This window comes from Sparus aurata, chromosome 9 (genome assembly GCF_900880675.1).
Source record: "Sparus aurata chromosome 9, fSpaAur1.1, whole genome shotgun sequence".
Lineage (NCBI taxonomy): Eukaryota > Metazoa > Chordata > Actinopteri > Spariformes > Sparidae > Sparus > Sparus aurata.
The window spans coordinates 16,701,440-16,771,249 of NC_044195.1; the positions used below are offsets into that span (position 1 = coordinate 16,701,440).

General features: G+C 40.1%; 3 protein-coding genes across 10 annotated transcripts; all 3 read left to right on the top strand.

Moving 5' to 3' along the window:
* Window positions 1-782: 782 nt before the first annotated feature.
* On the top strand, window positions 783-11,404 carry klhl6 (kelch-like family member 6). Its single transcript, XM_030427389.1, has 7 exons — window positions 783-1,180; window positions 1,260-1,425; window positions 5,917-6,366; window positions 7,545-7,782; window positions 8,235-8,437; window positions 9,599-9,812; window positions 10,160-11,404. The coding sequence occupies exons 1-7, from the start codon at window positions 924-926 to the stop codon at window positions 10,456-10,458; spliced, it is 1,827 nt and encodes a 608-aa protein (XP_030283249.1). The 5' UTR covers window positions 783-923; the 3' UTR covers window positions 10,459-11,404.
* Window positions 11,405-12,023: 619 nt separating this feature from the next.
* LOC115588339 (neurobeachin) lies at window positions 12,024-29,528 on the top strand. Of its 5 annotated transcripts, none has more exons than XM_030428878.1 (19): window positions 12,024-12,272; window positions 14,507-14,797; window positions 17,245-17,508; window positions 18,234-18,338; window positions 18,669-18,722; window positions 19,224-19,301; window positions 19,647-19,730; window positions 20,026-20,064; window positions 20,834-20,917; window positions 21,214-21,252; window positions 24,173-24,256; window positions 24,553-24,591; window positions 25,358-25,441; window positions 25,735-25,773; window positions 25,866-25,937; window positions 26,182-26,367; window positions 27,225-27,338; window positions 27,470-27,625; window positions 27,773-29,528. In XM_030428878.1, exons 1-19 carry the CDS (start codon window positions 12,224-12,226, stop codon window positions 28,318-28,320), a joined length of 2,409 nt encoding a protein of 802 aa, XP_030284738.1. In that variant the 5' UTR covers window positions 12,024-12,223; the 3' UTR covers window positions 28,321-29,528. The 5 variants fall into 5 exon arrangements, with proteins under 5 accessions (XP_030284738.1, XP_030284739.1, XP_030284740.1 ...); XM_030428879.1 differs by having other exon boundaries at window positions 19,239-19,301; XM_030428880.1 differs by having other exon boundaries at window positions 19,242-19,301.
* A 1,724-nt stretch (window positions 29,529-31,252) lies between these two features.
* LOC115588340 (protein IWS1 homolog) lies at window positions 31,253-45,617 on the top strand. Of its 4 annotated transcripts, none has more exons than XM_030428883.1 (10): window positions 31,253-31,293; window positions 37,521-37,725; window positions 38,848-38,949; window positions 39,273-39,335; window positions 40,637-40,720; window positions 41,209-41,247; window positions 41,340-41,414; window positions 41,658-41,720; window positions 43,402-43,668; window positions 43,820-45,617. In XM_030428883.1, exons 3-10 carry the CDS (start codon window positions 38,910-38,912, stop codon window positions 44,107-44,109), a joined length of 921 nt encoding a protein of 306 aa, XP_030284743.1. In that variant the 5' UTR covers window positions 31,253-31,293; window positions 37,521-37,725; window positions 38,848-38,909; the 3' UTR covers window positions 44,110-45,617. The 4 variants fall into 4 exon arrangements, with proteins under 4 accessions (XP_030284743.1, XP_030284746.1, XP_030284744.1 ...); XM_030428884.1 differs by lacking the exon at window positions 31,253-31,293 and adding an exon at window positions 31,511-31,767; XM_030428885.1 differs by lacking the exons at window positions 31,253-31,293; window positions 37,521-37,725 and adding an exon at window positions 40,174-40,311 and having other exon boundaries at window positions 38,863-38,949.
* Window positions 45,618-69,810: the final 24,193 nt, after the last annotated feature.

Here is a 69,810-nt window from a genome sequence, read left to right on the forward strand (position 1 = left end):
ATTAAACTAAATGAATGAACTGAATGTTCTTTGTATTTTGTTGCCTAAGAATGAGCCGACAGAGGGATTGGTACCTCTTCTACAGACTCTGCTATGTTGCACAACCACGTTTCTACTGTAGCCCAGAGTGGACAAAACCAAACACTGGCTCTAGAGAGGGTGCCACCGTAGGGGAGGGTGAGACGAGGGGTGTCAAGTTGGTTCTAATCTGGACCCTCACTGCTTGATGCCACTAAATCCTACACGCTTGAAAATCTGCTACTTTCCCTCTAAAAACTGTCAAAATTAAACAATTAAAGAGTTGCATTCCACTGATCACAACCCACAGACGTGTGTACCAAGTAGACACAGTGACACACTGAATATGGCGATCAACTACCTTTCTCTGGGCCACCTTAGTTGTGGTGCTGAGCGAAGGGGAAAACCTGCCTCCTCTCTCCTCCCAACCACATCAAGTCATGTCATGTCCCACTTAGATGTCTGAATGACAGAGTCAGACATTTAAAGAAGTTTCAAGAAGTGAGTTCCCGTTAAATGAATAGACCCATTACAGCATGCAGTATCTAAAAATGTGTTAGAGATTAAACACTCTCACACTCCCCGAGCAGTTATTTGTGCTTGATTCTCTGTGTGGTGTGGTCAGAAGGAGGACAGTCTGAGTAAAGAGGAAAATTGAGTAACTTAGGGGAACAAGACACAAGAAGGGGAAGTGTCTAGAAAAAAGCAAAGCTCGATACGCATGTTCCTCTTAGCACAGGAATAGGAAGTATGAAGAGGACAGGAAAAAACAAATCCACAACTCAACGCAACTCAACTGTTACGAGCGTAAACCACAGGGCTCTTTTTGACTGGTGCAGGTGCACCTAGAGGAGCTGCACGCTGTTCTTCTGAGAGAAGCTTCTGAAGAGTTTTTGACTTTAAAGATGAGCGCCTCACTGGAGAGGACTACAGACTGTCCTTTGCCACTTCCTGGAGATACCTCCAGCCCAGACGAGGAGAAAGACAACCTGAGCGCCTCGAGTGAGCTACACTGGGAAGATGGAGGTCTGCCAGGGGAGCTTCAGAGAGGGATGGAGACCTTACGGGTGAACAGAGAGCTGACTGACGTGGTGCTCAGTGTTCAGGGACATGACTTCCCTTGCCATAGAGCCATACTCGCAGCTGCCAGTCATTACTTCAGGTAAAACTGATTCTAGTCTTGTCAAACTGGATTTTGACAGCGCTGCTGGTTCTACTGAACGGATGTCTTTTCTGTGCAGGGCAATGTTTTGCAGCGGCCTGAGGGAAAGTCATGAGGAGCGTGTGGAAATAAAAGGGTTGGACAGCGGGACGATGAGATCGCTCCTGGAGTACACCTACACCAGTCGGGCACTCATTACAAACTCAAATGTCCAGAGAATACTAGAAGCTGCCAGTCAATTTCAGGTAAAATTACAGCTTCTTACACCGAATCAGTTTACGTTGCACAATCTTTATCTGGCACTCACGAAATTCCCTGTTATTCTTGAGCATGTGATCAGCAGCAATTTTTTTTTCTCACAAATTGATCGCCAAGAAAGACAAAAAGTTCTACATAACTATCTCTGCCGAGTAGGATATGATTTCACTTGTGTCCATTTGTTCAGTGGTCGTTTGGTTGGTTTGTCACCTGGATAACGTAGAAACCACTGAATGGATCGCCTCAAAAATTGGATAGAGAATGGGTCTCAGCCCAGAATAGACCGCGTTAAAGTTAAACTCTCAACAAAATGCAACTTAGGCTCTTTTTAGTAAACTCTGTGTACACAAAACAATGTTTTCAGTGCTCGTTCTATGTGTAGAGACCCTGGTGATACTACGAGCAAAGTTTCATGTTGTGTCGAGCCTTCTTAGTGTTTTAAAAATAGCGATTATGATGCTATCGCTAATTTGCCCAAAGCACTCCCATTGAAAATGACTTTGACCTGAAAACGAAAACACGGTAAATCTTAAAAGTGCCTCTCTGGTTGTAATTATGCTTTACACGAAGGTTTGACTCATATACATTCACAAACAAAGCCTAGGCTGCATTTTGGCGAGAGTTTCACTTTAAGTCTGGGTGCAGATATGGATAAAGGAAGGGATCCACAAAGTTTTCTCACATTCTTTAAGACTGCGATAGGGCTTTTTTTGGGGGGGGGCTTACATTTGCATTAATTTCTCTAGGAACAATGCTTGGATGCATCTTGATAAAAAAAAACAAAATCGTTTTTATTTAGGTGACTGGTCTCAATAAGTGAGTAGAATTTGATGCAGATCCTCTATCTGGTGAGCTTAGATTAGGTTAAGCAGTTATGGGTGGTTTAAAATTTAGATAAGGTGCTGTCAAATCTGATATTGAATAAGGCTTGACTGAATTAAAGGGGACAGCTGGGCCTCAGCGGAGGTATATCTCTACTCAGAGTCTTTTATGCAGTGTTGTAAAAACTACTTTTGAAGCACACTTTTGAATGAATTATCAGTCATTAAACACTGGAAGAGTAGGAAAACTACCACAGAGCGAAATCTTGTTTGCTTCAGAAACACCAGTTCAAACTAGTGGCCAAGCAAACTCACAATGACAAAATCATCGCAATATCAAAACAAATGTGAGCTATGAAATCTATGTTTAACTGTTTTGTCTGTGAGTTTTGTCTGATTTTTGGCAAATGAATTATGCTCAAAATACGAGTGTATAGACAAAGAGAGAGAACCTGCGACCATAACTGTAAAAAAATTCACAAAAAGAACAATTGCGCTTAATCATTATTGAAAATGCAAGCAGCATACTCGTCAACAAAAGATGCACAAGTCTGAACATTTTTGCTGGCATTTTCACACAATATTATCACATGTGTTTTATCAACACAACATTTGTATTTAATTGTTTACTGTCAACAGTCATCGTGAATGTTGAAATATTGTTGCAACGCTCGCTCAAACTAGTATTGAAAAAAAGAATGAAAGAAAATTAGAAAAAATGTCCCTCATTTGAGTTTATCGCAAAAAAACTACCTAACTGCTCTCAGGTCATGCATACACCAAAAAGAAAAAATTCCCCACTGTTCTTGGGAAAGTGTGAAGGCTGTCAGCTTTTGGTTTTGTATACACTGGCCCTCACTGAGACACCTGCCTTCCAGAAACTAGTCCAGATGGGGGGATTATACCCAGCAGGATGACTAAGTTCACTGATTACTCAGGTTACTGTCAGTTAACTTCGAAAATAGCATGCAGCAACATCGTTTGCCAATAGCCAATTCTTATAACTCATTGATACCTTATATATTTAGGTTTCTTCTGGTCAATGGTATTGCCATTGGTTTATAGCTTCAGTGGCGATTTTACTACTTGGTTTACATTGTAGTTGACTGTCGCAAGCAGTTGAATAATCAGCAACCTACTGCCAAATTAAACTATTTTACTAGTTTAATTACAAGTAGATCACTATTCCCCAACACTTACGCAAAAGACAGTGACTCTAAAAACGTAGTTGTTACTTTTAGCTTGGTATATTTCTGATTTGACGTAAAAGGGTTTTTTATCAGAATTGGATCACTTTCACATTCATGTCACAATGTTAGAGTCATAAAATTAAGAGCAGTCAGCAATACAACCCTGCTGTAGTGTAGAACTACATTTAAAATCCCCCAATTGTTCAGGGCTTCTCGCCTCACACAGTCCTCCCCCCATGTGACAAACATCTCACTGGTCGTTGTAAAAGGGAAGTGAAAGTTGGCCAGTTGTTTACACTCAGGATCAGTTTTCCATACAGTCTTAAATTAACTACACAGCTGTGTGTGTCAACACAGTAGGCAGATGTTTGAGTACCTACGCCTCTATTTTTGTGACAGGCCTTCAATATGTAGTTTTAGGGTAAGAGAACAAATAGTATTGATTAACTTATTCATGATTTTTGATGATTTAAACATAAATGAATGCAAAATGAATTGTGGGTAATGTAGGCACCGAGTTATAAAAGGAACAAGTGGAATAAAAAAGGCGATTTCCCTGGTTCTGCTGTATCGATGTTGAAAATTAGTTTTCAAAACTGTCCACAGTGAGTCCAACAGTGTTATAGCACTTCAGAGCCAGACCAGTAGACTGCTTTTCAAAACTTGTCACCTAAATTACCTACAATGCAACTTAGCCACTGAGTGACATTGCTGGAGGCAGTTTTTCAGATTACATCAGCTTCCTCTGGAGCAACAAAAGCCTTTGTGCTATTTTTTTTTCCCTCACATGCGGTTGTTCTCCCCAACACCTGTGAACACAGTTTGATGTAAAATTGGTGGCGTTACCGTTTAACAAAAGATCAAGGCACTATGACTTTCTTTGTTAGTTTGCACTTAATAGATAATCGGGTAAGGAATGTTAATTCACATGCACTTCATGCATTAACTGATGTGCATCAAGTTGGACCTCAGTTACATGAAAATCTAAACAACTGCATATATGTACTAATGTTTAATATGTAAATGTTAAACATGCAGCTGATGACCAGTTTGATATAAAGAAAGTGGCTCATATTTGAGAACAGGCTGATCAAACACATGGGTCTGAATTAATGTTTCATGTTCCTGTAATCAAGCTAATTTGGTCGCATATGAATGTAGCAAGTAACTGTGAATTATTGTTCTCTAACCGGAAGTCAGTGTTAATATATACTTACTTGTTAATACTGTACTACAACAAAAGTAGTACTTTACATGACTTTTAAAATGTCCTCTCTATATTTAAAACAAATATCGGCACTTTCTACTCCTTACATTTTCAAAAAAGGCACATAACTTTAGTCTTAATGCTTTGAGGGGAATTATTGATTAGTTTTATAACATGCAGCCTTTTTCAACATCACAAGAGCAATGTCAAGCTATCAGGAAGCTACATATCATGTAAAAGACATAAATAGACAGATAGGGAGACTGGAATGGGGAGAAAAGGCATGTTAGTGTCCTACATCTGTAGAGACCCTGCAGCCCTCTGCCTGGATTTTCTTATTTTCTCACTCTGTTGCTGCTTGGGACACTTTACATACCCAAAATGTCACTATTTGACATCCTGGGAATGAGACTCAGCAATCAACTATTTTTGTGGTGCATTTATGAACAGCTGAAAATCCTACTGATTCTTCCCTTTAATTTTGATAGTCTTTGAATTATATTAATATGGCGTCAAGTAAAGTTAGCTTCGCACAGAAATGGGACGTCGAAATATCCTTCAGAAAGATACTTATTGCTGTAATACTCCTGTACTTTCATACTTTTACTTAAATAAAGAAGCTGAGTCAGAACTTCTGCTTTTACCCTAATCGCTTTTTACATGAGCATCTGTACTTGTGTAAAATATATTCTAAGTAATGCATACTTTTGCCACCTCTGCAGGAAGTCATGATACATCCCGCTTTAATTAACGCGTTAAAACATACTACAACATACTACTACTTAACTCTATGATTCCTTCACTCAGTTACAGGCAGATTACGATTAGTGGGCACAGTTTTAAGATATACTTGTGATCATTTCTACAGCACTTTTCTGAACAGGTACAAAGGGCTTAATGGTAAAACAAACAGCGTAAACAGTGAAAATGCTTAAATCATCAGGCCACAAGAAACAATTTAAAGGAATAACATACTAAAACAGTAAAACAATAAGGAGTATGCTAGAAAATGTAAATGTTGTTGAAGATTAGAGCAAGAAGTTTCAAATTTTTATGGCCCATGGCACCTTTTAGGTTTTTAAACACATTTCCAAGATGTCTTGTCAGTTTTAGTTCTGCATTCTTGTAATTCCAGTGATCAGTCTTAGAAATCTCATGTACCATAATGTGCTTATCATTGACACAGTGAAACCCTGAGTCAGAGTTCTTACACAATTTCGATTTTAACAGTGATGATGACACCCGTGTTTTCTCCTGTAGTTCCTGCGTGTGGTTGATGCATGCGCTGGCTTCCTGAGCAAGTCCATTCACCTGGAGAGCTGCATTGGGATCCTGAATCTTGCTGAAAGCCACGTCCTGACGACTCTGAAGACCGGGGCTCAGGACTACATCACCACTCAGTTCTCCCAGCTGGTCCAGCAGCAGGACTTCCTGGAGCTGCCGGCGGAGTCACTGGAGGCCGTCCTGCAGAGGGATGACCTCGATGTCAAGTGTGAGGAGAGTGTGTTTGAGGCACTCATGCGCTGGGTGAGGGCCCAGCAGGAAGAACGCTATCCTCTACTGGCCAGGTTGCTTTCACATGTGCGACTGCCACTGTTGGAACCTGCGTACTTTGTGGAAAAAGTGGAGTCGGATGAACTGATTCGACGATGCAACGAGGCTTTTCCTTTGCTGCAAGAGGCCCGCACATATCACCTCTCCGGCAGTGAGGTCAGTACACAGGGAAGACCAAAGATGTGTTGTCACATCTGACATTAGGAAAGTTAATTTATAATATTCTGGCTCACTATTTTGGAAGCACCTCTTTGTCCATCCATGGCAGAAGATATCGACTATCTTTTAAGGGCTCTCGTTCCTGAAAATTAATGAAAAAGTATCCTATAACACCTACCCTAGTCTAGGCCAGGTAAATTCAAAGCTGTTGCTGAACTATGTGGAGGGTTAGGCATCGTTTGAGCTCTTTTGAAACGTTATAAGCTGATTCTTTCCCCCAAGCTCTGTGAGTGCTTCTGGCATTAATCTATGGGAGTTTGAACACACTGAATTATTTATTCATTTTTCTCTCCTACATCTCTGGATGAAAAAAACAAGTCTGCAGATGACCTGTATGATTCTATTAGCTTGAAAATGTCCACATCATATAGTCTTACATGGCCCAAGTTAGAATTTTGAACCAATATCACTGAAAAATTAACCCTTAACAAATGTTTTTCTGAGTAAATATTCAGGTTGCTGACAAAAAAAAGAAGCCATTCTGTGATCTCAAAATACCCCTGCCTGAGAGTAACAGGGGCAAAAACTCATTAAAGATCTTTGTTTCCTTTTTTACACTAACCTCATGCATATGAAAAATATGGAAAAACAGCCTATGCAAAGAGCAAAATGCATAAAACCATATAAACTTGCATAATTTCAAAGTTTAGGGTTTTAAAAACTGTAATAAACTATATAGTGTTGGATTTGAAATCTCATTGGCTGCATGATGCATCAATCATTCAAGGGTGGCATGTTAGTGGCTCAGGAGAAAGGGGAAAGAAGTGCACAACCACTCATTGTCTGTTGTAGGCTGTAGGACGGACAAAGAAGCTCAAGTGTGCTCAGATGAGCTGTCAGTCAACCGGCTACCTTCTCAAAATCTCCGAGGTTTTGGTGTAATGGGATCTGCTATATTTTTTGACAGCTAAAAACATGAAAAAGCATTTGCGATTTAGCCATTATGTCACCATTTAATAATGGAATACTGTTAAAATTATCCATATTTTTAGAGTAATAAATTGGAATGAGAGTGAGAGTAAAAAAGTCCTTTTTGTGGAGGCCTCATTTTATAATAACATTTCCGCTGTATTTCGTGATCTTTTTAATTATGGTGCTTTGTTCATGTCTAACAGGTTGTCTCCGAGCGAACCAAACCCCGTGTGCATCACTTTCTATCGGAGGTGTTCCTGATAATCGGAGGCTGCACCAAAGATGAGCGCTTCATCTCCACTGTCACCTGCCTGGACCCCCTCAGACGCAGCCGGCTGGAGGTTGCCAAGCTACCAATCACAGAGATGGAGGATGAGTCTCAAAACAGAAAATGGGTGGAGTTTGCCTGCATCACCTTCCGCAATGAAGTGTACATTTGTGGTGAGAGAAGTCACGTATTCAAGTTGTGAAAGTGATATTGTTCACCGTCTACTGATTATTTATCTGCCAAGTTATGGTCCTTTTATCAAGTGTGCATTTGTTTTGTAAATGTCTCAGGGCTTCTATTATTTCAGTGTTTTAGTATTCTAAGCAGTGAATCCATAGTCTGCAACTGAACAAAACAACAGGAAGGGGTGACATCATCTGCACCGACAGTTGTTGTGGTTTTAGGTGTTTCCCAACTCAGGAAGTGACATTTCAGCAAAGTTTATTTTAACTGTTCAGCTACCGAGTGAAAGTTTAGAACGGATCATGGGATTTTACAGTGGGCCTGTTAAATTCTAGCACACAGACACAGTCATTACTAAAGACTGAGTGAAACATCGACGTTTTTGGATGAAAGCAGTCTGTGCAGCTGGTGACAGTTTTCTATGATGCTCCTGTTGTTGCAGGAGGTAAAGAGACACAGCATGATGTTTGGAAATATAATGGCGCCCTGGACAAGTGGATCCAGATTGAGGCCCTGGCGACTGGCCGCTGGAGGCACAAGATGGCGGTACATGGGGGGAAGGTGTACGCACTGGGTGGATTTGATGGAGTTCAGAGACTCGCCAGTGTAGAGGCCTACGATCCCTTTCACAATCGCTGGTCACAGGTAAACGTACAAGAACTCTTTATTAATGTGCTTTTGTGAAACTTTACTCTGAATGTTCTGTCTCATTGCTCTCATCAGCATAGTTTCCATGTAGATAATTCCAGCTGAAATGCTCCAACAGTAGTATACCTGTCCAGCACCAAGCGGCAGACAAAGTTAGTGACTAACTGCTGAACAAGTTGAACATTTAGCTGGTAAAGAGCCAGAAGTTAGTGAAGATCGTCGACTGTATTAATAGTGTTTGGAGTTTCTTGGTCTGAAAAGTGAAGCCAACGCAGAAAGGCCTTAAACCTGCATTGCTTTCTACTGGCCAGCAGGGGCGACGCATCTGGTTTGTCTGTGTCAAGTGTGACTTGATGTTTCATTGGTTTCTCCAGTGTGCCTGAAATTAAGCAGTTTCCTTTTTTAACAATTGAGGTTATTGCAAATTCTTGAAGAGAGAAACAAGAAATTAAATTGTAGTATTAGGTGCCCCTAAATGATGTGCTGGTGCACCTAAATGAAAAAGTTCAGCACAACACAACTCATTATTTTGAAATGTTATTCCATCATTCGATTTAACATAACATAACATAACATAACATAACATAATTTTCTTGGATATGCTTTTTGTTTCATTACAGACATTTTATTGCAAAATGCCCTCTTGCATTTTTATGTGACTATGGCTTTTTAAGTAGCCTGTGGATGCCATTCACACTGGCTGTGGAGTCATGTGCAGCCTTGTCAAGCAATGACAAGCTTTCTCCTTGTCTTTCATTATTTGCTATTTACAGCAGCGGCTTGGAAGTTGATTCAGAATGACTGAATGAAATTGTTGTTGCTCTAACTAGCTAAAAGGTGCTAACTGGCAAATTCTGCTAACAGTTGTTGAGCAGAGGGTGTGATTGGCTGAAAGGTGAGAGGGTTGTGATTACACCACTGTCATGAAAAGTGACATTATGTCATGAAATAGAATTGTTATTGGGAATATGCCATTTTGAAATAATGAAAAAGGGGACCCTGAAATGAGAATGTTATATTGAACACATTGGTGCTCCATAATAACCTTTATAGTTACTGTACTGTTACTGTGTACATTAATAAAGTATTTCTGCTGCTCCATAAAGTACAATACACATGTTTGGCTCTACTTCATTACATCTACTTGGATTGTTGCAGGTGACACCTCTTGCAGTAGGTGTGAGCTCCTTTGCTGCTGCGAGCTTTGACAGATGGATCTACGTGATCGGTGGCGGGCCAAATGGAAAGCTGGCGACTGACCAGGTCCAGTGCTGGGAGCCTGGGACAGACTGCTGGGAGCTGAAGGCGCCCATTCCCATTGAAACCAAATGCACTAATGCAGTCACATTCAAGAACGGCATCTATATAGTTGGTAAGTTGGCAGTGGCGGGTGGTAACTAAGTACATGTACTCAAGTACCCTTGTATATTTGAGGTTATTCTACTTTACATGAGCATTTTCATTTCATGTCCCTTTATACATCCCACACAATAATGTATATAAAGACTTAAATTCCTAAATGAGATGAGCACAGTGTGAAAGTGTAACATTAAAATAGGCACATATAACTAAGTCGAAGCTGAAAACCTGCTCAAATAATTAGTATTTTTGAAGAAATTGGTCACCTGCGTCTGGTTTATTGTATAAGAAATCAATGTGTATACTGTATGTGTGTGCAACCTTAATATGGCCACTGTTTAATCTCCTTTCTGCACCCAGGTGGAGCCATGCATGCCATGTACTGCTACTATCCTCTGTCAGACTCCTGGTCCCTGGTGACCCGGCTGGGGGAGAGGGCAAGCTGCGCCATCGCTGCCTGTAACAACAAACTCTTCATCACCGGGGGACGGGATAACAAGAACCAAGTCATCTCAACGGTGATGTGTTGGGATGTTGACCGAGCAGTGTTGACGGAGGAGTGTGTTTTACCCATGGGAGTGTCGCACCATGGCAGTGTGACACTGATGAAGTCCTACACACACATACACAGAATAACACCTGCTGCAGAGACCCAATGACACAGACTTTTTATGAACAGGACATTATTGTTGATGAGAGGATGGTGGAAAAGGAAGAGTCACACAGAACATCACTATGTTTATTTTTGGTAATATAATGCTATATAACAGTAGCAGCTGTGAAACATAAAATAATTAAAATGAAAACAGCAATACCAGATGGATGTTAGTGGTATTAGTACCATGGGATACGTTGTTTCATGGCCTTTACAGTAACAAAGGTTAACAGAGAGATGACTTTAATCATGCTGAGCAATTAAGCATTCCTGACAGAATAAAATAAATAAATGCATTTTAATTACTAAAAATATGCACATCGACATGAGGTGTGACTTTCAAGGGGGAACCAAACCAAAGCCCAACAACACCTGGTGTTTACACCAAATGTGATTTTGCAGGCCTGTTTCTATCTTCCAGTGAACACTGCCACCAAGTGGTCAACATAACTCTGAGTTTTGTTTTATTCAAACAAATACTGTATGCAGACTTATGAAGATGTGTGTCTGAATTTACATCAAAAACAAATCTTGGATTGTCCTTTTGTCCACATTGCAAATCTGTTTAAAGAAATTACAAATATTTGAGTAAGTATATTTTCAAAATAAAACATACTGACATGAAGGTCAATAGTAAATGAAAAAAAATTGTCTAAAAATGTGTTGAAATTGAAGTACTTGAAGTATATTCACTCAAACTTACCGTAAGTAAAATGCTGAAGTACCTGTAATGTGTACTTGTGTCTTCCCATTTTATGCTACTTTATACCAGTGTTGTAAAATATACCCCAAAGTCATACCTGAGTAAAAGTAAAGATAACCTGTAAAAATATGACTTGACTTGCATGTACTTGAGTAAAACACTTAAATAATGTATATTTAATGTACATAATTATCTATGTTCTGGTGATAAATGTGACTATCAAAAGAAGAAGTAAAAGTAAATTCTACACTTGTCTACAGGTGTGTATTTGTATATACTGTGTATACTGTATGTCGTCTCATAACCAGCACTGGATCCAATATTCAGCATTTGTCAAATTATTGGAATCAGTGTTTTGTTTTTAATCTGATTGTTGATGAAATCAATAATAATTTAAAAAAGCAAAGCAACTAGTAACTAACGTGATCAACTAAATGTAGTGGAGTAAAAATGCAGTATTTGCCTCCAAAGTGTGGTGACGTGGAGTACAATGTAGCAGAAAACTGAAACACTCAAGTGCAGTAAAAGTACCTCAAAACTGTATTTAAGTAGAGCACTTGTACTACATTAGATGTACTACATTCAATCACGGCTTTATTTACTTTTACTTCACTATAATTAGGAGACAAATATGCTTTTCATATAATTTTCAATTTTCCAAAGATTATAGATTATTATATTATTATAAGTCTTTTTAGTAAAGCTCGCAGGCTACCTTCTTTGATGTTGGTGTATAATGACCAGGTTTTTAATTTATTTTGAAGGGCAAGGGAACTTAATGAGACCGGAAACACTCAGGTGTCCCACCTGCGTACTTTTTTTTTTTTTTCCTCGGACTGAATACTTTCGTTTGTAGTTGGTCCACCTCCCTCCTCACATTACACACCCGTCGGCTTTGGCAGCTACTATCACGTCGTTGGTCTCAAGCCTGTTCCAGCTTGTTCGAGGAATTTTAAATAATCTCTGAGATAAATAGTTTTTCCCCACAACACCTGACGCGACGTCGAAGTGAAAGTAAATGTAGTCGGAGGCAGAATTCCCGAGACTTCGTCCCTGCACTTCTACAATGGCTCGTTGGTATTTTCTGGCCTGTTTCATTCCCTCCTTCAGCCTAGGTGAGTTTATTTGCGGGTTATAGTTCTTTTTTCCTCTTGTCGTTTGGAACTTTTGTGTGACATGAAGTGTAAAGTACAGTGAAGAGCTGACAGGCCTGTTAATGATTTATCTGAAGTTGAGTAAGAGCTGTTAAAATGTCCCTGCGGTGTGTAGCCAATGTTGCACGACTTCGAACTGACGTCATGTTTCTAAACTCCTGTGGTTAAAAACACAATTAACACTTGATGTTTGAATTTTTAGTCAGTATGTCATTATATGGAGAACAGCTATTGATTATTAAGGCAACACTAAGACATTCACATAATCATAAGAAATACATTTGATTGGTTGTAACACGTTTCTTAATGACACTGATTTAACGCGTGTAATTACACCTGTACAGTCATCAAATCTAACCGCCCTGCATTTATCCCACCCTGTGATTCCTAGCTGTTATCATTCTGTTGACGCAATATCAGAGGGCTCTCTCAGGCTGCTTGTTTGAGGCTGTTGTGTCTTTTTTTTTTGTCATGTTGGACTGAACAACTGGACTTGTTTCAGTTTCTTGATGATGTTAAACCTCTTAAGGATTCTTTAAGGACACATACAAACAGAGTTTTAAAGCCTGTCAACTCCCCTCCAGTTGGTTAGAACTGAAGAAGCCTCTTAGATGAGAGGTGACAGGTCTCCAAGAAAGTGAAACAAGTTTTGTTGCCTACGATACAGCACCTAGATTCAGTAGATGAAGTCAACATACCTGGGAGCAGATTGCAATCCGTCTGTACCCGGAATCATATTTGAATGTTTTGTTCATCTCTCTCTGGTGCCGACTGACTCCTGGTCAATGAGTCGGACCTCTTCTGAATCCATGCTGTGACTGGTTCTGACAGCTAATGTTGTCTGTTTCCAATGTTTACTGTACTCAGCCTCATCACCCGACCATTTTTCTCATGCAATGTTTAATGTCAAGGTAACTAGAGTCTGACTGATATAGGGTTTGCCCGATATTATCTTCCGATATAAGCCTATCACTTCTGTGTTGTCCGATATGAAAACTTTATTTTTAGAGATTATACTGCAGGGAAAGATGTTTGGGATCATTTAAAGATGATTAAATTCCCAGTGAGGTTAATGTGTCTGTGCAGTAAGTTTATTCTTAATCTGTAAAATATCCTTTCTTCATTACAGGTCTATGTTGCAAGTGTTTGATAACCAATAACCAAATTTGAAGGATCATTGCAAACAGTATGTGTATATTGACCGATGTATTGTTATTGGAATTTTGAACCTCTTTAATATCAGTATTAAAAGTAGAGTATCAATTGGACTTTAAACCTAGCCATAACCTAAGTCAAGTCAAAGGCTGTATTAATGGTTATTTACATCACTGATTAATCTAATGTTTGAATTCTAATTGTTTAGTGTTTAGATATTCAGTTTATTATCACACAATGCAAAAGAAAAAGAAAGAAAGAAATTGTCAATTATTGCAAAAAGGAAATTTTTTGGTAATTTTTCTTGAAGAATCACAGTTAATTGACTAATCCTTTACAGCTTTCCACCAGTCATCCCTGTGACATCTACCATAACCTAAGCTTAGCTACAATGCAAGCTACTGGAAAAGCTATTTGTTAATCATTCTATTTTTATTTTTTTTTAGCCTTTTTGCTTTTGTAAGACACTCCACAGTAAATATGCAGAGAGAGGGGGGCACACAATATGCTATAACTGTTACCAGGACAAGGAAGGGGAAGCAGATTTTAACACAACACCTGTTTTCATTCAGTCTATAGGTCAGGTATGACCAGCTAATTTTTCTATCTCCATGACACCTAAAAACTCCATCTGGAGTCTAATACCGTACATTCAAATGCTACACAAAAAGCAACTAGATAAATTGAGATTTTATTTACAGGCTGCTACTTTTCCAAGGTCATGAATGATCTTTCACAATTCTAATAAAAAGCCTTTCTGATATTTTGCCCAACGTCATTAACATACATTAAAGGTATGAAATATAAAAAACAATAATCTTAACTGATAACAAGTACAACGAACTACAGTCTCAGAATTAGTGGATTTGAATCAGCACCTCTCTGCACATTGCAGGTTTTATTGTGAATAGTATTTGTTGCAGATTTATTTGTGTTGGAGACTTGAGTTGGCATTATACACTGTATGATGTTTGTGATATATTGAACTTGTTCGCTCATTATGCTGCTTACCTCTGTACCTCTCTGTTCTATGTGTCTAGTTGCTGGACATTCGCCAAGATTTGAACTCAGGGGTCAGAAGATCAGCTTGAAGTCAGACATCCCTGGAACCCCTGATAGTATTCTGTGGAAGCGAAATGGCAACAAGGTGGTGGAGTTTAACGGCCAGGAGCAAGAGACATACGGACAGTATGAAAACAGGATCTCTCTTGACTGGCACACTGCAGAACTCGAAATTGCTGACCTCAGAATTGAAGACAGCGGAGAGTATGAATTAGAAGTCTACATGAACAATAAATGGTCTACATCACTTCATAAATTGGAGGTCGTAGGTGAGTTTTTGATTATTACATTTTAAGTGTTTATGCACAGTTAATCAATCAACATTAGTAAATGCACTTTGTTAAATTGAGGGCTGCATGGTATGGTTAAAAGAAATCTTATTGTGATCATTTTAATCGCTTTGTGTTGTTTAAACATGTTGAATAATTGTGCAGCACCAACAAAAACCCAACACACAATAAAACAGAAAATAGACCACCTGCAATAAAGAAAAAGGATATATTGTTAATAGGCCATAACACACTGCCACCGCAATAAGAAATATTAGGTTGTTTCATTTTGTTTGGATGTTAATGACTCTTTTGACACAACAGAAAATGTTGACTCTTTATTGTCAGCGTCTCATACCTGCAATGGGAGCCACAGTGCATTCAACCGCTGCTTGGTTAGTTTACTTGTTGGACCATTATCGTGCGGTTGTGTAATCCTGGAGAGATTGGAGATAAATTAATGAAGGAACGTTTTACATATATGTTCTGATAAAACAACAAAAGAGCTTTCCCACCAAGCAGTTATGCAGTTTTTTTTGCACAAGTCAAACACCACATTGCAGCAGAAACACACAACATGAAGCATATTGGTGGCAATGGTTGTGCAATATGATGATGTATATCGTGTGATGATAGAAAAACGCATATTGTTTCATATCCTTTATTCCATTATGTTCCAAATCAAACACTTGGCAGCGATATTTTTCGTCACATGGACAGTGCTTTGCTTTCATCCATGTGGCTTGAAGGCAAAACAAACAAGCACAGAACTTTATTGTACATTACAAACAGGAAATTCTACTTATGCTACTTACATATCAAAATGGGTATGAGAAGTCTGGTAGGGACCAAATACGCCACAAACTACTTTATGTCGTGTTATGAGTTTTATATAAACTATTTAGTCATCGAATAAATACTAATATAGCAGAGAAAATGTGGTCTGATGTTTAACGCTGATACTGAATCAAGGCATTTTACTACTAGTATTGACCCGTTCAAGTGTCCCAGTTCCCAAGGGGTTTCTTTCAGGTTTGGTTTCACTAATGAAGTCTTATCTGTTGATTAGAAAGGTTTGTCATTCACTAGGGCACTGAAACCTGAGGGGTGTGGCAGTGTAGTAGGGGAATATTTCTAGAGCACTGTTTGTTTTTGTTGTTGTTCATTTCATCATGGTTGAGGGTTTGTTGAGGCTTTTTTGCTTTTGAATCAACTCCTTAAAGTTTTTGGATTTACATTTCTAATTAACATTGTCAGTCAAGAACATTGCTGGTTTAGTTTAAAGAATAAATATGTCATTGTATGCTGTAACCCAAGTAGCAGTTACCTTTTGACTTCTTCACGCTGCTTGCTGTTGTTTTCACTTTCATTTTCTAGCCAGGAACTTCGTCTTCCCTGAAATGTTCCCGAGCCACTCTTCATAGTTACGTACTGTACTGGTACCTAAATTCATGTATTTATCATAGTCACATATTGGCCTCCAATCACTGTAGGAGAAATATTCAACCAGTGCTACTCTAACACACTCAGTGTGGTGAGGAGATCAAGACATCAACCCCTGTTATCTCTTAATACATTACCTATAAAATGTATTTTATGGTGAGTCACTTTTTATGATGGCTTTCGATATCAGTGAGACACTTTGATTTTGAGTAGGCCAAAATTGTTTGCTTGTTTGTTCAAACAGCCAAAGATACATTTACTGTCAGTGCTTAAGTAAATGTTACTGTGACTAATAACTGCAACTTTCTTATTCTTATCTGTCTTTTTCATAGGACTTGTACATTTCTTTTGTTATCAATATTCTTTGCCAACTTTTCTGGACATACCTGTCCACACAGAAAACACAGCGACTGTGGCTCAGGTGGTAGAGTGGGTCGGCCTATGTTCGGAGGGTCGGCAGTTCGATGCCCACCCGGCCAATTGTGTCATGGTCATTGTGTCCTTGGGCAAGACACTTCACGCCTTGTGTGAATGTGTATGACTGCTGTATGTTTGAGGTGGTGGATGTTTGCTGAATGGCGGCCATGCTTTTGTCAATCTGCCCCAGGGCAGCTGTGGCTACTATTGTAGTTTACCACCACCAGTATGACTGTGTAAATGAATGGAATCTGAAACCCTTTCAGGCACTTTGGGTGTCTTGAAAGCAATTAATTTTTGTATAATATTTTCAGTTTGGTGACACTAATTCTGTCATTGTTTTCTTATACCCTGTACCAGTGGATCTCAAGCTTTTTTGGTATGCCCTCATTTAGAAGTCGAAAAACTCTATTTTGTACTTTTTCCATGTATGAATCATATATATATATTTAACTCCATATAATTCCAGCTCCATATTTATCCCCCTGCTTACTCATCTTTTAATGATATATTTGATAAAGGTGACATAATAGAATCATTTATTTAGATATGTATTAATTTGTTTGATCATCTGTGTCTTCATATAGACCGTGTTGCCAAGCCCACCATATCCTGTGAGATGAACGATGGTGGCGGCTTTAACAAATCTGGAATGCTGCTGTGCTCTGCAGAGCCCAGACAACCTCAATCCTTAATGAGGTTTGAGTGGCAATCAAATGGAAACGTGCAGCCTGGCACAAAGTTAACAATATCTCTTGGTGATGAATATGATGATGAAGTATACAGTTGCAGGGTGAGCAACCCTTTAAGTGAAGAAACAGCTACATTCACAGCAAAGGATTGCTACCCTGGTAAGATTTCACTCAGACATTAGCTGTTCTGTATATTTATTGTCATTGTCATTTCAAGCAAATGTACTGTCAGACACTTAATTACATAGCATATCTTTGTAATATACCCAACATTAGTGATTGGTTTCACTAAGAAAAATGCACTTTGATGAAATTCACAAATGGTGAACATAAACAATGATAGTGATGATAATAGTATTGTAATATTATATGTATTAATAGATCTCTTTTCAATAACAGATTTTGAAAGTGTCTTCAAATGAATGTATCCTTGTCAGGTGGTAGAGCGGGTCGGCCTATGTTCGGGGGTCGGCGGTTCAATCCCTTCCCAGCCAACTGTGCCATGGTCGTTGTGTCCTTGGGCAAGACACTTAACCCACCTTCCCTTGTGTGACTGTGTATGACTGCTGTATGTTTGAGGGCCGTTGGTGCTGAATGGCAGCCACGCCTCTGTCAGTCTGCCCCAGGGCAGCTGTGGCTACTTCATAGTTTACCACCACCAGTATGACTGTGTGTGAATGAATGGAACCTGGAACCCTGTGAGGCACTTTGAGTACCTAGAAAAGCGCCATTCCAATCCATTATTATTATTATAGTGTCAACAGAGACTACAGAGTTCCCAAGTTAAAACTAGACTGAAATTTCAAGTGTTATAATACTGATTGTTGTTTTAGTAATAGATGAAACAGAAGCTGCCATATTTTGATATTTGTGTTTCTACGCAGAGAACAGTTCAGTACTGACTGCCGTTCTAGTCACCATCGCAGTATTCTCACTCTCACTCTTACTCATGGGCCTGGGTATATTCTTCTGCAAAAACCCCAATAAAGGTACAGTTGGTACATCTTAACCAGAGAAATTGATTCCAAGATGATTTATTTTTCAGCAACTAACGAATACTAGCTGATATAAACAGTATATTCACTAATGTACATGTGTTCTCAACGCTTTGTATAAAAGTTGACCAAATGTAATAAATTCTGTATGCTGCAAGATTCAGGTAATTTAAAGATCAAACATTCTTCTATCCCAGTGTTACTGTAACTGTATGCGTAGTATTATTGAACATAAGCAGCTGTTTTTATTGACTCTAATCTTCACAATGCATGAAACTTAAACATACTGTTTCCTCCTTCTTTTCCTCTCGCACTCTGTTTTAGCATGTTTTGCTAAAGGAAACAGACATGATCCAGAAAAACCTGGTGCAACAAAAGGTATGAAGCTGCACTTAACTCATTCTCAGATTTAACTGTCCATTCATTCAAACCTTCCTGTTAAAGACTTGGAGAATCACTTGAGGGAGACATCAAGCGAACAAAAAGAAAGCAAACCCGATTAAAATATAAATACAAACATACAAAACAATTATGGTGTCAGTTAACAGTTACAGACAGATAGTGGACAGTAAAGATCTTTTAAAGTGTCAAATAATCTGTTAACAAAGTGAATGAATAATGATAAGGCTTGTTTTGAAAATGTTTAGTGTATGTAGTGGATTTTCACAAAAAGAAAAACACATAGAGATAGTAAATAATAGGATACATTTGACAGATTAATTTATGTAAGCGTGGCAGCTTGTGTGAAACCTATTGTCTTGCATGGCTGACCCATAAAGCATCTACTGTTAAACTTAACTTTCAGCAGTTAATCAAAGTTAAAATTGTTTAATGATCTTTTTTTTATTATCTTTCTTGTCTCTCTTCCTTTCTGGTGAGTTTCATTATATTTAGCAGAACGTAGCGGTCATATTGACAGAATGCCCACAATGCCCTCTACTCAGCGACTTAACCAAGGTAATAGGAATATGAAGTTCAAATGAAGTAGAGTAATAATAGGATACATGTGACAGATTCATTCATGTAAGCGCAGCAGCTTGTGTGACACCTATTGCTTTGCCTGGCTGACCCATAAAGCATCTATTGTTTAACTGATGAATTGGTCAGTAGATGACAGTGGTTTTTTGATGTAGTCCATGACTTTCTTGTAAAAAAAAAGTTGATCAGCTGCTCATTAACATCACCTGCAGCTATTTACGGACAGTTTAATCAAAGCTCATGTTGTTTAACATCTTTTTTTTTTATCTTTCTTTTCCCTCTTCCTTACTGGTGAGTTATATTTTGCATTTCAATCTGTTTCAGGGTCAGATGAGAATACAGCTGATGAATGTCAGTGTATTATTCCCACAACACCCACAAATCCCTCCACTCAGCGACCTAACCAAGGTAATAAGAATATAACGCTCAATGATCATACTAGTAACCTAGTAGAAGACACAGATTCAGACCTGGACATCATAAAAGATAAAGGGTGCTGATTGTTGTGCTTCTGACATATGATTGCATGTACCGGTTTTGAGCTATATGCAGATTTATCACATCTTCTCACTGTTGCTTAAACAGTAACAACATTTGTGTCAGACAGATAGATAATAAACAAAGACATAACATTGTTTCTCTTGCAACTATTGTAAACTGCAGCACCGAGCATTCTTGGTTTGAATATGTTCTTTTGTTACAGAACATGATGGAGATTTACAGGATGAAAAGCCACAAGACAGTAAGTTTAACACAAAAGCTGAGTGTGTATGAGTGTGTTGAGTGTCTAAATTGCACCAAATTTGACGCTGCATTTCCATCGGTTGTCATCAACACACTTGCCAAGTAGGAAGTAGACCAGATTAAAGGTTCTCAAGGTATGTGAAGGACAGACGGACACAAAGAGAGATGTGTTGCTTTATAGTTGGACATAGATGATGGACTGAACCATCAAGCATCCACTGTTAGTTCTCTTTTATATTTTCTATCAATGATATGAGTGATATCGATTGATGCAGTCAATGCATTCTCTTGTGAAATGGTTTTTCAGCTTGTTATCTACATCACACATTTCTCTTTGATGGATTGTTTTCTAAAAGATTATATGATATCATCTCAGATCTTTTATCTTTCAACTCTTTTTTTTCTGACTTGTGAGTTACATTATATTTAACATCTCAATCATTTTTAGAGTAGAATAATAAAAGGATACATATGACAGATTCATTCATGTAAGCGCAGCAGCTTGTGTGACACCTATTGCTTTGCCTGGCTGACCCATAAAGCATCTACTGTTAAACTGATGAATTGGTCAGTAGATGACAGTGGTTTGTTGATGCAGTCCATGACTTTCTTGTAAAAAATAAAGTTGATCAACTGCTCATTAACATCACCTGCGGCTATTTACGGACAGTTTAATCAAAGCTCATATTGTTTAACATCTTTTTTTTTATCTTTCTTTTCCCTCTTCCTTACTGGTGAGTTATATTTTGCATTTCAATCTGTTTCAGGGTCAGATGAGAATACAGCTGATGAATGTCAGCGTCTTATTCCCACAACACCCACAAATCCCTCCACTCAGCAACCTAACCAAGGTAATAAGAATATAACGCTCAATGATCATACTAGTAACCTAGTAGAAGACACAGATTCAGACCTGGACATCATAAAAGATAAAGGGTGCTGATTGTTGTGCTTCTGACATATGATTGCATGTACCTGTTTTGAGCTATATGCAGATTTATCACATCTTCTCACTGTTGCTAAAACAGTAACAAAATTTGTGTCAGACAGATAGATAATAAACAAAGACATAACATTGTTTCTCTTGCAATTATTGTACACTGCAGCACCGAGCAATCTTGGTTTGAACATGTTCTTTTTGTTACAGAACATGATGGAGATTTACAGGATGAAAAGCCACAAGAAAGTAAGTTTAACACAAAAGCTGAGTGTGTATGAGTGTGTTGAGTGTCTAAATTGCACCAAATTTGACACTGCATTTCCAGGGGCGCAGATGGGATTTTTGAACTGGGGGGGACCAAGCAGTCAGCAAATGATTTCAACTCAATAAGTTATCTATCTATCTATCTATCTATCTATCTATCTATATATATATATATATATATATATATATATATATATATATATGTATATATATATATATATATATATACGTATATACATATATATACGTATATATATATATATATATATATATATATATATATATATATATTATATATATATATATATATTATCTATATATATATATATATATATATATATGTGATGTTGATAGGTTTTCAATGTAGTGAGTCCCTGGGACCCACAGGTGGTGAGTTGAGTGGGCCCCTGGGAAATTCAATGGGTCCCGACTCCCCAGTTAAAGAAATGTATTTCTTTCTTATATTATTCTATTTCTTAAATGTTATTGAGTGTTAAACTCCTTTGATGGTGGTATGATATGGTTATAATAAATGGATATATTCATGATGTTCAAAATGTATCTGAAATTAAACAAATAAAATTCAAAATCTGAAAAGGTTATTGCAAAACAACTGTCACAGTGGCATGACATATGACATTCAAATCAAACAGCATTTTTGTAGCAACATAAATAGCACCAAAATGAATTACTAAAATTCAAATAATCTGCTGACCTGCAATAGGTTTTATCTATTTCTTTGGTGGCATTTTTGCGTTCTCCTTTTCCTGCTTACTCGAGAAAAAACGTGATCTCGTTGGAAGCGCTATGTATGCGCAGACGCCGTTTGGGCATAACAAAATGGCGGCTGCCATTCAATGTAGTTTTCATCACCACCACCGGATTATGTTTTATTTATGTCATTACAGCACGTCCCCTAAACGTTAAAACATAATCGACACGAATGAGCACAGCATCGAGCAGTGGAAACGTGGGTTTATTTACTATAAAGTTCGTATTTTTAATTGTTGAAATCAGAGGTGTAGTAAGCTTTTCAAAAGTGCGGGGGATGGATGTGGTGGTGGTGTTTTTTTTACAACAATTTTGGGTCGGGGGGGGGATTATAAATGACACTTAAATATTGAATATTAAATCTGTGTCTATAATAACCACACCCTGACATGTAAATGTGACGTCTGTCTTGATTCGTTTATTTATAATATAATATTTATAATAGAAGCCTACTGCAACTGTACTTTTTGTTTACCATTAAATGTTTATTTAAACATTATCATATTTTATAATGTTCTGTCATGGACTATGTCACTTCACTGATAAAAGAGACGAGACCTGCTCACTGCCAGTTGCAGCTTCTTATCATGATCTGCAGTCTTTGTTAATTTTTTGTCATGATTGTTATTATTAGTACTTAGATTATCAAAAATCACAGTAACATGTCAGGATGTGCTTATTATAGACAGATATATATTATACTGTTATATGTCATCACAGTAACAGCGTTACATACATTAGCAGCTGTTAACACATAAAAACATTATAAAACACATCATGTGGTTTGGTGTCGACCTGTATACTGAACGTATCAGGAGTAATCAACGTTTATAATCATCAGAGAACGTTACAGACATTGTTTTTGGTTGTTCTCTGTTTCCAGAGAATTCACAGAGAAGCTGGGGAAGTTTGTGACATTTTCATCCCGGATTTTTGTGAGGAGGGAATTAAACGCCTGTGCCAAATAAACGCCTGGTCTGTTAAGTGGTTGAGACAAATACACACCCGGCTATTATTTGGTATTTACGGTAGATCCCGCCTCATCAGCACGAGCTGAACAATAAATCTAACACTGAAAGAGAGGCGGGACTTAAGGCAGAACAGCCAATCATCAGCCGGTCAGTCCCAAAGCCGGTGTCATGTTTGAAGCAGCAACAGGAGAGGGAGGGGGAGAGGAGGCAGCTGCAGCGAGCGCAGACACAGAGCGGCCAGAGAAACTGAGCGACTGTAGTGAGGCGTTTGAACGAAACTGCGGAAAAACTGCAGAAAAAGTGTGGGTTTTGAACCCTCTCACCGGGAAAAATGTGGGTGTTAAAACACCCACATCCACCACGGATGCGACGCCCCTGAGTGGGGGGGACGGATCGGGGTCACTATAAATCTGGGGGGGGTCATATCCCCCCCGTCCCTAGTGCCATCTGCGCGCATGTGCATTTCCATCGGTTGTCATCAACACACTTGCCAAGTAGGAAGTAGATTAGATGAAAGGTTCTCAAGGTATGTGAAGGACAGACGAACACAAAGAGAGATGTGTTGCTTTATAGCTTGATATAGATGATGGACTGAACCATCAAGCATCCACTGTTAGTTCTCTTTTATATTTTCTATCAATGATGTGAGTGATATCGATTGATGCAGTCAATGCATTCTCTTGTGAAATGGTTTGTCAGCTTGTTATCTACATCACACATTTCTCTTTAATGGATTGTTTTCTAAAAGATTATATGATATCATCTCAGATCTTTTATCTTTCAACTCTTTTTTTTCTGACTTGTGAGTTACATTATAATTAAAATTTTAATCATTTTTAGAGTAGAATAATAATAGGATACATGTGACAGATTCATTCATGTAAGCGCAGCAGCTTGTGTGACACCTATTGCTTTGCCTGACTGACCCATAAAGCATCTACTGTTAAACTGATGAATTGGTCAGTAGATGACAGTGGTTTGTTGATGCAGTCCATGACTTTCTTGTAAAAAAAAAGTTGATCAGCTGCTCATTAACATCACCTGCGGCTATTTACGGACAGTTTTAATCAAAGCTCATATTGTTTAACATCTTTTTTTTTTATCTTTCTTTTCCCTCTTCCTTACTGGTGAGTTATATTTTGCATTTCAATCTGTTTCAGGGTCAGATGAGAATACAGCTGATGAATGTCAGCGTCTTATTCCCACAACACCCACAAATCCCTCCACTCAGCGACCTAACCAAGGTAATAAGAATATAATGCTCAATGATCATACTAGTAACCTAGTAGAAGACACAGATTCAGACCTGGACATCATAAAAGATAAAGGGTGCTGATTGTTGTGCTTCTGACATATGATTGCATGTACCTGTTTTAAGCTATATGCAGATTTGTCACATCCGCTCACTGTTGCTAAATCAGTAACAAAATTTGTGTCAGACAGATAGATAATAAACAAAGACATAACATTGTTTCTCTTGCAACTATTATACACTGCAGCACCGAGCATTCTTGGTTTGAATATGTTCTTTTTGTTACAGAACATGATGGAGATTTACAGGATGAAAAGCCACAAGACAGTAAGTTTAACACAAAAGCTGAGTGTGTATGAGTGTGTTGAGTGTCTAAATTGCACCAAATTTGACACTGCATTTCCATCGGTTGTCATCAACAAATCTGCTAAGTGGGGAGTAGATCAGATGAAAGGTTCTCAAGGTATGTGAAGGACAGACGAACACAAAGAGAGATGTGTTGCTTTATAGCTGGACATAGATGATGGACTGAACCATCAAGCATCCGCTCTTATCTCTTTTATATTTTCTATCAATGATGTGAGTGATATCCATTGATGCAGTCAATGCATTCTCTTGTTAAATGGTTTGTCAGCTTGTTATCTACATCACACATTTCTCTTTAATGGATTGTTTTCTAAAAGATTATATGATATCATCTCAGATCTTTTATCTTTCAACTCTTTTTTTCTGACTAGTGAGTTACATTATATTTAAAATGTCAATCATTTTTATAGTAGAATAATAATAGGATACATGTGAGAGATTCATTCATGTAAGCGCAGCAGCTTGTGTGACACCTATTGCTTTGCCTGGCTGACCCATAAAGCATCTACTGTTAAACTGATGAATTGGTCAGTAGATGACAGTGGTTTGTTGATGCAGTCCATGACTTTCTTGTAAAAAAAAAAGTTGATCAACTGCTCATTAATATCACCTGCGGCTATTTACGGACAGTTTTAATCAAAGCTCATATTGTTTAACATCTTTTTTTAATCTTTATGTTCCCTCTTCCTTACTGGCGAGTTATATTTTGCATTTCAATCTGTTTCAGGGTCAGATGAGAATAAGGCTGATGAATGTCAGCGTATTATTCCCACAACACCCACAAATCCCTCCACTCAGCGACCTAACCAAGGTAATAAGAATATAACGCTCAATGATCATACTAGTAACCTAGTAAAAGACACAGATTCAGACCTGGACATCATAAAAGATAAAGGGTGCTGATTGTTGTGCTTCTGACATATGATTGCATGTACCTGTTTTGAGCTATATGCAGATTTATCACATCTTATTGTTGCTAAAACAGTAACCAAACTTGTGTCAGACAAATCGATAATCAACAAAGACATTACATTGTTTCTCTTGAAACTATTATATACTGCAGCACTGAGCATTCTTGGTTTGAATATGTTCTTTTTGTTACAGAACATGATGGAGATTTACAGGATCAATGGCCTCAAAAAGGTTAGTCTAACACAAAAGCTATTTATTATAACTTATACATAGTATTCAGGATGCTATAAATTGACATTGCCTTTCGTCACTGTTCACTTCAGGTAGTGTCCGAATCAAAATAAAACAGTTTCAGTCCAGCTTTCATGGAGAGACTCCACCCACAGGATTTCCAGGTACCTTCTTGTTAGTTAAGAAAAAATAATTGTTAGCTAACAGCAAGACCTAATGATTTCATTATCACTTAACACATTGATTATTTTCACTTTAATTTATATAATGTTTTTAACTATGAAAAAACAATGTGACATTCCAATAACTGGAGTTGAATCCTTTGTAAACAGTAACTTGTTTTATTTGACCAGCAATGTTTGTAATTTCTCAAAAGAATGTTTTCCTTTTATTTATATTTTCTGTCAGGTTCAAAAAGGAACAAAGAGAGGCCTCGTCTGGATCTCAATCATTTTGCTAATAACAACAAAGGTGTTGCAGATGAAGACCAGCTCAGAGAATTTGCAGAGACAGAAGTCCCACAAAGTGAAAATACATCAGAGCCGGCTGTTGTATTAACCAACACGATATCCTCAACTGCTGCTGAACAGTCAGGTTGGAACATGACACTTTCCGAGTTAGATTCAGAATAGTTACACAAATAACAACACTCAGGTGAATACAAAAGAAATGGACATGCAAGAACAAGACAGAGATAACTTTTTAATACTGGATTATTCCAATTTAAATTGAAAGTGGTGCACTTTCCTTTCAGCAGAAAACACTCTGCCCTTGGGACTAACATTAACTAGCATAATACTGATGACTTACTTACCGCTTCTGCTTTTTTCTCACTGCAACATGTTACAAGTTGTTGCACAATGTTAACCTCCATTTTGTTTACGTCTGCTTCCCCATGACTTATGTGATCCCACTGACGTGAGTTTGTACATTGCTCCCTCTGGTATGATATCCATATCCGTAGAGCTTGATGTGCCAACATCTTGAAATCTTGTAGTGTGTGCATGTTATAGAGAGAGCAGAGAGACAGAAATATGCAGAGGTTCTCTTTATGTTTGACACAACTGGATGTCAAAATCGGTTGCCATCAACAAATCTGCTAAGTGGGGAGTAGCTAACCTTTAGATCAGATGAAAGGTTCTCAAGATATGTGAAGGACAGACAGACACAACCAGAGATTTGTTGCTTTATAGCTGGATATAGATGATGGACTGAACCATTAAGCATCCACATCATTTATATTTTATATCAATGATATGAGTGATATCGATTGATGCAGTCAATGCATTCTCTTGTGAAATGGTTTGTCAGCTTGTTATCTACATCACACATTTCTCTATCATGGATTGTTTTGCTAAAAGCTGATATGATATCATCTCAGATATTTTAACTTTTGTCTCTTTTTTCTGACTTGTGAATTACATTGAATTTAAAATTTCAATCATTTTTAGAGTCAAATAAGGAGACAGCTGAGGATGATGAAAAGAGGCCTCCTCTTGACATAACAGTGACACCTCCCACTCCTCAGCCACGTAACCATGTGGGAGACTCAGACACTGTAAAAGGTCAAAACTGCTGAATTTTATGCCTTCTGATTCTGGTTAACATTGCATATGGAATTTTATTGGACTGTTTGCTGTTCTGGTTTAATCTCGTAACGTGTTTCTTTTTGTTTTAAATGTTTTCTGTGTTTCAGATTTAGAAAAGAACAAAGATTTGAATGAGGAAACAAAGGAAGTACTCCCACATTATGACTCCTCAGATTCTGAGAAGGACAATGAACCAGTGCCAGCTGATGTGTCAACAAACACAATGTCTGACCTGGAATCATCCACTGCGTTTCTACACCAAGGTTTGGATACTACAATCTCTGAGCTAGATTTAGAACAGTCACAGGAAAAGCAACTGGTTTTAAACCAAGACTGCCTCTGAAAGTATTATCCTTTTACATATTCTTAACAGTTGCACTTTTCATATGTTGTTTTACTGTCTGTTTCAGATTTGAAGAAGGATGAGGATGGAAAGTCTCCTCCTGCAAATGTTGTAGCTCCTGTTCCGAAGCCACGTTCACAGTTTACTGTCGGACAAAAGGAAGACACCAACTCAGATCAGGTCAATGGAGAAACTGACACATCAGGTGTAGGGGAAACACATGAATCAGGTGCCCTTAGTGAAGACAAACAGTCTTCCCCTGTTTCTGAACAGAAAGATTCAGAAACGACAAGACATGACGAAGATTCAAACCTGTCACAGAGTGAAACACACACAAGTGAGGATAACCAGCAAGAAATGGACAAACCAGTTCCTGCAGCTGAAGAAGAATCAGGTAGTGAAGGTAACAGTGAAGAACCAGATCTGTATTCAGCCTCCTCCCATCAGCCTCAGAGCTCCACGCCAACAAAACCAGACAACAGGAGCAACGATACCTTTCAAGAGTCTCCTGATGCTGCACACGAAAAGCCAGTTCAAGCAGGAGAGGGCAAAACCATGAAAGAGTCAGATGAGTCTGGTGAGAGAGAAGATGATACTGGTGAAGATAAAAAATGATTTCAACAGTGGCTCAAAAGAAAAAAGGCAAGCCGAATAGAGCATTAGTGAGCATAAAGAAGGACAAAAGAAAGTGGAAGTTGTATTGCTGAAAAGAGAAACTTTAAGAGGGAACAAAGTGGGCTTTTAAAACTTTATAATAACATGAAAAGCAAAAGATAGAAGATAAATGGGGAGACAAGGGATGACCCACAGCAAAGGGCTGCTGCTCAGGACTCAGCCTGAGTATGTATGGTGGACATCAACAATACAACATAGCAGAAAGACAAAGGGAACAGATCAATAAGAACATGTAAATACAGAGTTAAACGAATATGGAGGACTTTTAGTCTAAAATAGTCCAAGGGGAGACAAGTTTTTTTTCTGTATGGCTGTAGGGATATTATGGGGAGATGGACTTAAAGTAAAGTAACATTTTATAAAAGTTCCCATTAAAACAGTAAGCTAACTAGATAACTAGATATATCTATAGAAATACAACAGAGACAGCCATGTTATACACAGGGAAACAGTCTCAGAGAGCTTGCTGACATCTGAAACGACACTACATAATTCGTAGGAAGTGACCAGAAATTAATCTCAGAGATTATCGGATGAAATTATGTTGATTTACATGCGTTACTCTCTTACTATTGTGAGATCTCTGATCTTACTACTTTTAACTTTTAAGCTAGTTTTGACATGTATCATGTTTAGTCATTACACACTACTTTTTTATTTCATGTCTTTTTAAATTATACAAAAAAGTATTGACCTATGGAGCTACATGTATGTGTTTCTTTTATAATCACTAATTATAGTAAATTGAATAATTAATTCAATCAAAGCTCTTAAGGCACTAATCTTTGAATATCTTGCTTTGACTTTTAATCTTACATGAATAAGACACTGACATTATAACAGAAAGAAGCACTAATCTTTTTAATCTCTGCTCAGAAGGCAGACATCATGCTGCCATGGGACAAGAACTAAAACAGATTTTTTTTTTTTTTAATTATAATGATCAGATCAGAAAGATTCATTTTTGTATTTGTTTATGAAAAATATGTTGTATAGTCATTTATTTAGCTTGTTTTGCTAATTGATTAATGTGACAGTGTTTGAAACTGTCGGTGCTCAGGGTCAAGTTGTTTTTATTGTTTGTTCATGAATGACTTGTGATTTATATGCTTTCTCTTACAGGCAATACATGTTTTTGATAAACACAATGTTAGTGTGATTCATTTATTTCCAGTTTCCCCCCTCTTTGTTATATAATATAGGCTCAGGTTCCCTTTTTTAAGTAAAAACAGTTATAGAATATTTATTGCAGGATTTTATTTCAGATTCCTTTGAAAGAAGGTAGTTGAGCCACAAATTGAATTTATTTACAGGAGGATCCAGGTATCAGGTGGGGAAATGATAAGCACACGATGAACTTGCAGAGACATTTGAGAAAAATAAGCTTCTAAACTAATGAGAGCACATAAATCTTAAAATCTTAAACTGTACCTAGAAATAGAGTATGAGTAAGTAACTCTAACAATATTATTGTGTCAGTAGGCGTCTGTTTATTTGCTGTTACCTACACAATATACACTGTAAAAACGTGATGGGCAGGTATGGCTTGCACAAATGATCTCTTCATTTTAAGATAAGATGAAGTTGACCAGGCAATGTTGGCATGTCAGGTAAAGAAATAAGAATCGTTTTTTGAGCCTAATACATTTATCAATCAGAAGTTGAAAATGAGATTTGAGATTAGATAAAAGTATCCCTGCAGTCAAGGACTGTGGTCAAGCCCGACTCCACTCCGAAAACTACGATTAAACCAACCCCGAATTGTTTTACGGTACCTGTGCAAGAACAGAATTGAAAATGAAAGCAATGACCGATTAACGCAATTTCACATTTATTCCGTCAGTTAGTCTGTTAGTTAACTTGTGAATTAATCGATTAATTAATTCAGCATTTGAATAATTAACTAATTATTAAAATTACCATTGTAATTCTGATCACATTGAAGCATTAGAAGATAGAGGCCATGGCATTTAAATTGTTTTGAATAATAAGTCAAACATAATGACAGTACTCCACCTCAAAGAGTCGCTCAGATAATACCAGGAGGTTCTGATATGGAATTTTACATTTTAAGCCCTCTTAATAGTAAATTACTTTTAAGAGGGCTTTTAATTTTGAAATCCCACATCATTACTTCCTGCTTCCTGTTTTCTATCAATGTAAATCTGAATTCATATGGAAATATTGAAAATATTTGATTAATAAGTGGGCTTTGATTTTGAGATTCCTCATCAGAAACACCTGATATTGTGTTTATGTTTACGTTGGACTAATTATTCACACAATTAAAATTCCATGGCCTCCATCATCTAAGGCTACGATGTGATCAGAGTTATGATGTTAAAAAGAATAAGTAAATAATCCATGACTGAACTCTTTAAATGTTCAATTAATTTATTAACTAATCGATCCATGAATTAATCAATTATCAGACGAATATGTGAAATTGCGTTACTTTTATTTTGAATTCTATTCTTGCACTGCGTTACCGTAATGTCTACTCTATACACTAACACAAAACAACTGGGGGCGAGTTTGACGTTGGCTTTGGGATTGACCAGGAGTGGAGGAGGGCTTGACCGCAGTAGTTTAAAGGAGAACTTCGGTCGATTTAAACATGCAGCTTCATTGCTCAAGCTACCCTTGACTTGCCAGTACCGAAGACGCGAACACATTTGGTCCAACCATTAAAGACCAAACTAGTCAATCCGTCGAGCGTGCGCTTACTCCCTCACTGGCGGAGACGGAAACGTATTCCAGCATTTTCGTGTTTCTGTTCATAATGTACATGTCCATGTTACAGCCTGTCATGAGCCATGAGCCTTACAATAGCCTGTTAAGCCTGTTAAGTGCACACTCGGTGGATATACTAGTTTGGTCTAGCTACCGGAAGACGCGGATGTCAACAAACAGGTACGTAGCTGCTTGCACAAACACATTGTTTTAACTACTTTTATATTCATTTTGAGTCATACACGCTACAGTGCTGTGTGCTAAGGTGTCTGCTGAAGTTGCATAACTTTTGGTTTGAGATGTGGAGCATGTTAAGACGCTTAAAACACAGTGTAAAGTTCTGACCCCATGTTGTTAGCATTCAATGCTAAGTCTCCGTTCACGGAGCTCTGTAATGGCTGGACCAAATGTTTTCGCGTCTTCGGTACTGGCAAGTCAAGGGTAGCTTGAGCAATGAAGCTGCATGTTTAAATCGACCGAAGTTCTCCTTTAAGGCTACACAACCGCAGGCAGACTCCACACCACTGCTGACGGTCATATAATTTTTATATGCCGGACCTGAGGGATCGCAGTCCAGGTGAACGGGCAGGTTAACAAGCTGCCTTCTGCCTCTTTGGAATTTCCTGGTTTATTTAATCTTTACCTCCTGCCAAGGTGAGTTGGTCTCCAGATTATCGATTGCGCACTTGGTGTCTTGGGCTTCCCAACATTTATTCACGTTTAAATAAGTGACGATCAAGGTTGAATCAATTTTAGATTTAGTTTCGATTTTCAAGTAAGACATCAAGCTGCATCTTGCGTCTCACAGCGATCACTCCTTGAGTCGATGTTGAATAGACGTTGAACCAAATGCTGGTTTTGCAAACCGAACGATTGCTGAAAGAAAGGCTTCAGTGTTACAATGAATTAACCATTTTCTAAGGGGAGGGGTGGAAATAACTAATTACAGTTACTCTGATTACTGTATTTAAGTCATTCGGGGGGTAATTAAATGTGTCACTATTATTTTGAAGTCTAATGTTACTTGCAGGCTACTTAGGCTGGCCTGTATATAATCTACTCCAGGGGCGTCGCTAGGAGTGCAAAACATCCGGGGCTTTAGCCCTGCGCAGTGATGCCTCAGTTACCCTGAAAAAGTAATCTGATTACTGATTACTGATTACTCCTTAAAACTCACTTGAAGCTTGATAGTACTTTGTCGCCAGCACAGAGTGAACAACACACATTAATATTCTCATCTTTAGCTGAGAGGAACTCAAAATAATGACTATATTTCCAGCTAGAAAACGCGCATCTCTCTCCTCCCTCCATTGTTGTCGTGTTTGTGTTGCTGCGTGGTGTTACACGTGAGTTGAGCTCGTGCTGAAATGTGACTTGTTGCAAACGTGACATCACTCCCCGAGACAAGAAGAAAGCAAAAATATACATTTTTACTAAGGAAAAAACAATGATATGTAACTTTAATCTGGTTACTGGTTTGGAAATATTAACTTGTTAGATTACTCGTTTCTGAAAAAAGGTCAGATACCGGCATCACTGCCCGCAGATAGAGTCTTTTTTAACGGGGTCCGGGGAAATTTCGAAAATTTGGAAAATCTAGCTGTTTAAAGATGCAATTTCAACATAGTTTGAGAGGGAAAGGAAGGGGTCCTCGTCGTCATATTTTAATCACTAATAAAGCTAATTTTCCCTCACTAGGCCTACTGAGTAATGTTTACATTTAAGATATTATAGCCAAGAACTGCGCTGTGTGCATAAGCTTTTAGAGCAGGTAGAACATTCCCTATTATAATTTCTTGGCTTCACTGTCTATCTGCATCAGGCCTACAGGAGGCTTTGTAGGGTATTAAGAGACAAACATCGTCATTTAACATCGTCAATAAACCCAAAAATGTACTTCAAATCTGCAGCATTTACACCACAAATGTAGCCTAATACATTTTCCACAAGAGCCGCTGCCTACTACAAACGTAACAAACGATTTCCCACACATGTAATAACTGTTACATTTGCAGGAATTTCTTCGTGGGGACGTGAAAATCTTTATTGTAATAACTTCCCACAAATTTATTAATACAATGAATAATAGTCGGGGTGGTTGTTGTTTGTTTGTTTACCAATACACCTACTAATACTACTGACCGTGGGTGCAAAATCCAGCTGCTGACTCTCCGCTGTCACACAACGGATCCCCCGTGACCAAAGTGTCAGTTGGACTTCAGACGAGCCGGAATACAACACTACTAGAACTGCCGTAAGCGGTCATTTGGACCGCTAGATTTAAACTCTATAATCTGTCAGGTAAATACCCAACTGAGTGATGAATGCATTCATTGTGTCATGATATTTTTTTTAAAAACTAAATAACGAATTAACACCAAAGTGTACATTTTAATAAGTTTAATTATAATTAAACTTAGTTCTTTCGTTTTTTTAAATGTAGGCCTATATTTATCAATATTCATCGCACATAGTAAACCGTAATTATTGTAGGCCTATATTTACACACGATTTTAATAGAGAAAGCTCAGAACAAGAAAATTAGCCTAACTATTAAAAGTAACTTCTTTGATTATGAAACATTTTATTTTAACTAATAATATATAATATAATAATAATAATAATCGAAAAAGCTGAAAACGAGCTGATCTAAAACAAAGACAAACAAAGAGTCGTTGTGATCACTGGTCACAGTCTGCAGATTACCTCCGCTCTCCTCACAGTTCCACACGGGCTTGTGGCATTTCAAGTGTCCGTCGTTTGGCTCCGTTTGCAGTTCTTTTGGACCGGCACTGCTTCGGTGTCTGTGTCAGCGAAGATGGCCAGTGGCGGTCTTCTATAATATCCTCGACCTGACCGAGATCAATGCCCGCATCTTATTCAAGGAAAGGAGGAAAGTCCTGCAGCAGCTGGCAGAGGAGCTGAGGGCAGAATACATGGAGGGGAAAGAGGCCGCGGCAGGCGGCACAAGGTGGGCAGCAGCGAAGCATACGCAGCAACAGCAGACACGGAGACGGAGGCAGTGCTGGTCCAAAAGAGCTGCAAACGGAACCAAACGTCGGACACGTGTGTGGTATCTGTGAGGAGATCGGAGGTAATCTGTGACCAGTGATCGCAACGGCTCTTTTTTTGTTTTACATCAGCTCGTTTTCAGCTTTTTCGATTATCATTATTTTATTATATATTATTAAGTGTTAAAATAAAATGTTTCATAATCAAATAAGTTACTTTTAATTGTTGATTTTCTTCTGAGTTTTCTCTATTAAAATCGTGTGTAAATATGCAATAATTACGGTTTACTATGTGCGATGACATGAATGTTGATAATTGTAGGCTATAATTAAACTTATTAAAATGTACACTTTGGTGTTATTTCGTTATGGTTTTTTTTTTTTTTTTTTAATATCATGACACAATGAATGCATTCATCACTCAGTTGTGTATTTACATGAGAGAATAGGATTTAAATCCAGCAGTCCAAATGACCGCTTACGGCCGTATGTTGAATTCCGGCTCCTCTGAAGTCCAACTGGCACTTTGGTCCAATCAGAAACATTATTTGTCCGGATCTAACTCTAGGGTTGTGGAAAGCGCATCGTTATACCCTAACCAAGATATCGATCATTAAGATTAATTGGATCAGATCTGACTGGAATGAACCCGCCACAGTGGTAAACTGATTCAGTTCACCCGCCAGCACACAAACTCACCCGCATTTGGCTGGTGGCGGGTTTAATTTCCATCCCTGTTATAAACGCTGCAGTGGTAAACTGTAGGCTAATAGACGGCTCTGGTAATATCAGTGACGCATAGAGGGGGAAAGAATAACACTGATGTTGAATTTGCAACAAATTATTCAGACTCTGGTGACAATGTCGCATTTGAGGCTGCTGGCCGTTCGATATGCAGCCACGTAAAAACCTTTCACCATTAGACAATTATATCAGATTTTTTTTTTTTTTCAAAGCACAGAGATCCGGGGCTATTCCCAAAACATCCGGGGCTATAGCCCCGAATGCCCAGGTCTAACGACGCGCCTGATCTACTCAGTTACTTTTGAAATAATAATGAGTAGGTTACTTAGTAAAATTTAAACTCATATCTTTGCTTTTCATTGGCTGTAAACGATAAGATTATTTGATAACAAACGGGCCAAATGGAAACTCTGACATACATACATCTGTAATTCAGACTGAAGAGTTGGAGAAACAGAAACCTCTTTGGTTCAATGTCTGCTACTGATGATGCATTAAACATCAACTAATAAAAACTAAATACTCTCGTACTTTTATTATTAGATACCAGCAGAACTTGTAACTGAGCAATATTTCAGTAATGTAACTGTACTTGGGTACAGATTTTCAGTACCCTTTCCACCACAGGTTGATTGTTTTACATTATCGGAGATGGGTGTCATCCTAGTTGTCAGGCGTAGCCTTAAAGTTTGTGATGCTATAAACTGCATAATAGATTGTGGAAACATCCCATGAATCCCATGTGTGTGATAAGTTTATGGTAATTGCTAGAATGCTAATACATTTAAACATCAATTGCAGAGAATGGATCTTCAGTGTTGTCTGATATTCAGCATTTTTCTGTTTATCGGAATCAGAGTTTTTTTCAATCCAAGTGTCGATCTTATAATGTGATTTAAAAAATTGCTACTTTGGCTCGGATGTAGTATGTAATCTGCAAAGTAACAAGTAGTTTAAGCTATCAAATAAATGAAGTGTAGTAAAAAGTACAGTAATTTCCTCCAGAAAGTAGTAAAGTAGCTCAGAACTGTACTTTACACTATCTGAGTGAATGTATTCACAATCCATCACTGTGGATTATGTCATAATCCTGACACAGACCCTCCACCTCAAACCTTGTTTGTAGTCATTGACAGTAGTGGCACTGCTGGTACAGGTTCACAATACTTGTTTTACAAAGGTATCTTCTGTGTTATTTCCTCCCAGACTATAAGAAAAAATTTACATTGTACTGTACACAAATGTGCATTCAGTTATAACCTTGTTTGAAACTGGATCAGCACATGACAGTACTGACTGAATTGCTTATTCTCTGTATGGCAACTACATAACTTGCAATACTATCCCTATAACATTTACACAAATACTGTACAAGCAACTCCCTTAATAACTCAGTGGAGAAGCTTGAATGTGATCAAAGGAGAATTTGACATCATTGTTTGAAAAAATGACATTGGATTAAATAATAATAAAATAAAAAAAAAGTTGCAGATTTCTTTTTTGTTGATTAACTAAATCACTGAAGATTGCAAACTGTACTTAATGTGTCATTCTGGAATTGCCTGCATGCTTTGCAGTGATCTGTAATTTTTTCTACCTGCTGTGTCTGAACACTGATTACCATCTCCCAAGATACAATTTAAGTGTGTACTCTATAATAAATGAACTACTATTAGATGATTATCCCAGATTAGGCCAGATCGATGCCTTAAAGCGGAGCATTAATATTTCTTCTGTGGGCATACCCTTGGACCCCCTTAATTGTTCCCAGTTTTCTATATTCACACGGTATTCTCACCTTTTTTACCCTAACCTGCATTCATGTCTGTAACACATTGCACTGCATGTTTCTACACCTCTCTATTTTATGTGACTAGTTGCTAGACAGTCTCCAATATATGCGCTCAAGGGGCGGGAAGTTAACTTAAAGCCAAACATCACTGGACGCCCTGATGCAATTCTGTGGAGACATAATGGCAAAATAGTTGTTGAGTTTGATGGTCCATGGAAGAGGTGAACAGCTGGTATAAAAACAGGATTGTTCTTGAAGTTGAAAGTTGATGTATAGCAATAGCAAATCAATGCCATTAAAAGACCAAAAACCCAAGACACAAAGGAAATAGACTACCTGTAATAAAGACACATAATGTCCTTTGTCTTCGTAGATTATATCACTGCTACTGCCAGTAAAACATTTTTAGATCTTTTCCTGTTTTATAGTTTGACAACCTTGCGCCACAATGGATGTTTGAATGCCTTTTTAGACACTGATCAGCAGAAAACTCTGTATTGTTGGAGTTCTGTGAATACAATGGGAGACACTTTGAAGATGACAACTGATGACTGGCTACTTTGCCAGTCCTTATAGTAGAGTGGCAAGGATGAGCAGATGACCTCTGCAACAGAGGTAGCTCTTGGTCTTGCATCCTCATAAGAGCCAGTATCTTCATGTGTTTGAAGGTTTTCCTGACTATGCTTGAGGATACATTCAAAGTTCTTGATATTTTCTGGATTGACTGACATTCATGTCTAAAAGTAATGGTCTAAAAGTTGTGGTTGTGCATGTTTATTCTATGTTACACAATTAGGGAAGTATTTATTCACTAACTCTGGCTTGTATTCATATGCATTTTTATCTTTGTCTTCATATAGACCGTGTTGCCAGGCCCACCATATCCTGTGAGATGAACGATGGCAGCGGCTCTAACAAATATGGAACTCTGCTGTGCTCTGCAGAGCCCAGACAACCTCAATCCTTAATGAGGTTTGAGTGGCGATCACGAGGAAATTACAGCCTGGCACAAATTTAACAATATCTCTGTGGGATAAATATGATGATGAAGTATACAGTTGCAGGGTGAGCAACCCTTTAAGTAAAGAAACAGCTACATTCACAGCAAAGGATTGCTACCCTGTTAAGATTTCACTCAGGCATCAGCTGCTCTGTATTTTTATTGTTCATGTGGTGGAATTTTTCATTTCAAGCAAATGTACTGTTTAGAAATTTACAGAATTAAATGAAATTCACAAATGGTGTTTACCTAAACAATGATAGTGATAATAATAGTATTATAATACTATATGTATTAATACACTGAACAAAAATATAAACGCAACACTTGTTTTTGCTCCCATTTTTCATGAGCTGAACTCAAAGATCTAAAACTTTTTCTGATGATGACATGAGCTTCCCTGAGACGGTTTCTGACAGTTTGTGCAGAAATTCTTTGGTTATGCAAACCGATTGTTGCAGCAGCTGTCTGGGTGGCTGGTCTCAGACGATCTTGGAGGTGAACATGCTGGATGTGAAAGTCCTGGACTGGTGTGGTTACACGTGGTCTGCGGTAGTGAGGCCGGTTGGATGTACTGCCAAATTGTCTGAAATGCCTTTGGAGATGGCTAATGGTAGAGAAATGAGCATTCAATTCATGGGGAACGGCTCTGGTGGACATTCCTGCAGTCAGCATGCCAATTGCAACATCTGTGGCATTGTGCTGTAAGATAAAACTGCACATTTCAGAGTGGCCTTATATTGTGGCCAGCCTGAGGCACACCTGTGCAATATTCATGCTGTCTATTCAGCATCTTGATATGCCACACCTGTGAGATGGGATGGATTATCTCGGCAAAGGAGAAGTGCTCACTAACACAGATTTAAACAGATTTGTGAATAATATTGAGAGAAATGGTTCTTTTGTGTATATAGAAAAAGTTTTAGATCTTTGAGTTCAGCTCATGAAAAATGGGAGCAAAAACAAAAGTGTTGCGTTTATATTTTTGTGCAGCGTAGATCTCTTTTCAATAACAGAGTTTGAAAGGGTCTTCAAAGTGAGAGTATTTTTTGGTTATAGTGTCAATAGAGACTACAGAGTTCCCAAGTTAAAACTGAACAAAATGTCAAGTGTAAAGGTACTGATTGTTGTTTTAGTAATGGATGAAACAGAACCTGCCATATTTTGGTATTTGTTTTTCTGCACAGAGAACGAGTCAGTGCTGATTGGCATTCCGGTCGCCATCGCCATAATACTCTCACTCTTACTCATGGGTCTGGGTATAATCTGCTGCAAAAAACATAATAAAGGTACAGTTGGTACACCTTAACCAGAGAAACTGATTCCAAGATGATTTATTTTTCAGCAATTAAGAAGAACTAGCTGATATATACAGTATATATTCACTAATGTACATGTATTCTTTACGCTTTGTATAACAGTCGACCAGATGTAATAAGTTCTTTAGATTCAAGATTCTGGTCATTTAAAAATCAAACATTCTTCTATTCTTACTGTAACTATATGTGTTAGCAGCAACATAAGCAGCTGTTTTTATTGACTCTGAACTTCATGCATACAAACTAAAACATACTCTCCTCCTCCTTTTGTGACCTCCTGCTCTCTGTTCCAGCATGTTTTGCTAAAGGAAACAGATGTGATCCAGAAAATCAGAAACACCGTGGTGAGACAAAAGGTATGAAGCTGTACTTTTTCAGTCTCAGATTTAACTGTCCCGCGAACTGTACACTGTTAAAACAAACCAGATTTAAACACAAATACAAACATTCATTCTTTTAAAATGTCAAAGTGATTTTGAGTGTGTGAGAATTCAGTTTTTGGTCAACTTGCAAGAGATTCCAAGAGACTCTTGTTAAGTTAATACTAACAGCAGTCTTTCCAAGACCAGTGCTTGCGTGAGTCCTAGCAGTCAGCATTAATTAATTGACATACATCATTTAATTCACGAGAACCTTAAGTTTCACTAAGTCCTAATTTTGCATTTGCTTTGACTGAGAATGGATGAACACCAGGATGTTTTTCCTTTTTTTCACGAGTTTTCAAGGCATATGGATAGGTTTAGAGGCTCAATAATTATTAAACATTGTAGAACAATAGCTATTCTTAGCTGCCAGTGTTTGTCTAGGTCTTTGTGGGTTAAAGATGAACACATTTCAGTTTTTATTACGTCTCTCAGATAGAGAAAAACAACTGACCTTATTATTAAGGATGCAGTGGTGAGTATTGTAACTGTTACAAGGCATAGATCTGTTTTTAACTTTGCTTATTGACTTCATCACTCGTAGTAGTAGTTTTTTTCATGAGGCTAGTGTTGATGATACATTGTGTACAGGGGGTGTTGCACCAAAGCTGTACAATCATTTTAATACAGTAAACAAATAATAACAAGGCATGTTTTGACAATGTATAATGTATGCATCTGGACCCCGATTTTCGCCGCCCCCCACGGTATTTTGTTGGATCCCAAAGCTGTCATTAAGACAGGGTGATGGTTAATGGAATTTATTTTAAAGGCACTGGTAGAAGGCGTGCACCGTGCGTGGCTACGCTACGCTCGCACGGTGGAGGCTCTGGAGAGTGTAACACCAAGGAGTCACTGCGGAGTGTACCCAGGTTGCAGAGGTGCTAGAGTTGGGCGACTAGAATTACAGGTAATTGTGCTATCTGAGAGGCCATGTACCACATTATGGAGACAAAATAACCTGGCAGTGAATAGAGAAAACACCAGAGTATCTGAGCTGCTGCTGAAGATCCAATGCACTGCAGGTGTATGAGAGGAGGAAAATCCAGGCAGCAGGAGAGCCACACTAAGCCTCTGCAGAGCACTTCTGAAAACACATAAGCATAAAACCACAAAAAACAGCCACACCAAAAGTCCCAATCATGAAAATTTTGATCAAAGTTCATATTGATTCTTCATTTTCTCTCATCCTTACTGGTGAGTGATGTCATATTTTGCATTTCAATCTCTTTCAGGGTCAGATGAGAGTACAGCTGATGAACGTAGGGGTCGTATTGACAGAACACCCACAATGCTCTCTACTCAGCGACTTTTCCAAGGTAATAGGAATATGAAGCTCAGAGTCATCCTAGAAATCAAATAGAAGACACCGATTCAGACCCGGACATCATAAAAGATAAAGAGTGTTGTGCTTCTGACATATGAGTGTTGCGCTTCTGACATATGAGTGTATGTACCTGTTTTGAGCTATATGCAGATTTATCACATCTTCTTTTTTTTTTTTTAAGATTTTTTTTGAGGCATAGACACCTTTATTTGACAGTGGATAGATTAGAAAAGGGAGAGAGATTCGGGGTGTGACATGCAGTACAGGTCCTCCGGCCGGATCCACTGCATTCGTGGCATGCGCTCTAACCACTCAACTACCTGTACGCCCATTTATCACATCTTCTTATTGTTGCTAAAACAGTTACAAAACGTGTCAGACAAATAGATAATCAACAAAGACATTACATTGTTTCTCTTGAAACTATTATACACTGCAGCACTGAACATTCTTGGCCTAAATGTGTTCTTTTTGTTACAGAACATGATGGAGATTTACAGGATCAATTGCCTCAAAAACGTTAGTCTAACACAAAAGCTATTTATTATAACTTATACATAGTATTTGGGATGCTATAAATTTATATTGCCTTTTGTCACTGTTCACTTCAGGTAGTGTCCGAATCAGAATAGAACAGTTTGAGTCCAGCTTTCGTGGAGAGACTCCGCCCATAACATTTCCAGCAGGTACCTTCTTGTTAAATAAGAAATAATAATTGTTAGCTAACAGCAAGAACTAATGATTTCATTATCACTTATACATTAATTATTTTCACTTTAATTTAAATAATGTTTTCAACAATGAAAAAATAATGTGACATTCCAAAAACTGGAGTTAACACCTATATAAACAGTAACTTGTTTTATTTGACCAGCAATGTTTGTAATTTCTCAAAAGAATGTTTTCCTTTCATTTATATTTTCTGTCAGGTTCAAAAAGGGACAAAGAGAGGCCTCGTCTGGATCTCAGTCATATTGCTAATAACAACAAAGGTGATGCAGATGTAGAACAGCTCAGAGAATCTGCAGAGAAAGAAGACCCACAGTGTGAAAATACACCAGAGCCGGCTGTTGTATTAACCAACATGACATCCTCAACTGTTGCCGAACAGTCAGGATGGAACATGACACTCTCCGAGTTAGATTCACAATAGTCACACAAAGAAAAACACTCATGGGAATACAAAAGAAACGGCCATGCAAGAACAAGACAGAGATAACTTTTTAATAGTGGATTATTCCAAATTAAATTACAATTGGTTTATCTTACATTTAGCAGCAAACACTCTGGCCTTGAGGCTAACATTAACTTGCATGATACTGATGACGGAAACTTAAAATTGCTCCTACTTCTTACTGCTTCTGCTTTGTGCTACAAGTTGTTGCACCACGTTAACCTCCATTTTGTTTAAGTCTGCTTCCCCATGACTTCAAGTGATCCCTCTAATGTGAGGTGGGACGTTGCTCCCTCTAGTATGATAACCTTATCTGTAGAGCATGATGTGCCAATATATAAAAATCTTGTAGTATGTGCATGTTATAGAGAGAATGCAGTGAAGAAAATCTGTGGAGGTTCTCCTTATGTGTGACACAACTGGATGTCAAAATCGATTAGGATTGTAAAAGTCCTATAGTTTGAGCCCAGCTTCAGTCTGCAGAGTCAAGCCAGAGTGCTGCGCAGAGTCGTGTTCTCTGTTTATTGAGAATGTATTAATATGAGTGTGTTGAGTGTCCAAATTACACCAAATTTAACACTGCATTTCCATCGGTTGCCATCAACAAATCTGCTAAGTGGGGAGTAGCTAACCTTTAGATCAGATGAAAGGTTCTCAAGATATGTGAAGGACAGACAGACACAACCAGAGATTTGTTGCTTTATAGCTGGATATAGATGATGGACTGAACCATCAAGCATCCACATCATTTATATTTTATATCAATGATATGAGTGATATTGATTGATGCAGTCAATGCATTCTCTTGTGAAATGGTTTGTCAGCTTGTTATCGACATCACACATTTCTCTTTAAAGGGTTGTTTTGCTAAAAGATGATATATCATCTCAGATATTTTAACTTTTGTCTCTTTTTTCTGACTTGTGAGTTACATTATGTTTAAAATTTCAATCATTTTTAGAGTCAGATAAGGAGACAGCTGAGGATGATGAAAAGAGGCCTCCTCTTGACGTAACAGCGACACCTCCCACTCCTCAGCCACGTAACCATGTGGGAGACTCAGACACTGTAAAAAGTAAAAACTGCTGAATGTTTCTGATTCGGGATGTTTTATGTAAGTGTAGGCAGGATTATTACAACCCTTTACTGCTGGCAAACACTTTGTTTAAACTAATTGAGTACGTACATAATTATAATAATAACAATATTCATAATAATTAAGCATTTTATTAAAAAGAGATAGAGACTTTATTTGTCATTGTACGAAATACAATGAAATTTCATCAAAACGTATTTTAAAATAATACAAAAAGACAAAAAAGCAGCAAGTTCTCAACTGAAGAAGCTGAAACCAGCGCATTGTAATTCATTAATCAATTATTTAGTACTGTATTTTGTTAACATTACACATGGAACTTCACTGTACTGTTTATAAAAATGCTGTTCTGGTTTAATCTCTTAAAGCGTTCTTTTTGTTTTAAATGTTTCTTGTGTTTTAGATTTAAAAAAGAACAAAGATGAGAATGAGGAAACTGAGTCTCCTCCTTCCACTCCACGCAGTGAGTCACATTCTCCTCTTGATCCAAGTAATCCTGCTAGGAACGACAAAGGTGATGCAGATGCAGACCGGCTGAGCAAACCTGCGGAGGAATTACTCCTACATCATGCCTCCTCAGATTCTGAGAGGGAAAATGATCCAAAGCCAGCTGATGTGTCAGTAAACACGACGTCTGACTTGGAATGGTTCCTTGCGCCTGAACACCAAGGTGTGGATACTACACTCTCTGAACTAGATTGAGAATAGTCACAGGAAAAGCAACTGGTTTTAAACCAAGACTGGCTCTGAAAGTATTATCCTCTTACATATTCTTAACAGATAGGTGCACTTTTCATACATAGTTTTACTGTCTGTTTCAGATTTGAAGAAGGATGAGGATGGAAAGTCTCCTCCTGCAAATGTGGTCACTCCTGTTCCAAAGCCACGTTCACAGTTCACCCAAAACTCTCCAAATACAGCTCCTGAGGTGACCGCTGGTGGACAAAAGAAAGATGCCAACTCAGATCAGGTCAATAGAGAAACTGACACATCAGGTGTAGGGGAAACACATGAATCAGGCTCCTCTGCTGAGGACGAACAGTCGTCCCCTGTTTCTGAGCAGAAAGATTCAGAAACAAAGCGACATGACCAAGATCCTGTCACCGAGTAAAACACACACAAGTGAAGATAACCAAAAAGAAATGGACAAACCAGTTCCTGCAGATGAAGAAGAATCAGGTAGTGAAGGTAACAGTGAAGAACCAGATCTGTATTCAGCCTCCTTCCATCAGCCTCAGAGCTCCACGCCAACAAAACCAGACAACAGGAGCAACGATACCTTTCAAGAGTCTCCTGATGCTGCACATGAAGAGCTAGGTCAGGGAAGAGAGGGCAAGACCACGAAAGAGTCAGACGAGTCTGGTGAGAGTGAAGATGATACTGGTGAAAATAAAAAATAATTTCCAGAGTGACCAAAAGAAAAAACAGCCAGGCCAAATAGAGCATTAGTGAGCATAAAGAAGGACAAGAGAATGATGAAGTTGCTGCATTGGAAAACTGAATAGAGAAACTTTAAAAGTGAACAAAGTCAAGTTTTATCTTGTTTTTTTTATTAATAAAAAAGTTTTTGATCATTTTTATGGGCTTTTAAACCTTTTTAATAAGATGAACAGCCAAAGATACACAGCAAATGGCTGCTGCTCAAGACTCAGCCTGAGTATGTATGGCAGACATCGAAAATACAACATAGCAGAAAGACAAATGGAACAGATCAGTAAGAACATGTAAATACAGAGTTCAAAGAATATGGAGGACTTTCAGTCTAAGAAAAGTAATAACAGTATGCTAACTAGATAACTAGATAGATCTTTGAAAATACAACAGAGCCATGTTATACACAGAAAAATAGTCTCAGAGAGCTTGCTGACATTTGAAATTACACTACATAATTTGTAGGAAGTGACCAGAAATTATTCTCAGAGATTACGGGATGAAAAATGTGTTGATTTACATGAGTTACTCTCTTTCTGTTATGATTTCTCTGATCTTACCACCTTTAACTTTTAAGCTACTTTTGATATTTATCATGTTCATTCTAACAGATTCATTATACAGAACATTTTTACTGCTTGTCTTTTTAAAGATACAAAAAAGTATTTACCTATGAAGCTACATGTATCTGTTTGTTTTATAATAACTAATTGTAAGTAGGTTAAATATTTGATTAAATCAAAACTTTGATGGCACTAATCTTTGAATATCTTGCTTTGACTTTTAATCGTACATGAAAGAGACACTGACAGTATAATAGAAATAAGCACTAATCTTAATAATCTCTGCTCAAAAGGCAGATGTCATGCTGCCATGGGACAAGAACAAAAACAGATATAATTTTTTTAGAATTGAAATGCTTTTCTGAAAGTGTTGTATGAGAGTGAAATCATCACAAACGTCAGATAATCCTCGTGGATTAATAAAGGAATGAATAATACATGTGATGTCACCCATGTGATTATGTGACAATAGAAAAGTAACCATCATACCCACTCTAAAAAATATGAGCTCAGAAAGATTCATTTTTGTATTTGTTGTTCATTTGTTGTTTATGAAATATATTTTGTACAGTCATTTATTAAGCTTGTTTTTGCAAATAAATTAATCTGACAATGATTGAAATGTTCGGTGCTCAGGGTCAAGATGTTTGTATTGAATGATTTGTGATTTCCATGTATGACGCCTAAAGGTCGCTTTGGGATTGTTAGACGAGTCGGCCGACATCCCACTGTGTCAGTATCTGACAAGTTGGAGATGAGACTCAAAAATCCGCTTTTCTTACAAATAGGACCTTTAAAGCTAGATTTTATTTGTATTTTGTGTAGCTTTTGCTTACAGGTGAAGAATGTTTTTGATAAAGACAATGCTAGTGTGAGCAGTTTCATTCCTTTGTCTTCACTTTATCTTATAGAATAAAAGATCAGATTCCATTTAGGGCATTTAGCAGACAGATTCCACTGCATTTAAAGTCATAATAGCACCAGAGTATTTATTGATGGCTGTAGTATTTTCTTTTAGATTCCCTGTAAAGCTGAGAGAAGGAGAGGGAATGTATGAAGGGGAAGAGCCATAAATCAAGGGGAGAAATGATTGATACACTTTTGTAAATAACTGTAAGAACAGCTTTTTCTCGATAGGGGGCAGTGTTTGTTAGTTCTTCTTAGCTCTGATCTGAACACGGAGACTATCAGCTATAGAGGCGAGCTTTGACACACAGTGGGAAAAATTTGATGGTCAAATGTGGTTTCAAAGGAATTTATTGCAGAACATTTATCTCCGGTCTAAAACATACCGATGAAGGATATTACTTTGAGTTCACGGCAGAGTGTTTGTGAGGAGTTATGTGAATCCGATATCCAGGAATGTGTGAGACTGTGCACGTTCAAAGAGACACTGAATAGTAGCATCACTTTCTGGACATCCAGGTCTGAATAACTGGAGGTGAGCTTAGTGCTCACCGATGTAAATGCATGTTAAAGCAGGTTCACCCGCTGCTGCATGAAGAGCTGGTGTGGATTTCCGAAGGCACTGCTCGGGCCATGTGGGAAAGTCATGCATGATTAGTTTAACCTCTGAGTCACAGAGAAGCCTGTGATCTGCTACCACCTGACCTGTGGGTTCAGGGCACAAGCAGGGAATGAACGCTATCGTATTTCTGTGGTCGCAACAAATACCAGGGGGATATTAGAGTATTGAATTATTGGTGGGGACCGAGGCTCCTCAGACAAGGGTCACGATGCGGTTCCACTGAGATGCTGTTGATGTGTTGATGGCAGCGGGGGATGCTCATGTCCTGGCTCGTCTGGAGTCTTCCAGTGGAGCAACCGTTTCATTTTGCCAATATATTCTTTTTATATACAAGCATCAATTTTTCTTTTCTTGAGACTTTTTTTTTTTTTTAGTTTTTCCAAGATATTAGGGGAAAAAACATGACGATGGCATGGCTAGCGAAAGCCTTTTTAACATAAGAGTACTTGTTTCCTTTTCCACGTCATAGAGTTACATTACACTGGAGTGTAATGTTCCCTCAGATACGGGCCCAATTACACTCCTCTCCTGAGATTGTTAAGGTCCTTTTTGGCCTTGTTGCAATAGGAGAGAAAGGGGGGCAGAATAAAAGGAGAATGGGCCACCCTCCAGAAGTGCCTTTTATACCAGGTTGATTAGCATGCTGGGTTGTTTAAATTGCCTCCTGGAGGGCTGACGTGAAATCGAACAATATCCTCTGGCTTTGGAGACTAGCCCCATAGCTTCTCATTTATTTTTATGCACAGTTAGGACAGACCTTGGCACTGCTCCACCGAGGAAGCCGAGGCCCGGGGAGGCCGGGTCTGGGTAGGTCAGGACAAATCAATTAATATCAGCTCAATAAAAGTTCTTGGCTCTTTTCTGGGCCATACTTTACTGTGACACCGCAACCTGGGCGCCCACGGTAATTATGTGGATAAATTGTTAAGTGTGGTGGAGACATTATAATGAAATGATATGCCCTTCCTATCTCTATAAAAGAGCTCTATTAAGGCCTGATTTGTCTTTGGACTCGGCTTTTACGAGAGGTGATAGTAGAGCATTGTTTGTCATTGTTATTATTATACTATATTTAACAAGGTTTCCCTCTGGGGTGATGATGTTTATGACTGCGTGTCTGCTTCCAACACAACCTCCACGCTCCTATTTTTCTGCTAACATTTGGTCATCATGTAAAATTCAACCGTGCCCAAGGCGGAAAAGATTATTATCCCCATGGTGGCGACCAACACGGTGGAAATGCTTATTAATATACTACTTATATACCTAAATGCTACAAAAGGGACAGATAAAGTAGGTGTAGCGTCGAAGACAGAAACTCTCTGACCCAAAAATGATCTCAGTAGTCCCAAATACTTCCAGTCACTCTTATCAGATCCTCCGTGAGATTTATACAGCTATCATGTTGTCACAACGCCTCTAATAAGGAGCTTAATTAGAGGATGTTATCTACTGTTTGAGTTGTGCTTCAACAACACAGCATCCATCAAACGCAGCGCTTGTTGCCATGTTCATATTTGGTGACCACAATATAAACACTGGTTATTAGACCTCCAGGCTGAGCGAAGGTGTACACAGTGGCAGCCATGTTTGCGTGAGATTCCGCGGCGGATTCTTCAACACCAGGACGGCTCGAAGCTAATTACAGAGTCTCAGACATCCCCTTGAAACCTTACTGGAATTTGGGGTTTGGTCACATCCTCGTGTCACACAACAGAATAATTTCCAAATCTGAAACACGAATTGTTTAGTCAGTGAGTAAATATTTTCTTGTGCAGGGGCAGGAGAAATGTGGGAGTATTTGAATGTTTTCATTTTGGTTTCTCTCAGGCATTTGCTTTGGAGGCGTCTTTCATTTGTCAAACATTGGAAAACATCAGTTTGACTGTGGTAGTATAATGTATTTCAGTTTCTTGAAGACGTTTCACCTCTCATCCAAGAGGCTTCTTAAAGTTCTAACTAACTAGAGGGGAGTTGCAGGCATGTGAACTCTGTATGGGATTGTCCTTACAGAGTTGCTAAGGACATGTGTGTGTTTCAGATTTGCTAGTCGTCAGAGCTCACACGTCTCCTTAACCGCAGTTAAAATGACCATGACCTGGATGACTGAGAACCTTCATCAACATATAATGTATGTTGTTTTTGGTGGGTTGTAGGTTATTTGGTCCAGACTGAAATATCTCAACATGGATAGATTGTCATGAAATGTTGGTCATTTACAGTCCACATGAAACTTAATGACTTCATTGATGCCCTCACTTTCCTCTGGCTTCACCAGCAGGTTGGTTTTTGGTAAAATGTTCAAAGAGTTCTTAGAAAATACTGGATTGATTGCCTTAAATTATGGTTAAGACACTCAGCTATATTTACTATACTTACTACAGGCCTACTTGCAAAAGTACCACAATCACAGTCCCTTCAGCCTTAGGTATACTTTGTGTTTAGTGCTAATTGCTAAACTAAAGCCTCTTTCACACACAGTTCCTACTAAATTACAGTGATAACCTTTAGCCATTGCTACTAATGTTCACAAATACAACTACATTCAGGAACATTAGCGCCTTACTTTTGGTTATGGTAATGCTGGAAAGGGACATTCAAACAGACTCCAAACACAGATTGAAAAATAAGATTGTGCAAGGTTGTGATGTGCGTGTCCGCGATGGAAGGCACTGCGTCATGAATTTGGCAACCCCAATATACATTTCTATGACTCAACTGATGTTTTAACTTAACATTTCCTTATGTTGCAACTTTGCATTTTTTCAGGTCCAATTTTCTATTTCCTGTTGTGACAACACTGAGTTTATGCTCTGGTCAGGTTTAACAAAAAAAAAAAAAAAAAAAACTTGGTTAGGGTTAGGAAAAGATGATATTTTGGGTTGAAATACCTCTTTTGGTTGCCACAAACACAGCTGGTGATGTCCTGACTTCCCTGTTAAGAATATACATTTTTGGTCCACCTACTAATGATGAAATGCAGAGGTCCTTCATGAAAGATGTCCAGCGGTTTCACACTTACAGAAGTTGAAATGCTGTCACAAACTGTGGTCACTGGCCTGGCAGCCCTCTCGCCTGTAACTCCACCACCATCCCCTTCACTTCCAGACACGAAAGTTAGGTCATTAACGTGTAATGGAACATAATATACGTTTTGATTAAAAGTCAATATAGTACGTAGCCTATGACTTCTACAGTGGTTTGCAGCGCCAATGTTTTATCCCGGCGACTGGGCTTAACTTGGTGGTTGAGGAGCTGTTTTTATCTGGTGCCAGCATTTCTCTAAGGTATTTAACAAGTTGGCGACTGCATTGGCAAAGCAACCATAAACAAGTTGTGGATTTAAATGCATCATCAGTGGAGTCTTGTGATTGATCTGCTTGCTCCACGTGAAAACGCCAGTCATCAGACGGACGTATGCCATTGCGCGCTTTTCCCTGTAATGTTACTGTACTTGGTCTTGAGGTGGGAAAATAACAGTAGAGCTTTCCTTAACATTTCAGGGATGGACTGCAGGTGTGAAAGGGGCTTAAGATGGTGATCAAGGGGAACGTTAACGCTTGCAAAAAAAAACATGTTATCGTTGCCATAATAAGGTAGCATGCTGATAGTGGCATTCAGCACAAAGCACCACTTTGCCCATGTATGTAGCTACAGCCTCACAAAGCTGCAAGCACGGCTGCACACTCTAGTTTTAAGGACTACAGTCATATGTAACACTTACAGAGAATCAGTCACTTGCAGGGGAATTCTTTTGTTATTTGTTAAGAAAGTCAGTTATATGAAATTGATAGAAGTCCTGCGGCGCATGGAGTCTTTTGAGACAAATACAATTGACGGAGACACATTAGTATTTTTGATTTACATACAGTTTCTCTTGCAGTGAGCGCCACTCATCATCTGGTTTCACGCTCTTGTGTCTAAAAACAACCAGCACCATATGACGCAATTTGTCAAAGATTAGCTCCACACGAGTCGTTGAACACTCTTGACTTTTCATAGGCGAAGCTGTCACAAAAGCTTATGTTTTCCATTTGTTCACATTTTTTGAACCACTCTGTAACCATTTCCCAATTAACTTTGGAGTGGAAAAAGTATGCATAGCCCTTTTCAGCAATTTGAAATATATGCTTTCAGCACCATGGACAGACAGTCTCTGAAAACCAGCACAGGGAATCACTTTGTTTTTTGTTTGCTGTTGTCATGTGCATGTGTTCCTGTAAATACTTTTCTCAACACTCGGGCCGCTCACTTCAGAGCTTTGTCAGTTCTTTATTCGAACAAGCTGCCTGTCAGTGTGCCATGCTGACGTATCTGCGCTGGTGCACTTGCAGAACCTGACACAATTCTCTTGTGGCAAAATGGAAAACACTCGCAGCATACCGCCTGCCTCGTATTGTCTGATGGGAAGATTAAAGCCAATCCAAACAAAATTCACTCTCTTCAAGTCAGGGTTGGTCGATGGAGAGACCACCAGAGGGGAACAGCTCGCTCAACTATGTCATCAGATCACATTATCATTGATCCCAGTCTCCCGCTCTCCTTCTCTGTCTGTCTTTGCCTTCCTGAGTCTGCCTTGTGCTGCTTTCACTTACATTTCTCATGTCTCGCTGTAGCCTCTAGTCTCCTGAGTGTGATAAGAACTCGTGATGACCTCATACTATATTTGAGTGCACTTAAGATTCACTTTTGACCGCTTTTGTCGCGGGCTTTTAATATGATTGCCTTTACATGACTCTAATTTTTAACATCCTCTGCTAATAATGGGAGGTAATGATGTGCTGGGAACACAGCTGTAGGTAACCGTTGCCAGTTTGGTGGTGTATTTATGGTTGTTTTGTTGATGGCACAATCGTAGGGCCCCCCTGTATTCACTGACAGCAAGGGGTATTGCGGACAATATTAAATCGTTAGGGGATAACAGGATAAGTCGAGCCAGTGGGTAAAATGAGCCACCCCCTGTATCTGGGTTACCATACCTTAACTTTGGACCACAAATTAAGAAAGCACACTTGATATTACTCAGTTTATGTTGGCCTGAGGCAAACTGAGAGAAAGGTGAGCAAACTGAGCAGGAAAAATGAGTCTTGTCATCAAGTCCTGTATCTTAAATAAAAATAGATATGTTTGGACATCATTACATGTTAATTTCATTCAGCTTAAGTTACAAAAAAAAGGTAATAACTTAGTATAAACGTGGATCTGAGAGACCCCATGCATTTTAGCCCCATTACCTTGGGCCGAGTTATGCCATAGGACCACCTTTTTTTTTAATTTGTTGGTGTTTGTCATTGTTCTGAACCGATCATAATTAGAGAACTTGTTGTGATTTCTTTGGGTTCGCAACAACCTGAGGTGTATAAAGTAACTGCTATTTGAAACAAATACACTTTTGTTTTGCAAAGAAATAATGCATTAACAAATGTGGCTCATCTTACCCTGTTCTCCCCTAATGCTTTAATCAAGGTTGTAATAAGCATGAATTAATATGTAATAAGACTTAAAAAGATGCATATCACAACTAATAAGACTAATAATAGCATCGTTAACTAACGAATTATTTGCTTATAAGATACTTGTAAGAAACTTGTTAACAGTATACACTACTCATCAACATTAAGAAGCTGTTTAACAATAAAACTATATATGGGTAAATATAATTTACACATTTATGACACATTTAACACTGGCTTAAGGCAAGAAACTTAACTTTTTGTTGCCTTACTGATATTATTACGTACTCTATATGAACAATAGATACACTTGCTCATAAGTAAAGTGCAATATGTAAGAATTTTAATTTAAAACGTTCAAAAATTAACAAAAATTATCAACCTAATGTTAAGAAATGTGGATTTTAAGATGGCCATATATTGTGTTACAACAATATCTACTGTGGTTATCATGCTAACCAGCTAGCCCTGGCCTGTTCCTTCTTATAATTCCACTCCAAGTTCCTAGTCTGGACCGCTAGCTGCATGGCTAATTGAGCTAACAGCAGCTACAGCTAGCATGATTTAGAAGCTGCTACATCAGGTACAAAAGTTACATAATGTTGCTTTAAAGTTAACTAGTGCAGTGCCCGTAAGAAAAGCGTATTCCAATAAAAAAAGTGGGAGGTTAAGTAGCTTTTTCATGGATGGCCAAATGAGGCTGTGTTTGAAGGTGTGGCGTCAGGGATATTTAGGTTTGTTGTGAAATCTGATATTCCATAATTGGCCGTTTTTGACTATTTTTGATTTTGCCATTATATTTCACCTTAAAAACTATTTACTTGGTGTCATTATTTTCAGCACAACCTCACATGTGTGACTGTACAGTTATTTTTTTATTTTGACAAACTGTATTAACACAATGGACCTAAAATCACAAAAAAAACATAAAATCCGAGTAGAAAAAGTTAGATTTTTTTAGATTTTTGTTGGGCCGTGTAGCTAGCGGCTAGCAAAATCCTGGTCCAGCTCGTGCCGCTGCAGGAATCAATCCGCTTGTTTCTTCAGGTATGTCGTGGGCTTGAGCTCTGCAGTGATTGGCTCTGGTGCGCACGTGGTCACAGTGTGCAGTGATTGGCTCTGGTGCGCATGTGACTGTGGTGGACAATGCTCGGCGGAATTTGTAAAGCATTTATGAAATAATTTATTCACGGTATCATTGCAGTCCAAGCAAATGCTTAGATGCACACCACTGAACCACGTAGCAGCCATGTTGAAAGTCTCAGGTCAGTGTGATCCTGATCCGCAGAGATATTTGACTAACAGAAACACACACACACACACACACACACACACACACACACAGAGATTCCTTGCTTTTATAGAGAGATATCAAATCAGTTCTCAGATGAATTCAAGGCCTTTCAACAACCTTTCAGTAAGAGGCAAAATGTTTTACAGCACAGCAGGTAGAGACTAAAGGTTTAACATGGAGGTCACCCACATTTAAACTGTGCCTCGGTTAATTGGTTTAACAGAGTCCTCACTAACGGAATAAATCCTAATTGCGCAACAAAGATCTGACCCAAAAGACAGAAATTCCACTTTCATTTGCTAATATGCAAACGGCTATTATGAGAGTGACATGCTTTTCAGCTGAAGCACATGTCCAAATGACAATAAATTGAGTCGTAATGAATTACAGTCTTCAGTGAACGAATAGAGAAAACAGCAAATGAATAATAATGTTAAATGTGTTTATTTTACTAAAATGGATCCAGAATTGTTTGGACAATTGTGGCTATTCAAGATTTTTGTGAAAATGAGATGTTACCAAAACAAGATGTACAACACTGTTGTCTGGCTCTGTTGTGGTCGATGCGCAGCCTGAATCTGTCCAAATGCTCTCCATATGTCTGGCAACTCCACTGACCCCTCTTACTTCAACACTGCCAGGGTGGATGTACTCCTCGCTCGGCCAGTGTGCAATGATGTTGCTGTTTTACTATACACCAGTATGACAGCAGTAAAAATGCCAGTGAAACCTAACAAGATGGATCTACTTCTGCAGCGTTTCTAAATTTGGACTAGGGGAAGCTTTGCCACTGATTCAAACATTATAGAGGACTTTTTATGTACGCTATAATGATGCATGGGCACGTGGAGAAAAAAACTCTATTAAAGCTCACTGCGAGACAGAGACCTACTGTATATGAAACTTGAGTGCTGCCGCCAAATTTTATGATTGTTTATTTGTGTCTGTTCGGCGTGATGGCAGCGTGTCACTTCTGATTCGCGGATCTGTCTGTGGGTGAATGATTCATGTGGACAGCGCCGCAGATTGTGCTGCTGATTGCCCGAAATAGCCCTGGCATGCTGCGTTGTACATGCGTAGAGGGGGTGCTTGTATGTCGTGCGTAAATGTTTGTGCACGTGAAACATGTCTGCTAGTGTGTGCGCATTCCTGCCTTCGTGTGCACGTCGTCTGGGATCTGGCGAGTTCCTCTCCACCCATGGTGGGCCTCTCTCAGCCAGATGGATGGTCTCAGCCAGTGTCAGAGAGGTGACAGCTGGCTGGCCTGGCCTCTCCTGGTCGAGGGTCTGGATCCTGTCCTCTGACAGCTCCTGACAGCTCCTGATGGGTGACACATCCACCACTCCCGCCCCCCCACCCATACGCTTGCATCATGGAAACTCCTGTTTTACTGAGAAATCAATGATGTCTCACAGCGTGCTCTAATGAAATGTAAATGATATGAGCCACACCCCGTTGAGATGACGCCTAAACTCATAAGTGCTCTCGAGGAAGTAGCCACCCTCCTGATGATTGAATAATTAGGCCTTTTCGATGGCTGTAAAACATGTTTTACAGGGGAAATGAAGAAATAAGACAACAGGTCATGTTACATGCTGTAAAGCTATAAGAACTCATGTACCATGTCAAACCCTCATTAGGTAAGCTGCACAAGCTGTCAAAAAACCTCTTGTGAAAGTCGTAAATTAGATTAAGCTACTTCTTTTGCTTCAACAAAACACCTGGCTCTCCCTCCCGGCTCTCACAGTCTTAACTGGCCTCAACATTACAGCCGGAGGTCTGAGCTGCAGCGACCTGGGGAGCGGTGCTGGAGCTTGGGACTGTGCACGGGGGGACTCGGTAATGTGTGTGTGAGTCATTATTTTCAGCTTCCATGCAGCACGCTGCAGGTTTCGGCAGGACAGAGACGGGGCTATGCTATGCCGGGTTGTGTGTTAATGAGACAGCTCTGCAGGGATGAGAAGAACACACACAGAGCAGCTCAGGAGACGTCTGCTGGCCTCCCGAAGGTAATTCCCTTAAATGAAAAGCAGACTGCATGCTAGTCATTGTTGCGTCAAGGGGGTGAGGATGAATAGTGACGGGGTTGTATTTCAACACACCTCCCCGTGCTCTTATTACGGGGCTGAGATGAGTGGAGGCAGGGGTACCTTGTTCAGACGCTCCCTGCCGATGCTCTTTTTTACCCAATTATCCTTGACTAGAATGACTTGTGTAACACCGGCCGTGTCACGCAGCTTTGGAATGGATGCTTTATCCTATCAAGGCCTTTTCATTTTTCAGATTAAGAGTCTCTCTTGCTTCCAACCAAGGACGCCAGCAGGGCTGAAGTACATCTGGGAGACATTAGAGACACATGGAAGAGGCTCATTTCAGGCTCTTGTTAGCTCACCTGGCGCTTTAAGTAGAACCATTAATATTGATCTGCTTAAAATACGAACGGTTCACACATGTCCGTTCGATGAGAAAGACGCAGCGTCCCCTCGGCGCGTCAATTCCAGCCATTGCTATCAAACTAACCCACGCTGTGATTCGGAGCTAATAGGCTTTCCAGATGTTCTCCCTTGTATTTCATTGAATCCAACACCTCTGCAGGCCACTGTCCAGCCATAAATCACTGGCTGCGTGCTGCACGAGGAGAATGAGGGGATGTGGCTTGATGCATAAGTCACATGCTTGATTCATGAGCTCACTGCGAATATTTTCAGGACACAAGCGAAACAATTAACTGTTACCTTAACCCCGAGGCCACAAAGTCTCTTAAAGGGATTTAGTATCCCCTTTATAAGCCCTGAAGCTCCGTCTCAAAGCCGTGGGGACAGCAGGGCTTTATAAGAATGATTTGGTTTTATGTGGTATTCTTGGATGACAGTCCACCACCAGTCACTGTGCAGTGTTAGCAACAGTTCACGGCTTTATTTGGTTCTGCAGGCGAGCTCCAGTTCCAACTTTTTGAGATTAGTCGGGATGAACAGATGCCTGATAAAATGTTCTGCTCTCATCCATTTAATGTAAATGTAGTGTGTGACCAAGGTTGTTATTAATCTCTATAAAGCACCAGGCAATGCTTTCCTTCCGATAGCTGAGCCAGGATAAGGTCCTGGTAAGAATTAACGTCGATGCATCATGTGGGCTTAACATTTATCCATAGACAGAGTTGCACCCATCCCTTTGCACCTAATTTAAAGGGGCACTGTGTTGTTTTGTTGAAGAAATTCAAACACAGAATTTAAATGTTTTAAATTGATATTAATGAGGTCATAACAGAAACTCCATAACTGAATAAATACGTTTTTCACGGAGGAGAACACATTTTGAAGCCAGAAAGGTGGAAGGGTCCGCCAAATATAAACAAACCAAAAAAGTTTGTTTGTTTATTTAGTTTTTTTAGTCATGATTCAGTCAATGAAGCTCTTTCTCGTCTGATAAAAATGTATTTCCCAAAACTACATGATGCACCTTTATTTGATGATTTGTTGATCCTTCTTAACCATGCTATTGATGAACGTCTAAACCTTGAGCTGCATTCATTCATCAGAAATGTTATGAATCCGTACACACAAAATCAAGATGGTGATATTTCACTCCAAGTCTTCTCTCCAACCGCTCCTCAGTTACTGAGGCCTTGGGAACATCATGCCATTTTAAATCTTTCCCCTTCCTGAGAGGATGTCGCCTCTCTCCCACTTTTTCAGCCTTTAAAAATGGCCACTGGCGCGGATGAAGTCCTCTAATGTGCAATCCATCTGCTTTGTGGCTCATACGGAGGAAATGAGCAGATCCATAATCTTTACCTGAGCTGGCAAGTTTATCTGCGGTGGTGACAACAGCGATCGATCTGCTGTGAGGGCTTATCTTTCCAGGAGATTTTTTGTGTGGCTTAGATGTCTCAGTGCTGAAAAAAGGTTTTAAATTTTTTTTAAAAAAAGAAAACATTCATGAAGCTGTCTGCCTCCTCTATCTGTGAGCTCTCCAATATCGTGAATCATCAAACATCCAAAAAAAAAAAGAGAGAGAGGACGCAAAAGTTTATGATCCGTTACTCGCAAGCTGTTAGACATTTCCCAAGTAGTTCCCCACCCTTAACGTGTGAGGGTGTGTGAATTTGAAGCCATGTTTAACTATGTGTGTGAGTAATTTCACGCTTAGATTTGTACAATAAAGGCCCTCTGGATCGTATTGTTCCCCTAGTTCAAGTCTACAAACAGGCAAACTAAAGAATTAAAGATTCAGTGAAAAAAGAACAATGATACACAACAGAAAAGGTAAGCATGGCAGGTTATGTGTGAGTTTTGATAAAAGTATGACATACAGTCTGGGTCGTTTCGTAGATTTCATGTCTCTCCATCCCAAGGCCCTGATGCTCGCAGGGCATATAAAGTCCTTAATTATTAGAGACAACTTGATAGTTTCGAAAAATACTGATTTACTTAATCGGGTTGGCACATTAAACTTACATCTTAGGACATCAGTTGCCTCACATCAAAACAAAGATCACAGCAGTGCAGAAGAAGAGTTTCTGACAGATTTCAACATGGAGGATTTCCGCCGGGAATTAATGTAATAATAACTCTGTCATCCTAGACTGTTTAATTAAAGGAGTGCAGGAACAGTCTCAGTCTATACTTTAGAGTGGTGTAGGTACTAGATGTGCCAGGTCTGTCGTATCTAGGACCTTGAGCCCATCTAGTGCCTACATCGGGCCAGTGGTGAATACTTCTGAATACTTTATGTAAAGGAATAGAATGTGCTTTTAAGCTGTTATATTAAGGTAAAAAAAAGTTACATAATGTTGCTTTAAGGGCTTTAAGTTAAAGTACAAAGATATGTGAATGTCCGGTCCACATCCAAAGCGGTTTGAGGGGGCGTCTGAGCTTAGCTGAGCAGGAGCTGGCTAACTCTGCCACAGAGGGTTGGGTGCAGAGTCAGACCTTCTGGAGGAAAAAAAACACCATTCACATTGGAATCCGCTCTGATCTGGAGCTGTTTAGAGATGAAAGAAAGCTCAATAATTATTTTTCTAATGCTTGTAATTAAAATAATAATCATAATAATACATTTAACTTATATAGCACTTTTCAAAATACTCAAAGACGCTTTACAAAAGAAAGCAACAGAGCATTGTGGTTTTATCTTCACTCCTGTAAATCAACCTGACTGCAGCAGCAGTGACATCTATCGTCGGGTCACGGGTGTTTATGTCCTGTAATGTTGACTGCCAACTGGTTCTTGAGGGGTAATGAACTTTACTTCGTGGATGTGACATCACAGAAAAGGAGACGGAGAAAGAGAAGAGAGAACCAGAGTTTCAGGTGAGTGCTGAGTTCAGCGAGAGTCGACCGAAATTGAAACACGCAATGCAAAAACATCCCGTCAAACTCGCTTCACTGGTCGTAAACACACCATTAAACAACCACCATTGCTAATAAAAATATATCTGACTTGACTCGAGGACAAATGTTCACAGATGAGGTAATGTTAATAAAGTTTTTATTCGCGTTAAGGTTAGTCTCGTTCGCTGGCTTCCCAGGCCCTTACTCTGCGTAAACTTGTAGATTTCTCAGGGTTTGAACATTGTTGGAAACATTAGGGATGATGTAGGCACACAACTACAGAACTCCTACATGTGATATCTTTACATGTTCATCCTTTGTCACATAATTATTACTTTGCATGATTTACATGGAGATATATCTGTGTTAGTAGCGTCTATTCATATAATATCATATCAAGCACCATCTAACTGACACACTTACTGAACAGTTTATCAAGCGTTGGGTCAGTTATCAACCATCAGTTCTAATCAATAGCCAGATTATCTCTTTCACTCCTCGCTGTTGACACATCACAGGCTAAAGTGAACTTTGTGACTCTGTCCTGTTCGCTAACTACAGCATTTCCTAGCTATGTGTCTAAATATTAAGGATCTGTAAAAACCAGCCTGTATGGTGCCACCTGTTTTGATTCAGTGATGCATAAATCCCCACTAAACTTGAGTGATCTTCCAAAGGGCTCCAGGTTTCCACAGTGACAGCTCGAAGCCTGGCTCTGTGGCCTCCGGAGAGCTGCCTCTTCTAGGCCAATAATAAAGCCCAGAGCAGCTGCACTGACTGTCATAAGACCATCCTGTTATTTATTCCATACAAATCACTTGCATGTGTTCGCCGCTGCCTTGCCCTCTAGGTTAAAGCTCTCATCTGAAGCCGAGGAGGGATGTATGAAGAGGACAGTTGGCAGAGTGACAGATCCCTTCTCAGCTGTAGCCACTACAATGCTGTCTCTTGTTTCCTATCCACACCTCGCAGCCAGGTCCAGACACCAGCAGAAATGAGTTCAAGGGGCGTTCATGTGAAACGCTCCGCTGATTCTCGGCCTGTTTGCGATCACACCTTTAGATTCACATTAAAGTCAAATCAGAGGTAACAGGAGCGGACACCTTCACATGGCCAACCATTACAATCAATGGCGCTTGTCCGAGTCGAGCTGCCCGTTGACGAGTTGTTTTGCCCCCTAATCAAAGACAGCTCTTTGTTTGAGGCTCGCTGCACGACAGCGGCGTGTGGCGACGGCTCTGATTGATAAATGAAAAAACTAATTAAAGGAAGTCACCCTGTGGCGCTACAAGGCCTCTGGAGCTCGAGATCCAGGATGTCGTGTCACCAGGTTTGCAACGCGGACCTGTCAGGATGCTCCGTGAACACGCTGACGTTATGGCCTATCCAGCCTCCTTCATGTGAAGATGAAGCCTGCAACAGCTATTCACATTCATCACAGGCCTTGTAACTGTCAGCACAAAAACTGCTGCGGACATGACACGCAAACGAAGGTGAATCTAAACAAAAATAGGTCATAATCTGGATTCCATTACAGTACATGCTCTGGCCTCCTGCCTCAGTTACTGTTTAGTATCTGGGCAGTGCCGTTGCTCCGCTTGCGTAGCTTTGGCTTTGAGGATCTATTTGTAACAGCCTTTTAATATACTACACGAAGGTCATTTGTAGGAAATAAATCATCTTAACGTAGGTTGGGTACCGATGAGGTAGCAGAAGTCAATGACACCATGAACAATAGTGCGGGCTGGGAACCAGCAATAACAAACACACTTTTATTTTACTTCCGAGTTGTGGTCCAGGAAAGTTTTATGACATTTCAGGTCACTGGCACAGTTTGTTCTTGAACTTTTCATATTTAATAAAATATATTGATAGCAAAAGGGGAACGAAAAAAAAAAGACGTGGTGCAGATTTCTCTCTTAAAGTCTGAGCCGTTCCTCTGGGAATGGTATATCCACGTGTTCCTTTCCTTGACATTCTCCTTTGCCTTTTAACAAGCTCGCAGAGACACATAAAGGCCCCTTCTTCTATCCAGAGAACAAGGTTGATGCAACTCCTCTGAGCGGGGCTCTCAGAGGAATTCTCCTCCCCCAAATGCAAATGCAGACTGCAGGGAAAATAAATCATAAGGTAACCGTCATATCATGTAGAGCGGTTTGAAAAGACTTTAAATGTCTCCAAACTGTGTGGGTTCAGACTAACCAGGCAGCCTTCTTATGATTATGAACCAACTATCCACTAAATGGATGCTAATTCATACTCCAGCATATCAAATATCAACAAATCCTGAAGTTTCTTTTGTTCTTCATGTTCTGAGGCTCATTTCCTCATCGTAACATAATTCACAAACGCTGTCCTGACTAGGATGTAATGATTAAGATAAAGACTTTGATGGTTTGGCTTTTGTTTTGAAATATGGATCTATTATAAATGGGCTCCTGACAAACAAACACACGCCTGGCTTCCCCCAGACGTCCTCAGTGGCTCGCAAAGCTTACACAGAAACAATGCGACAGCGATCATGAAAGGGAATAGCAAATCCTCTGCATTTCATGTGCTCTCACCATATCCATCAGCATGAAAGAGCTGCTTTAAAAGGGCTGGACAAAATATACATATCCCTTGGATTTGACGTGGAATTACTTGAACCTCCGCAGGGGCATAAATCCACCCCATCCTAATCCTGTGGTGACTTGTAAACAGTCTGCTGCTCACATGACATACCTCATACCCACTCAAGTCTGTTTCAATGTCTTTTCTTGTCTTACAATATGTCATTCCCCTGAAATCTGCTTCCCCATAATTCCGATGCAAAGTCAACAGATTGTGGTTTTTCTACAGTGCCGTCCTGCTGTTTCTCACACGGACGGTGCCAGAGGGGTGGACAGGGGTTTCATTGTTTCATGGATGTCCTACCAGATGGACAGTGGACCAGAACCACTGAATGACGGGACTGTTAACATGTGCCGTAGACATCAACAAAGTACTGCAAAGTCACACTGAACAGACTATGCAGCTATAATCAATATCTGTCGATTTGTTTGTGAAAGGGCTCGTCCACAGTGATGAACCCACAGTGAGCTACGATCCAATTTTGGTTCCTCGCCCCGCAACCTTTTGATTAACTTTAATAATTTCTCTCAGAATTAAGGGGAGACCAAAACAGAGCTAAAAGAATGAATTAATATTGGAGTTATGTGTCCAAGATGCATCTTTAAAATAAATGCAAATGTTCCTCCATATCGGCTGGATGTTGAAATAAGACAACTTTTTGCTATCAACTTAAAGGGTAAGACATATTTTTCTGTAATATGTCAGTGTTGTGAATTTGTGCATTTGTATAGAGCAACTGAACTAAGATTAAAACTGTGTGAACAGGGTGACATCATCATGTCTGCAACAAACCAAGTCATTGGTTTAGAAAAAGTATTACATTAAAATGTGTTTTGATGACATTTTGTATTTAGAAATATGCACTTGAACGTATGTGGTCTTTAGTTATGGTTAGGGTTAGGGTTTTTACAAAAACTATTGCAGGATTTCGCCAGAAAATTGTGGGGCTGTTACATATGATATCGTTGCTATGGTGGTTGCTATAGGTGCTGCTACGTTGCTATGGTGGTGTCACACAAAGATAGAAAACCTCAAAATCGACTCAGTTCAAATATCTACCAGCCAGTGAAAAGCTCCAAAAAAAATTGTTCATTTAAAAGAAATACATAAATGATGCTCCTCCTTGAACCGGCACCTTATCGTGGTGGAGGGGTTTGAGCACCCGAATGATCCTAGGAGCTATGTTGTCCGGGGCTTAATGCCCCTGGTAGGGTCTCCCAAGGCAAACAGGTCCTAGGTGACGGGTCAGACCAAGATCGGTTCACTCGCCCCTGATGAATAAAACAAGACCAAGGACGTGCACGTCGCCCGGATCGGCGTCACCGGGGCCCCACCCTGGAGCCAGGCCTGGGGTTGGGGCTCGCAGGCGAGCGCCTGGTGGCCGGGTCTCTGCCCACGGGACCCGGCCGGGCGCAGCCCGAACGAGCAACGTGGGCCCGCCCTCCCGTGGGCTCACCACTCGCGGGAGGGTTCAGACGGGGCCGGTGCAGAGGGATATGGGTGGCGGTCGTGGGCGGGGGCCCCGGCGGCCCAATCCCCGGATGGTGACTCTAGCCATGGGGACATGGAATGTCACCTCACTGGGGGGGAAAGAGCCTGAGCTGGTGCGGGAGGTTGAGCGGTACCGGCTAGAAATAGTCGGGCTCACCTCCACGCACAGCCTGGGCTCTGGAACCCAACTCCTTGAGAGAGGCTGGACTCTCTTCTACTCTGGAGTTGCCCGCGGCGAGAGGCGGCGAGCTGGTGTGGGCTTGCTTATAGCCCCCCAGCTCAGCCGCCATGTGTTGGAGTTCTCCCCGGTGAACGAGAGGGTCGTTTCCCTGCGCCTTCGGGTCGGGGATAGGGCTCTCACCGTTGTCTCGGCTTATGGGCCGAACAGCGGTGCAGAGTACCCGGCCTTCTTGGAGTCCCTGGGAGGGGTACTGGAGAGTGCTCCAACCGGGGACTCCGTCGTTCTCCTGGGGGACTTCAACGCCCACGTGGGCGATGACAGTGTTACCTGGAGGGGAGTGATTGGGAGGAACGGCCTCCCCGATCTGAACCCGAGTGGTGCTTTGTTACTGGACTTCTGTGCTAGTCACAGTTTGTCCATAACAAACACCATGTTCAAGCATAAGGGTGTCCATATGTGCACGTGGCACCAGGACACCCTAGGCCGGAGATCAATGATCGACTTTGTGGTCGTGTCATCTGACCTCCGGCCGTATGTCTTGGACACTCGGGTGAAGAGAGGGGCTGAGCTGTCAACTGATCACCACCTGGTGGTGAGTTGGATCCGCTGGCGGGGGAGGAAGCTGGACAGACCTGGCAGACCCAAACGTATCGTGAGGGTCTGCTGGGAACGTCTGGCAGAACCCTCTGCCAGGGAGATCTTTAACTCCCACCTCCGGGAGAGCTTTGACCAGATCCCGAGGGAGGCTGGGGACATTGAGTCCGAATGGACCATGTTCTCCACCTCCATTGTTGACGCGGCTGTCCGGAGCTGTGGCCGTAAGGTCTCCGGTGCCTGTCGCGGCGGCAATCCCCGAACCCGGTGGTGGACCCCGGAAGTAAGGGTTGCTGTCAAGCTGAAGAAGGAGTCCTACCGGGCCTGGCTGGCCCGGGGGACTCCTGAGGCAGCTGACGGGTACCGGCAGGCCAAGCGTGCGGCAGCACGGGCAGTCTCGGAAGCAAAAACTCGGGTCTGGGAAGAGTTCGGGGAGGCCATGGAGGAGGACTACCGGTCGGCCTCGAAGAAATTCTGGCAAACCATCCGGCGCCTCAGGAGGGGGAAGCAGTCCTCCACCAACACTGTTTACAGTGGAGGTGGGGAGCTGTTGACCTCGACTGGGGACATCGTCGGGCGGTGGAAGGAATGCTTCGAGGATCTCCTCAATCCCGCTGACACGCCTTCCATAGAGGAAGCAGAGGCTGGGGACTCAGAGGTTGACCCATCCATCACCCAAGCCGAAGTCACTGAGGTAGTCCGTAAGCTCCTCAGTGGCAAAGCACCGGGGGTGGATGAGATCCGCCCTGAGTACCTCAAGTCTCTGGATGTTGTGGGGCTGTCTTGGCTGACACGTCTCTGCAGCATCGCGTGGCAGTCGGGGACAGTGCCTCTGGACTGGCAGACCGGGGTGGTGGTCCCCCTATTTAAAAAGGGGGACCGGAGGGTGTGTTCCAACTATCGGGGGATCACACTCCTCAGCCTCCCCGGGAAAGTCTATTCCAGGGTACTGGAGAGGAGAATTCGGCCGATAGTCGAACCTCGGATCCAGGAGGAACAATGCGGTTTCCGTCCTGGCCGTGGAACACTGGACCAGCTCTATACCCTCCGCAGGGTGCTCGAGGGTTCATGGGAGTTTGCCCAACCAGTCCACATGTGTTTTGTGGACTTGGAGAAGGCATTCAACCGTGTCCCTCGTGGCATACTGTGGGGGGTGCTCCGGGAGTACGGGGTCGGGGGCCCTCTGTTAAGGGCCGTACGGTCCCTGTACTGCCGGAGCAGGAGCTTGGTTCGCATTGCCGGCAGTAAGTCAGACCTGTTCCCAGTGCATGTTGGACTCCGGCAGGGCTGCCCTTTGTCACCGGTTCTGTTCATTACTTTTATGGACAGAATTTCTAGGCGCAGCCACGGGCCGGAGGGGATCTGGTTCGGGAGCCAATGGATCTCATCTCTGCTTTTCGCGGATGATGTGGTCTTGTTGGCTCCTTCGAGCCGGGACCTCCAGCATGTCCTGGGGCGGTTTGCAGCCGAGTGCGAAGCGGCTGGGATGAGAATCAGCACCTCCAAATCCGAGGCCATGGTTCTCGACCGGAAAAAGGTGGCCTGCTCCCTCCAGGTGGGAGGAGAGTTCCTGCCTCAAGTGGAGGAGTTTAAGTATCTTGGGGTCTTGTTCACGAGTGAGGGAAGGATGGAGCGTGAGATTGACAGACGGATCGGTGCAGCGGCCGCAGTAATGCGGTCTTTGTATCGGTCCGTCGTGGTGAAGAGAGAGCTGAGCCGAAAGGCGAAGCTCTCGATTTACCAGTCAATCTACGTTCCGACCCTCACCTATGGCCATGAACTTTGGGTCATGACCGAAAGAATAAGATCCCGGATACAAGCGGCCGAAATGAGTTTCCTCCGCAGGGTGGCAGGGCGCTCCCTTAGAGATAGGGTGAAGAGCTCTGTCACCCGGGAGGAGCTCAGAGTAGAGCCGCTGCTCCTCCACATCGAGAGGAGCCAGCTGAGGTGGCTCGGGCATCTGTTTCGGATGCCCCCGGGACGCCTCCCTCGGGAGGTGTTCCTGGCATGTCCCTCCGGGAGGAGACCCCGAGGAAGACCCAGGACACGCTGGTGTGACTATGTCGCCCAGCTGGCCTGGGAACGCCTTGGGGTCCTCCCGGAAGAGCTGGAGGCAGTATCCGGGGAGAGGGAGGTCTGGGTGTCCCTGCTCAGGCAGCTGCCCCCGCGACCCGGCCCCGGATAAGCGGATGAAAATGGATGGATGGATGGACATAAATGATGAAGGATCCTTTTTTTTTTCCATTTTATTATAAATATGTAATGAATATCAACACTTTCACATAAAAAAAGGTTTCAAGGAAATTAATATAATCCTTCAATCTACGGGGAAGCTATATTTAACAAGATCTGTGGCACTCATTTTTTTTTATGCAGGACGAAATAACTTCTAGATGTTATAAATAATATAATACAGAAGAATAATGTTGTTGCAAGAAAGTCAAAACTAGTGGAGATGTGATTTTCTGTAAAGGAAAGAATCTTCGCTCTGGTGAAAAAAATGACTTAGAGGTATTAATTTGACTACTGTAACTATTTTGCAACGATTGATTTAAAAGACTACATGTTCATTTAAATACAATACATGTCAAGTTTCCTTTGGGTCTGTTGGAGGTTCAGGACAAATCTCAAACTCAATCCAGGGTAAAACTAACAACTGGAGAGGCTTTGAATACACACACAAAGAATATTATTTAAAATCTTGACATTAAGCTCAAGAATTCATCACTTCAAACGGTATTTGAAACACAGCTATATCAATTTGCAAGGTTAAATGGATTTTAAAGAAGTTTCAATATGAATTATATTGAGAAAATCATCAATCGTCAATCGTCAATGACGTGAACTGGAGACAGTTCAGGAATTTGGGTGAGTTGGCGTGAAATGAGTTGATTAAAAGGAAACCATGTACAATCAAAGCAAATGAAATGCTGGTGTCCTGGATATCTCGGGCACTAAAATAAAGAAGAATAAAGAAATAAATAAGTAATAAAAACAATAAAAAAGAATTCCCATGAAATAATACATCACCGCGAGTTATGTGAGGTGACCTCTGTTCATAATTCAGAGCACTGAGGTGTAAAAACTGACTTTGACCGGCATGCAGCAGGTCTGATACTCTGTAAGGGTTTTCTCCCTGAAGGAAAGGAGTGAGGACAGACTGTGTGGATGGTTGGTTTTAATGTCCTCGAGCTGTGGCAGCGATGTTCCTATGACTTTTTGAAGCCATTTTTGCTGTCCTTCACAGTTGTTTGTGTTCTTGTTCAGTCAGGTTGCCAAACAACACCAGCAGATGGAATTTTTTCAAGATATCTCGGAAAGCATAGTCGGCTGGCGTTTAGGGACCAGGAGAGGGAGTCTGTGGCCCGAGTGCCAAAAAATCAAGAGTTCTTTACAATTTAAAAGGAGACACTGTTGATGTGAGCTGGTATCTGAACTGTAATCAACAATTATCTCCTTTGCTTTCTCAACATTTAGGGAGATATTATAGACTTAACACCATGTAGACAGGTCCCTCACCTCCCTCCTATAGCCATTGATGTCATTGATCAGAACAGTCGATATGGTGCCCCGCAAATTTCACAGTGCTATTACAAAATGTGGTTTAATATGAAGTCTGTGGCGGAAAAAAAAAAAAAAAACCTGCATTGCCTCTGTGCTGAGAACTGCAGATGAAAAGCTGGTATCTGCTCGCCCTGTCTGAGGTCTGCGTCTGAAAAAGTCACATAACCGCCTACAGATGGAGTTACTAAAGACCAAGGTCTCTAAGCTTGAACAACATTTTAGATGCCACAATGGTATTAAAGACAGAGCTGCAGTCAATATATTACACCCTGGCACGGCAAATTTTACCTTCAAAGTGTTTTAACACAGTGCGCAGAGCCAAGGATACAGCATGTTCCTATCAGATCAGAGAGACAAAACAATAATATAATATAATGACAAAAGAGATGAGACATGATTAAAAAAGAGGCATTAACTACTGCGAATGATGACTAAACAATTGACCTAAAATGCCCAAAGATGGTAAAGTGACCCCCCAAGACACTGAATACCAAAAGACGCAAAACAAATGAGAAGCAGCAGAAATGCCCACAAATAGTTGCAAAGCGACATTCTACGTGTATATGAGGAAAAGTTAATGCCAGGAACCCCAGCTTTAGATTTGAGTCTCATCACATTTTAACTAATTTTACATAACTGTGCCCCAGTCTGGCCCCTCCATTCAAAGGTTTCTAAACCGGGCCCTGGTCTCTCACAAAAACATGTGTTCAGTGCTGCTTTGAGAGGTGATTGCATGCTGTGCCGTGTCCAGACTCCTTGGCCCCGACCTTGGCTCCATTCATTTGAATCAGAAAGAGCTTTTCACTGGATGGTGTTGTAGTCGCACAGCGAGCCGGACTCAGCTCTCCGCTCTCTTTCCTTGGACTTCACAATAACTCGGTGCCAGGGGACGAATATTCCCCAGAACTGCAGACCTTATATAAGCTCGCGCGAGGATAAATGATTTTCTTGCAAAAGCGGACGTATGCTTGACTTTTATGATTTGATCTGAAGCACATGTGGAGCGCACCTACGATTATAAAAATGTGGCTGTAAAGTCAAACAATGCATGATGGGGTTGTGTATGTGTGTGTGTGTGTGTGTGAGTGCAGATAGATGTGTCTTATTTTCATTGACAAATTTTGCCATTTTTAAAAAGCCTCCAATGATAGATTCCCAAACGAAAAACATGTCCACTTTTTTAAGATGACGCCAGCACAGTGTCACCTCAGGCATGCCCTTTTTTGAGTCCAAGGCTCAGATCAGCTGCATCGTACGCTTCTTCCTCGGTATATTGTACAGGCGTCATAGCACAGGCCCCTCTGCCCTCATAAACACGTCCAGAAGGGAGTGATTATTTCTCAAGATGTGGAGATGGAGGACTTGCCAGTTCATGCCTCTTTATGAGTGTTTTGGCATGACGGCCTGTTCCGCCTCACAATGCTTTTGTTCCTCTTGTTAGAGGAGATGCTTAACCCAACCGCCCTGTGGGCCGCGGGTCCCTGTCACCTTGATCCCGGCGAGCGACGGGGCTCAGAGAACCAGCGCTGCGGCTTTCCTGCATTTGCGTCTCCCTCTCGCAAAATGCACCGTATCGAGTGTCCCCAAATTAGTAACAGTATTGCAGGTCGTAAAACATGGCATCTCCTTTAATCCGCAGTGACACGACCGTGCCCGCATTCTCTCATGTTGCAACATCAGGAATGCATTTTCATCTAATATGGGGCTTCTCAGCCATGTTCATGCATTTTTGAGGAGACCAATTTGTCCCCAGATTGTGAAATTCGAAGACGTAATAAATCAGGACGTTTAGCAGGGATCTCATGAGCGGTTGAAGTGTGGGCTTTGGAAAATGATAAAAAGAAAATATGTGCTCAGTCATAAGAAACTTTTTCATTTTTCCTTTTCTTGGAAAGGACCCCTGAATGAATGCCAAGGAGCGAGTTTGTCATTAAAAAAAGGCACAGATAAGCTTTGATGAGTCAGTTCTTGAGGCAGAAACGTCGCACTTCATCTTCCCCCCCTCAGATCTGCATTTAGTGATCCGATCTAATTATCCTAATGCTTCCTCCCCGACACAAGAGAGCCGTCGTATCTTTTTACGATGCTTTGTCTCTGATTATTCTTCCATACACGCACCTTGGATTCAAATGTTATGCTCGTGGAAAAAAAATGGAAATCTGAACAGCTGTGATTGCTGATGAAGATCATATGATATGATTGAGAGCTCCAAACCAGCCATTAAATGGACCTTATGGTGATTGTTTTCTCGAATTCCAGAAGTCATTCTTCAAATATGAGAAGGGTTTTTTTTTTTGTATTTTCCATCCATGAAATTGAAGAGAAACATCCACAAGGTGAAAAACATTTAAATAATCCATCAAATTATGATATTTATTTAAACTAGCTCAGTGTTTATTTCAGTGCCTGCGCCTGCATTACTCACCACACTGCAGTATAGTCTCTGGAGTCAACGAGACTGAGTAATGAAATCATCACTACTCATCTCCTGAATACCTATCATTTTAATTATATCGTGGAAATACAACTGGCTCTTTTCCCGGACCTATACGTACAGAATCAGTCACACAAGATCGGGCTTGGCAAATGTTTATTTTCCCAAATACTAAATGGGACCCCGGGGATATTATGCTTCATTCCAGTTTGTCTCTCACTTCAAAGACGCTGCTGGGAATCAACTGACATATTTCACTGAGCTTGCTTGTCCTGCGAACAACTGCAAAACACAGAAACGAACAGGTTATATAACCTATTTGTCGGAGTATCC

Excerpts from the sequence above, each read along its gene's own strand:
- LOC115588339 (XM_030428878.1), top strand. The coding sequence starts at position 12,224 with ATGGCTCGTTGGTATTTTCTGGCCTGTTTCATTCCCTCCTTCAGCCTA. Across the intron at positions 19,731-20,025 it reads CACTCAGCGACCTAACCAAG|AACATGATGGAGATTTACAG; the intron begins GTAATAAGAATA and ends CTTTTGTTACAG. Across the intron at positions 25,442-25,734 it reads CACTCAGCGACCTAACCAAG|AACATGATGGAGATTTACAG; the intron begins GTAATAAGAATA and ends TTTTTGTTACAG.
- klhl6 (XM_030427389.1), top strand. The coding sequence starts at position 924 with ATGAGCGCCTCACTGGAGAGGACTACAGACTGTCCTTTGCCACTTCCT. Across the intron at positions 1,426-5,916 it reads AAGCTGCCAGTCAATTTCAG|TTCCTGCGTGTGGTTGATGC; the intron begins GTAAAATTACAG and ends TTTCTCCTGTAG. Across the intron at positions 8,438-9,598 it reads TTCACAATCGCTGGTCACAG|GTGACACCTCTTGCAGTAGG; the intron begins GTAAACGTACAA and ends GGATTGTTGCAG.
- LOC115588340 (XM_030428883.1), top strand. The coding sequence starts at position 38,910 with ATGGGTCTGGGTATAATCTGCTGCAAAAAACATAATAAAG. Across the intron at positions 40,721-41,208 it reads TACTCAGCGACTTTTCCAAG|AACATGATGGAGATTTACAG; the intron begins GTAATAGGAATA and ends TTTTTGTTACAG. Across the intron at positions 41,721-43,401 it reads TATTGCTAATAACAACAAAG|ATTTAAAAAAGAACAAAGAT; the intron begins GTGATGCAGATG and ends CTTGTGTTTTAG.